Below are 72,089 nucleotides of genomic sequence, written 5' to 3' on the forward strand. Positions count from 1 at the left end.
TAATTTCGTGTACTTTGTGATCCCAGATTTTTATATTAATTTTATAGCTAGTCTCATTAATTTCGCCCTTCTTCGGTTTACTCTCAATCCTTATTCTGTACTCATTAGACTACTGCATTCAACAGTTCTGTAATTCTTTATCACTTTCACTGAGGATGGCAATGTCATAAGCGAATCTTACGATTGATATCCTTTCAGTTGAATTATACTCTCATCCTTGAAACATTCTTTATTTCCGAAATTGCACCTTCGATATCCAGATTGAACGATAGCGGAGAAAGACTCTACACCTGTCTTCCATTCATTTTAAGCGAGCACTGATGTGCTTGGTCTTCTTTTCTTATTACCCCCCCCCCCTTCGTTTTTGTACGGCTTTCCCTACAGCTTACACCTATTTTTCTGTGAGTTTAGAACATCATGCACCATTTTGCACTGTCCAGGGCATTTTCTAGGACTATAAAACCCGCGAAGGTGTCTTGATTTTTCTTTAGTCTTGCTTCCGTTATCAAGTACAATGTCAGAACTGCATCATTGGCGCCTTTATCTGATCATCATCTGACTCAATTTACTTTTCCATCCTTCCTTATATTATTCTCGTTAGCAACTAGTATGTATGACACGTTAAACTGATTGTGCAATAGTTCTCGCACTTTTCAGCCCTTGCTACCTTCAGGATTGGGTGATGCTATGTCCCCAGATGTAATGGTTCTACAAACAAAATTCAAAAGTCATTTGTTTGCCATTTCCTCCAAGGATGATAGAAATTTCAAAGTATCATTGTTTATGCATTCCACCTTATTTAGTCGCAAATCTTCTAGATCTTTGTTAAATTATCCTAATACTGGAATTCATCTGTCCCACTTCATCTTCTAACATGTCGTCAAACAATCCCCCAACCGGAGAGATCTTTATTTCACTCTTTCTACCAACTTGCTAGTAGTGGGACAACCTTTGTACGGCCCCACTCTGCAATGTTGCCTAATTTGTTCAAGATGGCGGATCGAAGATGGTGTCGATAGATGTGGCAATGTCACAATGACGTGGTGGCGGCAGTTCACATTTTGGCGGGAAAATAGGTCAATTGGTCTACCTCCACTAACCTAACCCCCTACACTCCCCTCCCCCACTCCCTGCCCTTCACTCACCCAGAAAAGGGTGGGAAGTTCAAATTTTGGTGGAAAATAGGTCACTTGGGCTACCTCCACCAACCTAAATCATCCGACTGCCACCTGTTCCATGCATTTGACACGGAAAAGACTCAGCCTGTGCTGAGCTGCTGGATAGGATGGACATACGTACTTTGCAGGCAGTCTTTAGATAAAGAATTTGAGTTGCCCTAGGCTTTAGCTCCACCCAGTGTGTTCACCATGAGGTCCAGAATCCAACTGACGTAGTACACAGTACTGCCACCAGAGGGCGCTGTTGTTCCATGGCGATTTGAGGAAAAACATCAGGAAAAGACTCAGCCTGTGTCCAGGTGCTGGAGAGACGAAGGAGTGTACTTTATTTATTTTGGAACAATTTATTTAGCGACGAACGACGGATTTCATGTAGTTTATTTATTAAAATAATACAAAACTATCACCCTGGTGTGCTTGGGGTCACACTGCATAGCCTACAGACCAGCAAACTACTAGTAAATCACCGAAATAATGCAATACACTGATGTGCAGGCACACAGACAACTCGTAAATTGTCAAAATAACACCTGTAGAAAACGCTATGCAAGCACACTCACTGTAGAAAAATGCATTGCCTAGCCTACAAACATGTTCACAAGATAATGCAAAAGACACGTTCACTATGCATAAAATTGGTCAAATTATGCTGTATAACATTCTACCAACTCGCTCACAATGCTTAAACAGCTGAAAATAATGCAGTGCACAAACACTCATTGCACGTAAAAACCCCTTTCTAACTATCGTTAAGAAATTCGACCATGACATATCAGAGGTTCAATGCGTGCACACGCTGACGCTGCTGACACATCACAAGCACTTTACAGGGCCAGCCTGATGTGAGCCACCACAGGAGAGATGAATGCTGGGGCACGAGCCACTGCTCTCATGCCGCCGCTGCCCTCAGCCCTCAGATGAAACTCCCACCTACTTTCAGGTATAGATTTAGAATTCTTCTAGTGTTATACAGATGCCTCATTTCTATGTAAATAACAGCCAAGTCTCCTCTGGATGCGATATAGAAATCTTTTGCAGTGCTTCCCAGAATAGCACAGGATGCATTGTTCCTAGTGATCTTAACAGGACATGAGAGATACTCTAGCTGTGCATGTGTCTACTGTGGCTAATGCATAACTTTTAGAGCTGTGGGTCCAGCACCAAGTGAGAGATGTTTGCATAGTGGCTCACCCATGGAGGCAAAGCTAAAATGCTATCAGTGCTATGCTGATGTCATATGTCTATGTAAATAAGAGCCAAGTCTACCTCTTGGAAATCGTAAAGTGTTGTGCAAATAGTGAACAGTCGCTTTTGCAGTTGTTATATGAGCTTTTGTGATGTCTCAGCCTGTCTGCATGGATATTCTCGGCCTACCAGGACCTGTTCACGAAAATATCTCAGAATAACACCGAACGCATTCTTCCTGATGGTGCTAACGAGGCACCCCATCCATCAGTGTTACCCTTCCTGGAAACCGTGAAGTCCTACTTTCAACATACGTCTCTCACCGCTGAAAGCTTTCATCATATATGTCTTGAGAAAACCCAGCATGATATTCTGGCAAACCACGTGAAAATACATTTGTTCTTGTAATCCCAGAGTCTGGAGTTGGGTGTAGAAAGCAAGCAAGCAAGCAGATAGGGGCCAGAAACAGTAATGCCTTTGTGTCGAGGGGAACCAACCCAACCTTTGTACACCAGTTCAGAGAGTCCAAGAAAGCTTCTGGTCTGGGACAATTTGGGTCATGGCTCCCTCTGGATGGGTGCATAGTAAACTAATACCCAGTTTGCACTGAGTCGCCTTCAGGACTTGGCTGTATACTCTGTAGGAATTTGAGAACATTCAACACGACGAGTGTTGTGCTGGGGGTATTGATAGTGTTTGAACTCCTACCTCTGAGGTCCTCCTGGGGTGGGAGGTCATCCACGGCTGGCTGGCCTCTCTCTGGCTGATGTGCACTTCTGCAGCTGGAGTCATGGGCGGCGTTTACAGTGGCAGATTCCAACTTTGGCACTAATTGTGGCACGGTGAGTACGTGGGATGTATTTGATGATCTGTAGACCACTTTTGCAGAGTTTAGCTGTTAGTGCAATATGGCGTGCTGGCCAAAATAGTTTTGCACTGAAAGTCTCCTCTGTAGAAAAAATGACAGAAGGTGCTCCCACATAGGCAGCAGCAGTAACTTGACAGGCTAATTCAGTAAGAGCCAATCAGGATGCTCCATTCATTCAGAAGACATCCTTTGTGCTGGGACATAGGAGCCTCTATGGACTGGTTCTAGCAAGATGTGGACGAGGTATCTGTGGTGGGATGCTGTCCCTCATGTGCCATTGTGGCATTGGGACACCTCCAACAGATGTATGACACCGAAAACTCCTTCCTTCTCCTCTCCTGCAGGACACTGCTTCGAATTCTGTTTGTATAATTGTTCTGATTTTCCTGTCTCTGCTTAGACAGTGCTCTCTTTCCAAACAACAAGAATGCTTTTACGATTAATGGTGTTTTACCAAGTGTCCACATACATGATGGAGGATTTTAGTGGTGAGAACATTTACCACTTCTGAGACATAAGTTGAAAGCAAGACTTCATGGTTTCCAGGAAGGGTAACACTGATGAACAGGATGCCTCGTTAGCACCATCAGGAAGAATGCATTCCATGTTATTCTGAGCTATTTTCCTGAATAAGTCCTGGTAGGGCGAGAATTTCCATGCAGACAAGCTGAGACATCACAAAAGCTCTTGCAACAACAACAAAAGCAACTGTTCACTATTTCTACAACACTTGACGATTTCCGAGAGGTAGACTTGGCTCTTATTTATATAGATATGTGACATCAGTATAACACTGACAACTGCGCCTATGTAGGTGCCGCTATGCAAACGTCTCTTGCTCGGCTCTGAAAGGTATGCATCAGCCACAGTAGACACGTGCACAGCTAGACACATCCCATTAGAATCACTAGGAACAATACATCCTGTGCAGTTCTGGGAAGCTCTGCAAAAGATTTCTATAGCGTCTCCAGAGGAGACTTGGCTGTATTTACATAGAAATGAGACGTCAGTATAACACTCGAAGAATTCTAACTGTATACCTGATAATAGACGCAGCTTTCACCTGGTGGCTGAGGGTGGTAGCGGCATGAGAGTGGTGTCTCTCTGCCAGTGGTCTGCTCCAGTTGACCCTGCAAAGCGCATGTGTGGGGTCAGTGGCGTCGGCGTGTGTGCACTGAACCTGTGATACATCACAGTCGAATTTCTTAACGATAGTTCTAAAGTGGTTTTTACATGCATTGAATGTTTGTGCACTACGTTATTTTCGGCTGTTTAAGCCTTGTGAGCGTGTTGGCAGACCGTTATACAGCATTATTTTGCCAATTTTACACCTAGTGAACGTGTCCGTTGCATTATTTTGTCAACACGTCTGTAGGCTGTGCAATGCATTATTTCGACAGTGAGCGTGTTTGGATAGCGTTTTTTACAAGCGTTATTTTGACAATTTACGAGTTGTTTGCGTGTCTGCACATCAGTGTGCTGCATTATTTGCTGCATTATTTCGGTGATTTACGAGTAGTTTTTAGGTCTGTATGCTATGTAGTGTGACCCCAAGCACACCAGGTCAAGTGTTTTGTATCAGTGTAATGAATAAATTACATTAAATCCGTCCCTAATGAAATGTTCCAAAATAAGTACAGTACACTCCTTCATCTCTCCAGCAGCTGGACGCAGAGTGAGTCCTTTTTCTTACATTTTTCCCCAGACCGCCATAGGAAGACAGTGCCCTCTGGTGGCAGTACTGTGCACTAGGTCAGTTGGACTCCTAACCTCATGGTGATCACGCTGGATGGGGCTATTGCATATGACAACTCTAATTGTTTGAATAAAGACTGCCTGCAAAATTAAGACTTATGTCCATACTATCCAGCAGCTCAGCACAGGCTGAGTCCTTTCCTCACCAGTTCCAAGGAAGAGGTGACAGTTGGATGACTTAGGTTAGTGGAAGTAGCACAAGTGACCCATTTGCCTACCATTTTCTTAGGTTAGTGCAGGTAGCTCTTGTGACCTTGTTTCCACCAAAATTTGAACTTCCCACCATTTTCTGGGGGGGGGGGGGGAGGTAGCCCCATTGTCCTATTTTCCCGCCAAAATTTGAACTTCTACCATCACATCATTGTGACGCTGCCATATCTATTGCTGCTATCTTGGATCAACCATCTTGCATAAATTTGGCAACAATGCAGAATGAGGCCATACAAAGGATGTCCCACTATGCCCACTCTCTTCTCTGAGTTTAATAGTGGAATTCCTTGTGCGCTCTTAATGTTATAACCGTTGCTTTTAATTTCGGCGATGGCTGTCAGTATTTCCTAATGTTCCTTTTACGATTCCTTCACTTTTCCGCTAGCGCCGTTTCACCTTAGATTCCCTGGCACTTTCTATTTACTTCACTCCTAAGTGAGTCAGACTGCTTAGTCTTGTTCTTTCCCGAACATTTTTGCACATCCTGCTTTCGTCAATCAATTAAAGAATTTATTCTGTTACCCAAAGTTTCTTTGCAGTTACTTTCCTTACATCTGTATTTGTCCATCCACCTTTTATGAGTACTCTTTTTAGATATGTCCATTCGTTTTCCAACTGACTGCCAGTTGTGGCATTCTCCGTCACCATATTTATAACCCTGCTGAATGTAAGCGCACCTCATTATTTCTCAATACTTCAGTGTCCACCATCTCTGTATATTGGTTCATTGAGAAGGGTATTTTAAACCTCAGCCTACCCTTCATCATTATTAAATTGTGATTTGAGTCCCTACATACTCCTGAGCTGGCCTTACAATCGAAAAGCTGATTCCCAAAACTAAAGCAGTCGTTATCACTGTGCATTTCTACCGTGTCAGTTTATTTCTTATATATGTATACACTGTAATGTCACAGTAAATTACTACTGTTCTTCTGGGTAGCATATTCACGATAATGTAACACATTATTGTACACGTTGCTCCTTTTGTATGGAAAAGATCCGTCTCCGGAATTTGTTACTGTTCAAATCTTTAGCTACACGGCGCTTCTGTAAAGAGGAACTTAGAAATACTCAGTAGAACGTAGACGGTTTCTGAACATTGTGCAGGCAGTAAAGTAAACTATGGAGATACCTGGGAAGGAAATCAATGTTTACATAGAAGAAAGGAAACATTCAGTTTTGCCGATGATATTATAATTCTGTCAGAGACGCCAAAGGGCTTCCAGACCAGCTGAACGCAACGTATAGTCTTGACCAGCAAAACAGCTACGAAGTCAGATTAAGGCAGATGATGCTGGGGAAAGTAGATCAAAAAATGGGATACTAAAATCTGTAGACAAGGGATTTGCAAAAGTAGTTCTTATATCGTGTTTCCCCACTGAAGGTGCTGTACTGAACTTCGGAAGGGGCCGTCTGTATGTTACCATTGCATTGACTGGGCTTTGGTTTCCGGCTCAAGGTAGCGAAGCCAAGTCTCTTCACCACTCATGAAGATCACGGCATACGTTATTACGGTGTTGTGTTTATGCTGCCTTAAAAGATGTTGGAATCAACCTGGCGGACACCTAACTCAAGCTTAAGGTGAGCAGAGTCATTGTGGCAAATGAAGTAGCCGCCTCTTCTCTTGAATGCAATTTCCCGCTCTCGAAATGTTGACTAGTGTTACCACAGTGGCTTTCCTTCTGCAACAGATTCCGTTCTCTGTTGACGTGCGGCCTCTTTTTCATCCACGCTCCCCGTTGTACACGGTTTTTCGTGACGGCGCACACTCTTCACACACTGACACGAATCGCCTGTGAATATCCGCGATGTTTGCACCCTTCCTCCACAGAAACCGCTTTGTCCAGTGCTGTCCTTTGTGGTCACACCACATGTTGTCCGCTAGCGTAGTAACAGCAGCTTTGAGAAGAGGTTGTACTGTGCAGGGATTCAGTGCTTGTCTTGCCTCCTTTAGATAGCCCAAAGCACTACATACTTGCAGTTGTACTGATGCGTCAAATGGCGCACCTTCCATTGTTGTTGTTGTTGTGGTCTTCAGTCCTGAGACTGGTTTGATACAGCTATCCATGCTACTCTATCCTGTGCAAGCTTCTTCATCTCCCAGTACCTACTGCAACCTACATCCTTCTGAATCTGCTTAGTGTATTCATCTCTTGGTCTTCCTCTACGATTTTTACCCTCCACGCTGCCCTCCAATGCTAAATTTGTGATCTCTTGATGCCTCAAAAAATGTCCTACCAACCGATCCCTTCTTCTAGTCAAGTTGTGCCACAAACTTCTCTTCTCCCCAATCCTATTCAATACCTCCTCATTAGTTACGTGATCTACCCACCTTATCTTCAGCATTCTTCTGTAGCACCACATTTCAAAAGCATCTATTCTCTTCTTGTCCAAACTGGTTATCGTCCATGTTTCACTTCCATACATAGCTACACTCCATACAAATACTTTCAGAAACGACTTCCTGACACTTAAATCTATACTCGATGTTAACAAATTTCTCTTCTTCAGAAACGATTTCCTTGCCATTGCCAGTCTACATTTTATATCCTCTCTACTTCGACCATCATCAGTTATTTTGCTCCCTAAATAGCAAAACTCCTTTACTACTTTAAGTGTCTCATTTCCTAATCTAATCCCCTCAGCATCACCCGATTTAATTTGACTACATTCCATTATCCTCGTTTTGCTTTTGTTGATGTTCATCTTATATCCTCCTTTCAAGACACTGTCCATTCCGTTCAACTGCTCTTCCAAGTCCTTTGCTGTCTCTGACAGAATTACAATGTCATCGGCGAACCTCAAAGTTTTTACTTTTTCTCCATGAATTTTAATACCTACTCCGAATTTTTCTTTTGTTTCCTTCCATGACGGCCATAAATAAAGTGTAAATCAATAATGAATACCCCTTACGACGGTAATGGGCACTACAAATTACAGTTTGAATAGTTTGGCTCGAGTCCCCACGTGTTACGGCACGAAAATATATATGTTACACTCAGCTTAATTGAGTAGCCCAGAGATGTGCCTGGTCTCAATGTTTGACTACGTTTTTTCGTCATAGGGTGCCAGCTCACACCTGTCGTAAACTCAATTTTTTAGGTGAAATAAAATACAAAAAACCAATGGAGGCAGGTATTACGGTGAAATTTAAAATATTGAGTCACTCACGTTGATTTATAATTTGAACAAGTAATTTATTTTTCTTCGATATATTCACTAAACACTTAAAATGAAGTCTGAGGGGCTCTTACATAAGGGTGGCCGTTAATAACTGATACTACAAGAGTTCACTATAAAATTCATATGTCGCGATAACGACACTCGACAATCTGTTCACAATTCACAAAATACACTCTTGTCTGCTGTCCTAAACCACTATATTGCGCTCCACTAGATCGCTTTCGAACGTCGTTGCATACATACTTGTACCCGAGCGTGGCTACTAACCCATTACTATCGCCAGCTTGGCGGCACGTCCGGCTCTCACCGTCGCTCAAACTCAATTCCCCTGTCATCAAAGATGGCCGCCCTATGCATCCTCGAAACGAGTGCCTAACTCAAAACAATGTTTGACAAAAATAATTACGAATATTCTAAAACTAAACGCAAAAACACATATGATACATTGAAAAATATGGAAATATCCCGGGCAATAACAATTTAAGGTCCGGTTTTTTTATATCTGCCATCGTTTTTTCACAGATAAAGCTCTTGTGGCGTGATATTGCTTTTCCTGGATTTTTGATACTAAATATAAGTAAACAAACAAAAATATATACTTAATTACTCATCTACCTTTTTAAAGTTTATAATGCTGGCGCTAGTTTCTTCTCTTTAAATTAGTTAACAAAAACACAGTTTCTCTCACTCGAATACCATATTCCGACGTGTCATTCAAAAATGGTACACACTATGCTAAATCGGCTGTGATTGCTCGATGCAGCTCTACTAGCCGCATCCGTAAAAACTTTGCTCATATTAATCGGCCAAAGAATTGCCTAGATATTAGCTTTTGAACTTCTATAAATTTACAATTTTTGAGACAACAATAACTTTTAAACTATTATATATTTTTATGGCGCGTCTACATAATTTAACTTTACACTTTCTGTCCATGTGAACTCGCACCTCCGTGTCACTCTTAGTTCTGTTTTCATCTATTTTTCTCTGGATTATAAATTTCTCCAAGCGCACAAACACGGCCATACGAACCCCTGCCAAGCGTCCACTGGGGTTTTTCTAAGGCCGCGTAAACGCTAGCCGCTCGCCACGGTCCCATAGCAACCGCCAGCCACGAGCTCTGTGGCGGGAAACTGCCGCCCCAATCTCCCACCACACCTTGTACGCTCACACCCTGGTAATTTTTTTAACATGCACAACAAACGGTACAGACAAGGAGGGAAGAGAAGCTTTCGAAATGTGATGCTACATAACAATGCTGATGATTAGATCCGCAGATCAAGTAACTGATGCAGAGTGTATGAGTCGAACTAGAAATGAATGCGCTTTAGCGCAATTTGAGTAAATGAAAGGATAGGTTGCTTGGGTACAACGTAAGGTATCAATGAATAATTAATTTGATAATGGAGGAAGATATAAGACATACTTTCATACTTTCGGAAAACTGTCATTCACACAATCTCGAAGATAGCAGGGGCAGACAAGTGTGAGAACTATCGTACAGTCATCTTAATAGCTCATATGTCCGAATTTCTGACTAGCATAGGGAAGGAAGGAATAGAAACTTGAAGACGTTAGATGACGATCAGCTTGGCTTTACGAAAGGTAAAACAATCACGTGTTTGATAATGGAACCAAAATGTAACAAAAATCAACGCACGTTCATATGATAGCGTTCCACAATGTACAATTTGTGCAAGAAGTTCCAGACTATCACGAAAACAGATGTAAGTTACAATAACCAAATGAGAATAATAATAATTGAAGACCAAGATGGAAATACTCTGATTAGAAAGGAATATTGTCTTTCGCCCTTAGAGTTCAACCATATATCTAAGAAGCAATTACGGAAATAAAAAAAAAGATTCAGAAATGATATAAAAATTCAGCGTGAAACGATATCAGGGTTCAGGAGTGACCAAAATAAAACCAGTTGGCTTTAATTTGAGGAAGAAATTTCTGAGAATGTATATTTGGAGCACAGCATTGTATGACAGTGAATTTCGGGCTCTATGAAAACTATGGTTCAAATGGCTCTGAGCAGTATGGGACTTAACTTCTGAAATCATCAGTTCCCTAGAACTTAGAACTACTTAAACCTAACTACTCTAAGGACATCACACACATCCACGCCCGAGGCAGGATTCGAACCTGCGAGCGTAGCGGTCGCGCGGTTCCAGACTGTAGCGACTAGAACCGCTCGGCCACTCCGGCCGGTAAAACTGCAAAAGAAGAGACGTATATTCGTATTTAACACAGACCTTAATTTGAGGAAGAAATTTCTGAGGATGTACGTTTCGAGCCAAACATCGTTGTCAATCATGGACAGTGGGAAAACCGGAACAGAAGACAATCGAAGCGATTGAGAAGAGGGGACAGGATACAGGACATCTATGAAGTCATCAGGTACTAGATGGAGCTGAAGACTGTAGAGGAAGACAAGACTGAAATACACCCAACAAATAATTGAGAACGTAGGATGCATGTACCACTTTAATATATACGGAGCCGTCGAGGTTAAAACGCATAGGTAAAGACAGAGACTGAAATGTACGCAACAAATAACTGAAGATGTTGTAAACATGTACTGCACTGACATGAAGATGCTATGATAAATCGATTTATTTTCGCAATCAGTTTCTCGACCAGGACGCATATCGGTAGATCTTCCCTCTGCACTCACAGATGTATTAGAGCTACTAGATAATCTATTTACCAGCTGCCTCAATGGAGAACTTTTAACATCAGTGTGGAAGTGTGAACAGTTTAAATACAATAAAAGATACGTAAAAGTATGGGGGGAAGTCTGAGAGTTAAAATTTGTAGAAGGTCGCTAAGGCTTAAATGTAGTAACCTTTTAAATGGATGTAGGCTGCAGGTATAAAAGACGTGTACAGGACTGAGTAGCCAGCTGCGCCAGTCCAGACTTACCCGTGGTAGCACTGCTGCAGTACCACTTGCCATGTTTGCCGACACTCCCGCCGTTGCTAAGTCACAGCAGACGGCCCACACCCCTACACGTCGCAGCCCTCGGAGGACAGTGCGCGGTCGCCCCCAAGCGGAGTCGGTGGCGCACCGGACGCCGGCGCCGGCGCCGGGCGTCGCGACGTCTGGGCGGTTGCCATGGCGACTGCTGCCTCCCTGCCGAGGGTACGGCGCCGAGAAATCCTGCGAGATATCAATAACAACAGTTCCCACCCCGTCTCTCCCTGCCCCTGCCGCCGCATCCAAGTGGAAATGGAGTGAACTGTCTGCCGCATAAATAGAAGTGATTTCGGCGAAAAAACCCGCCCTGTACAACAGTCCCACACCCAACCAAGTTCTGTGATAGCTGCATCTGTGAGTGCCTGCAAACCACTTTACTACTAAAACTATTAAATGGCTCACCAAACTGGAATCATTGTGCACTACAGAAACAGTTCGTTATAAAGAGGTTAACATTGACACCAAGTAGTTTTCTTTTGTTATGAAGAATAAATGCTATTATCTTGCTATTAAATTTTAAGAAATACAGCGACCAGGCACTTGGTTATGTATTTTTATTTCAACTGATACGCGTTTCGGTCTTTAACTCATCTTCCATTATACACACATTTGAGTCTCCAGTCAGTATACGGTTACAGCATTGACAGCAAATTGGTTACTGCAGCTGCCCTCTGCAGATTAATAATTTTATTTAGCTACTACAATTCACGAGTTGTATACTATAAAATAAGAAATAATATAGTACATTCTATACAGAAGAATTAAGGGGAGGTTTAATATCTTTTGGTTCAAAAAATCGAATTTTAACTGCATTTTTGGACCCATAAAAGTGTTTGGAATCCACCCCTGAAACGGTTTTTCCGAATACGGAAAAGACATGTTTGTTATTCGCGGTTGAACAAAAAAAAACATCTGCCTGAAATCGACCTTTTTCACGAACCAGTTTTTTCCTTTCGAAGGACGAGTTATTGTACCGATGCTTGGGAGGAAACATACAAAAATCAAATGACAGTTTGAACGCGTGTGTTTGGAAGTTAGCCCCCAAGCAATTGCATTCTGGTGCGAAGACTGTGGAGATTGCTACTTTACTGGCAGTGAGCAGCTTCAACAAAGGGTATTCAGCAATTCTGAAGACTATGACAACGATGGACGTCAGCCTGGGACTCTATTCGACGCATTTCGCCAAGAATTCGGACGACCACCGGATTCAAGCGGCGGAAAACCGCTTGTCACCTGCCGTACGAGCGGTTCTGGAGCAGCGCAGGATGGCCCAGATCGAGCAGAACGCCGTCTATGAGGAAGAGGAAGGACTAGTTTATGGACCTGGAATGGCAGATTGAACGTACGTTGCATAATAGTGCATTTATATGTAGTCAAAACTTCAAATGCGTTTTTCTCGAAGTGAGGTTTTTTTTATCGCGCGGTATGGTAACTTCAGATCTACTGAACCGATTGGCATGATTCTTTGTTTCCGACGAAGCTAACTAAATTGTCTGGGTGTTGTACCACTTTTATTCCGATCCATCAACTATAAATATTTTTACTTGGCCGACGAAATCGAATAATCAATGAAAAAACCCTATTTTTTTCAAATGGCCGCCATTTTGTTTCCTATGGTCCAAATAACTTAAGCGGGGTACAACTCCGACAGAACCTTATATACTTTGCTAACGTCAACTCAATTTTGATTTCAGGCGAACCGGCTGACCTGTGACATACCGCACGTGGAGGTCTACATCGAAATTTTGTTTCGTTCCGACGGCACTTCCGCCTTTGCTCTTCGACATTTCCGGTCGAAAAAATTCAAGTTTCTGGAGGAAATATCAATAAACATTTTGACGATATTTGACATTGATATCTGTAACACATCCAGAGAAAAAAATTCTCAGAGAACATGCTCTTTTCGGGCCAAAGATAGTAAACCTCCCCTTAATATTACAATTTCTTTCTCGCAGGTGGAATGACATACATAAACAAATAGCTTGGCTGGTCAATAAGCGTGCTATTTATAATAATGAATTTTTAGAAAAGCTTTGTTTGGTAACTCGGCTGGTCATTTAGCATGCTGTTAATTTGGTAACCCGGCTGGTCATTTAGGATTTCATTTGGGGTGCACCTGTGTGCAAATAAATGTCGATTTCTTCAAGTAAGTACACCCCCTTTCCCTATTTTCCACGGGGAAACTGCAGCATCCAGTCTGCTGTCAGTGGTGTAAATATATACTGATAGATTTAAATATGTATGGAGAAGAGAGTTTTTCTGGATGTCGAGGTATTTTATAATAGCTGCAAATTGTCGCTATCATTCTGTGGTGTAACCGCCAGACACCACACTTGCTAGGTGGTAGCCTTTAAATCGGCCGCGGTCCGGTAGTATACGTCGGACCCGCGTGTCGCCACTTTCAGTGATTGCAGACCGAACGCCGTCACACGGCAGGTCTAGTCTAGAGAGACTACCTAGCACTCGCCCCAGCTGTACAGCCGACTTTGCTAGCGATGGTTCACTGTCTACATACGTTCTCATTTGCAGAGACGACAGTTTAGCATAGCCTTCAGCTACGTCATTTGCTACGACCTAGCAAGGCGCCATATTCAGTTACTATGTCTTCTGAACAGATAATATTGTGACTCATGTACCGTCAAGAGCGACGTTCATCATTAATGGATTAAAGTTAAGTATCAAACTAATTACGTCCGCTTTCTGAATTCTAATTCCTTGTCATGTTCCAGTATAGTTCTTCCCTCCTCACGCCAGCCTGCGTGAGCTAAAACGCGTGCATTTCGGCCTCCTCTAGTAACACTGTGTTGGCTCTTCTGCCAACACAAAACATTCGGCAGATCGTTTTTGTATGTAGAGAACTAGAGCAGTCCTGGCACATTTCCCTGGGGAACTCACGTGTCTGTGATGTATGCTCGCCGTCCAGAACAACGTACTGGTTTCAGTTACTTAAAATGTCTTCGAGTCACTAACTGAAAACCTGTACCGCACGACGTAGACCTTCCGTAACGCTGCACTAGGGAACTATGACGAACGCTTCCCGAACATACAGAAATACGGAATCTGCCTGCAGCCATTTATCCTTGGTTTGAGAACATCGTGCAAGAAAAAGGCAGACTGTGTTTCGCCCGAGCGATGCTATCTAAATCCTTGTTTATTTCTGGACAGAAGCTTTTTTTCGCTCAAGCAAATATGTTACATTCGAACTTAGAATATGCTTAAGAATTCTGCAGAAAACCGACCTTAAGGATACTGGTCTGTAATTTTGCGGGTCCGTTCTTTTAAGGAACATGTGCTTTTTCCAGTCACTTGGGACTTCGTCCTGAACGACGGATTTGCAACAAATAAAAGCTAAAGGGGTAAATACGAAAAGATGAAGCTACTGTTTCCACGAAAGCGATAGCAAACAATGAAAAACAATAAACACAGCTGTGTGGAGAGAAAAGAGAATAGCCTATTATTTAATAGGACAGTCTGAATTTCCAACACTATGAAAGCAATAAGACGAAAGTGATAGTGTGTGCGATTTCATTTGACAGGGAAAGCTTGCAGTACTCTTGCAACAATCCGATTCCCCCCTCGTAGCAGAGGGCGTCACTGAAGCTCATCTATGCTGAGGCAATGCGCTGCAGGCCGACGCGAGCAAAGCGGACTCTTTGAACTTCTTTATTAGTGAAATCGTTCTAGGTGAAGGTCACCAGCTTTGAAGTGACCCACAAGACAATTTATTTTGGCTAATTACTTTGCTGTTATATTCTGACTAAAGGTCTAAAGCAAGTTTGCTGCCTGTCTCCTACACCATTTAAGATGTATGCGCAAATGTTACTGGATCGATGGCGTTGAAAGTGCATGGGCATGGGGTTTGATGTAGGGGACCAGTGTACGTATAAATTTTTCTATGCTGACGATCGGGTCGTTGCAGCAAATGATGAAAAAGATATATGTTGAAACTTCCTGGCAGATTAAAACTGTGTGCCCGACCGAGACTCGAACTCGGGACCTTTGCCTTTCGCGGGCAAGTGCTCTACCATCTGAGCTACCGAAGCACGACTCACGCCCGGTACTCACAGCTTTACTTCTGCCAGTACCTCGTCTCCTACCTTCCAAACTTTACAGAAGCTCTCCTGGTACTGGCAGAAGTAAAGCTGTGAGTAGCGGGCCTGAGTCGTGCTTCGGTAGCTCAGATGGTAGAGCACTTGCCCGCGAAAGGCAAAGGTCCCGAGTTCGAGTCTCGGTCCGGCACACAGTTTTAATCTGCCAGAAAGTTTCATATCAGCGCACACACCGCTGCAGAGTGAAAATCTCATTCAAGATATATGTTACTTGCTTCCGAAGTTGTTGGACGAGTATAAAAAGTGGAATGTGAAAATTTAATTTAAGAAGACGGAATATCTATGTTGCGGAGAAGAAAGAAGTACCTTGGACATCAGTGAACATCTTATTAAAGTATGTAAAAGGTTTAAGTACCTGAGTAGCATCATATCACTTGGTGAAGGATGTGACAGAGATATCCAACAACGGATCAGGCAGGGAAGAGCGCCTGTCCAAAAATTAAATCCTGTACTTTCGTCGTCAAAAATGAGTTTAAAGGTTAAAATGCATTTGTACAAATCCATCGTCGAAGCAATGACATGCTATGGTAGTGAATTCTAGGGAATCACAGTAAGAAATAAAAATAGACAGAGCGTTAGAAATGGTTCACTTGAGAGGAGCATGAAAAATTGCCTGTGTCGACCACACAAGAAATGAGGAATCTAATAAAAATTACGCAGACTCATTATGGTGTTACGGACATAACAGAAGAAACACAGAGTGGTTTAGCATGTCAAAGGACAGACGGCCCAAGAGAGTACTTCCATGGCAACGTCCCGGTAGGAGAAGAAGAGGAAGACCACGGAATGTGTAGCTAAGTGGCATCCAAAAAGTGATGGAGAGGAGAAGTGTAGAAGAGGATGATGAAGAATGGCGAGACCGAGGCGTTTGGTGACAGAGATGCGGCATGCGGCGACAGCTGACGGAACCCCGCAACAAGAAGAAGAATCAATTAAAATGATGTTTGCTTTTGTGCCACACGCATTTCGTTTTCTTTTATTTGCCTGTAACACATGTTTGTTATTTGAAAATAGTAAGTGTGTTCTATAATGTTTACAGATGTAGTACTATATTAGAGCTTTTTAGTTATTCTCGTGTTGTTAAGAAACAACGTTTTACAGTGCAGATTTCGTAAGGTTAAATTACTGGTTGGATTTATATACGATTTGTGAGGATCTTGTTATCACATATGTGTCGCCCTGGAATTGCACCTCGCTGTCCTGCGTACACCAGGAAGTCCAATTTTCACCTAACACTTCATTTTCACTGATTGTTTCGACGAAAACGTTTATTGGTTGTGTGTATTTACTATTTATAGTGTTGCCAACTGTCTGGTTCTTTGTATGTTGTTTGTAGCAGACAGCTATTGGATGATGCATTGTTTTTACAAAATCGCATTACTTTTCTGCTCTTTCCAGGTGAGTCTGCAATTAAATAAACTTCATACGACAACAAAGACCAATTCATCTGTTTCCTTGAAGGACGTGAATGGTAAGTCTATTCAAGAAATATTTCTGTGAAATACAGTGATGTTATAAGCCTCTGTGTGTGTGTGTGTGTGTGTGTGTGTGTGTGTGTGTGTGTGTGTGTGTGTGCGCGCGCGCGTGCTTGGTATATGGAAAAAAAATCACGTTTAGTTTTGGCCGCTGTCAGTGAAAATTCTACACACTTAACTATTTTACAGCTCGCTAAGGCTTTTCCCTTAAATGAAAGCAGTTACTATAGCGAAACCACAAGGTTATTGATTTTTTCCCCACCCTTGTGACTGGTTTGAAGCGACCCGCCTGTATGATTCACATCAGAGTAGTATTTACATCGAATTTTCTCATTTATTTGTTATATACAGGGAGCTTGTTTTAACTTCAGACAACGAAATATCTTGAAAACGACGCATGTTCATGGTGAAAAGTTACAACTAGAAAAGGGGATATCTGTCTGTGGTACAACTGGCCAACTCCTAACCACCCCATCTGCATGGACAGGGATCAACTTTGTTGGAAAATTGAAAATTTGTGGTAAGGTCTTATGGGACCAAACTGCTGAGGTTATCGGTCCCTAAGCTTACACACTACTTAATCTAACTTAAACTAACTTATGCTAAGGACGACACACACACCCATGCCCGAGGGTGGACTCAAACTTCCGACGGGGGAAGCCTCGCGGTTAGACGGCCTACCCCTTGCGGCGATCAGCTTTGTATTTTCAAATGGAAATCCCCCGCTTTTATTGCGTATTCGGATTCTACGCCAGAAAATATTCTACGCCACAACATTGTTTTCCATTCGTGGTAGATTACGTTGTAGGCAACAAATATCAAGTGCTCCTGGTTTTGCAATTAATAACTAACGCGATTGAGTCTACATTTCATGTAAACATTTGTGTCCTAACGTTTGATAGTGATGTTCACACGTTACTTGAGAGTTGCTAATGTGATTGTACAATATAAATGATATGGCTAGACAGTGATACTTCTCGCACATTAGCTACTTTTATAGTGATGTAGTTTCCTGTTCCCTACAGCGTTGATTGTGCTGAGTTTCCAAACCATCTGAATGCTTGATATTGGTGGCCGCCCCTGAGCTCCGCCATCAGAATCACTGATTTCGGTGGATGTTTCCACCCAACCGCCGCAACTCTCACACTGGCCGCTACGCAGCTACCGACTGAATAAATAAACTATAACCACTTGTAACGCCGGAAATGCATATCCTCCTATTTCCATCTATTGCACTGTAAGTTTTTTTCCTTATTTTGTTACCTGAATATATGACATTTCTGTGCCTTTATATATTGTAATTGTTTTACTATTTGTATATATATATATATATATATATATATATATATATATATATATATATATATATGCATTTATGTCGATGTATAATTGGTTTGTTTCGTAAATATTATTTGTATTTTTACGCTGGGTCTTGCCTAGGGAAAACTGCTATCGAACGATTACATCGATAGGTCGTGTGAAGAATCAAAGTGTGTAGGATCTTTGGTAGTGTTAACTCTGCCGCGTGGAGCGCAGGCAGGGCAGTTGGAGTCTGGCTGGGGTAGCGAGTGGAGCAGGTGTGTGGTGTGACGCTCCCGCGAGTTGCCGCGCTTTCGGGGTTTAGCAGCATGTAATTGCGCTCGACTTGCGATGATAGTTTCTGACATGGTGTCGCGGACGGGAAGCCTTAGCTGGCGCACATCAAGAGCCCGTTTCGTCTGGTGACCGTGTTGAGAAGAAGGCGCGCCAACATCCAGCTTCTGCAACAGCGACGGCCGACAATGAGTGACTGTCGCCACCTCCTCGATCGACGGCTTCAAACCTTCAATCAACTAACAAGGAAGACTAAAAGCACGTAAAGTTTCAGAACTGTATGGCAGACCTCAGCTTTTCAAATTGTTCCATTTGCCTCGCAAAATTACAGCAACTTAGCATGAACCTTTGTTGCTCATTGTCCCAATTGCATTACCAAGCAGGGTCCCTTCCTTTTCCGAAATGAACCCGAGTGTCGTTGAAATTCAGACGCCAGCATTAAAGTACTATCATCGCATTTCATTACTTTAGTTTCAAAGTGCAGTTAAAGCATTCATAGCTGGCTACAATAGTTAGATTATACAAGCACAAATTAAGAGTGCGAGTTTTGTTAGCATATTTTAGCTTACCTGTGACAGCAGCTCAGCTTGGTACGTACTAAATTTCACTATTGTTAATTATTCAGAATCATTTAATTCAAGTTCAAAGTTAAATCTCTTGTTTCTAAATTGCGTAGAGTCAAGTTGCTTTAGAAATGATTGTTGAGGTAGTCCAAAACTAACCGTATTTTACTGGATTTCGATGTGCTTCAGAAAGAAAGCTCACTATTAACTTCAGTCACTAAATTAACTTTCGATTTTCCGGTTTTATTAATTCTTTTGCTAAATTAAGTCAGAGTGTAGCGAAATTTATTACTTCTGACAAACTTTCAGTTTTCACACTACACGTGTCAACCTTCAGTTGCCACGCTTCTAGTGCTAATTATATGTTTAATAACCTTTCTTTTTCAGTTACTATAGTGATTGTCCTTAGGACTGGCGACCGTGATTTCCCCCAAATCTCAAATATCTAATTACCGCTAGTTAATTGTTGACGTAACGGCCGCACATTTACTTTCTTTATTAACTTTACCCCTTTTCAAAATTAATTTCCACCAGTTTCATTTGCATTTTTCCTTTCATTTAGATGTAACCCTTTCCTCCCTCTTTACCGACAGGTTAACTTCGGTGACGATTGCTTTTCCAAAATTCCCATTAGGTGCACGCGGTTTCATTTTTCACTGTCATTAAGGTCGATAAGTGAGGGGGAGGTTACACACTGTAATAAGGTAAAATGTCCACGAAGTGACAGCGAGGGACGCACCTGCCAGGGATACTGACTGAAGTCAAACACCCCACCCTATAGTGAGAGGCAAGGAGTCTCATCGGAATCAAGCACCCCAATGGTGAGAGGCAAGAGGACTCATCGATATCAAGAATCCCGATTGGAACAGAACTTTAGTATATCCAAGATTTCCTAGATCACGCTAAGCATAGTTTCTAACCACACATTGAAACGATGTCGCGTTCGCTGTGTTATTCAGTGGTTTGGTATTTAACTAATTTGTAAATGAATATGATAATGTTATTTCATTACAGTTAGTAATTACAAAATAACTTTTTCTCCCGGCTAAAGATTTGGTCAAGTTGCTAAAGAAATCCAAGTTAACGTTGTGTGAAAGTGTTGTCTGTAAGTTGTGTAAGTGTCACTAAACCCCAGTTCATACGACAGATTCTATACAACTACTGATTATGATGGAAACAGTTATCTTCACCAAAATGATCATTAAAACCACCAAATATCAGCCGCGCACAACACTGACGTATGTTACCTGAAACAATATTCTTCGCAACTCGTGCGTAATTAATTTCGGCTCCACACATCAGCAAGAAAAAGTTTGTTATATGGATCGTGCTATGAGCACTGGTTTTAAAGAACCAATCTGATTCGAATTATTTTCGTTAAAATGAGTTCGGGACCACCGGTGCACATTAATTTTTACACATTTTTATTACCTTCAGCATTTATGTATGCAGAGTTGCGTAATTTGAATTTGCCGCTGAGATAATTGTTAAGATGGCGGCAGACAATTGACAGAGACTTTCTATTGTTAGAGCAAATTTCCTTTTAACAGGATAAGTATTTGAATTAATGCCTATTAAAATTTACTTTTATATTGTGCACTATTTAGACTAATTTTCATCAAGCAAACCTTTGATACTTTCGTAAGAAAAATGCGATACAAATCTCTATTATCAATGGCTGCCTCCTTGCAGCGGAAAGAAATATTTAACACAGATAATGCTTATTCAGAGAGGAATTAAAGTTAGAAATAATTATTCACTCATATTAATAATAATAATGAACTCTAATCTCAAGTAATAATTAACAAATAATTACAATTTCTTAACAGACCTCAGTTTGATATGCGTCTTGCGTCCGCATCCTACAAAAGCCAACCAAAAAAAGGTAAAAACAAAGGAAGACAAACGCAGATCATAAAAGGAATTTACAGTTATCATTGTCTTTGTATGATACACATCGATATGTCCAATTACATCATAAAATATTATATAAATAATTAATATTTATCATCGTTTTGTTTTATTTCACTGTTTTTCTATATGTCGAATAGACAATGTTTATAGCTTTAGAGGCATAATTTCCTCTCGTTGCACCTTAGCAAAAATTTATCTCGTGGATGTTACAACGACTAACCATATTGTACTGTACAACCAAATTTACAACAAATAAGTAAATTTCGAACATAAACATCGTAAGTTAGAGTAAAAAGATTTATATTTACATGGTAAATGAAATGCAGAGTCAAATGAGTCAGTTCTTTATTGCGAAAACATGCACGCTTCATACTTGTCGATTACAGAGCCATCTACCACGAATGAAAACAATCGTTTGAGTAAATTGTACGTATTTTTTGGTCTAGAATCAGAACAATAAAAATGGGAGGTTGTCAGTCCACATTCCATGCTCAAAAGACTCTTCATTCTGATCGACAGGTGCTGTAATACTCGCTCTGTTTCACGCAGGGAAGCTTTGTCATCAGCTCATATTATCGTTGCTATCATTTCGCCTTCAATCTTAAGTCCACTTCTGAACTTTTCTTCCTTCCATTAGTAAACTAAGAATCCACTTCATTTACCTTGAAAATATTTATTAACTGCACGATCGGTTTCAGACAATTACACTTCCTAAGGTGCTAACAAGTGTAGAGACAAGAGGGAAAAACAACTAGGAATTACCGAAAAATGAGAAAACTACAGAAGGCCATCTTCCTCACTTATAAACAATAATATAAGAGTGGCGTTTGGGACTGTTAGTATGGAAAGCCAAGTATGTTACACAGTTGCGGATGCCCACCACATCAAATCCTTTCCTACGTTGCTTCTTTTGGATGAGCAGATGAAAAATGTGCCCCCTTCGAAAACACTGAAACTCCAAAATCCGATGACTGGACGGGAAACATACAATGCTAGCGCCATCCATTTTCACTTTCATTAGACTCTTATCACCCTCGGCATGTTCGACAGAAAAAAACCTCGGTATAAACAATTAAAATATATTAAGAATTTAGGTAACCGATGTCCTCCCCAACCGTATATATCCCAGGATCGTAATGATGATAAGGGTAGGATAAATACAGGAGTATACAAGCAGCTAGTTTTTCCTTGACGAATTCCGCGGATGGAAACAGAATACTTTCTAATACTGTACGTAATACCCTCCACCTCCAGAAGCAAAATAATACGATTGTATTTCTTGAAACTTTGTTGGTTTCGAAGATGTGTACAGCAGTAGTCTTTCGTATCACCCGATAGTTTTTATTCTGTTGTCCACTCCCTCTCCTGCATACCTGTTCAAAAACGTAGCACATATACACGTAAACACAACATTCAACTTAATAAGAAATAGAAACTGGGATCTTTAACGCCATTTTGTAACACTGCGATCCATTCTGTGTACAAAAAGAGGTAGAACATTAAAAGGTGCTCATACTGGTGATACACGCGTTGAATGAAAGAATTTGTCACTACTTACGATGTTGTCTACTGAATTACAAGCAGACGCTCTGTGACGCTACAGCCGGCCGCTGGTGGCCGAGCGGTTCTGGCGCTACAGTCTGGAACCGCGCGACCGCTACGGTCGCAGGTTCGAATCCTGCCTCGGGCATGGATGTGTGTGTTGTCCTTAGGTTAGTTAGGTTTAAGTAGTTCTAAGTTCTAGGGGACTTATGACCTCAGCAGTTGAGTCCCATAGTGCTCAGAGCCATTTTTTTTGTGACGCTACATGTTCTGTGGCACTGTTAAATTTGGCGATAGACCTCTCTTATGCTTTCGCAGAGAAACAAATCCAGTCAGGATAGCGAGCTGGCTAATCTATTGGTCCTCCACGACCAATCCAACTGGCAGGATACCTTCGGTCAGGGCACAACGTGCAATCCATCCTGCTGATATCACATAAGTATTCTTGTTCTTAGCGGCACTGCATCCAGAAGGCGCAGATGAATTCGAGTCAGAAAATTGGCAGATGCCCTGCCGCTGACGAAATAAGGGCCAATATAATTGTTGCACCAAGCACTCCACATCAAACATTAATTCTCTACTGATGCTGTGTGTTCCACCTGTCTAAGCCACCGTAGGTTTTCGCTGGACCAACAGCGCATGTTCTTCGTCTTAACCTGTCCTTTGCTTGAGAAGAAAAAAGAAATAGGAGCAGAAGTTCTAGATGGCGAGGATTTGCTGATGTACCCGCTGACAGAACTGTACGTGATTCTAGAAATCATTTCCACGCAATTCTTGTTTAATATACATGACAAGAATAGAACTGGTGGCGTGTTACAATTCTGCGTACACTGGTTTTAGGAATTCCAGTGTCCTTTTCAACCTGTCGTGTGCTCAAATGTTGATTCATTGCAACAGACGCGAGAACAGTAACTTCGCTGTCGAAAAGGTGAGGCCTTGTCCGGATTAACTCTACGCAGAATTCTTCAACTAAAGATTTACTTGTGCTTCCATTTATTTATTATCAGCTCCAGCAAGTGAATAAGTTACGTTTACCCCTGGTGCCTACGCTGAGTGAAGTACAGGAGACTCAAAGTCAATTTTGTGTTCCTGAACGAGATTTTCACTCTGCAGCGGAGTGTGCGCTGATATGAAAATTCCTGGCAGGTTAAAACTGTGTCCTGGACCGAGACTCGAACTCAGGACCCGAGTTCGAATCTCAGTCTGGCACAAAGTTTTAATCTTCCAGGAAGTTTCAGTTCTGTGTTACGTTTTTAATTACGTCATGTGTATGTGAATGTTATACTGTCATACGTTTTTGAACTGATCTGGATTACAGAATGAAAAATATAAGAGTTCCATTCAAGAAAGACCGACTGCTGTCCATATCTAGGTAACGAACAAAGTTACAAAAAAGGCAAACGTGTTAGTTAATGCCCTAGTAGATAAACAACATTTGCTTGATATATTTTTACTTTACTTCTGGAGAAAAACCTGTTTGGCGTGCTCAAGATAAATGGGATTAAGATGCTGCTGAAGAATGGAGAGCAGGACACATCTCACTTTGAAAAGAACTTGGTAAAAAAACTGGCACTGGAATTATTGAAGTGAACAACGGAAATCAGAAATGATGGTGGGTGGGGACTGGAATTCGAATCCCGCTCCTTCACAATACGATATCAGGGAATCATTTCGCCTTTCGTACAGTAACTGTTCCGAGGAATCTGGTGTGATCTGAATCGGGTCTGATTCACGATTCAGTAGACACGCAATATGACATTCCAGCATTGGTTTTTGGGACGTTTCCCACACTCAATGAGGTAAATAATAAAAGGTAGCGATGTTCGCATCGTTTGGCCTAGTTACAGACGTACATTGAACGCGACAGGTATTTCAACGCAGCTTTCTCGCTTCACTGACCAGATGATGCCAGACGAAAGAAAATAAGGAACATATGAGGTTGAATGGCACATAAATTTATTTCTATCGAAATCAAATAGCATACTGCGGTTCATTGTCAGAACACTTCATTGTGCCACTAGCGAGTGTCTGAAAGGCTTTTATGGTCGCGAGCATTGTCCAGACGTATGAGAGATCCCTAACAGGCCTGCTGAATGGGTGAAGTCGAGCGCGCTTACTTGGCGGAGTGGGGGCGGGATTAGCGAATCGTGACCAGTCCGTACGTCATAGGAATGTTGACATCTGCCGAACAACAGGATCCGGCACGGAGGAGTTGCTGACCTCCGGAAGGATTCCCAAAGCCAGTCGGCCACGAGGTTTCCTGGACAATGCGAGTGCGCGCTCGAATGGACTGCTTTCTACAGCAGTGATCTAAACACGGGTTTCTCCAATTTGTAATCCGACTAAGTCTGTATCCTAGCCAGGTTTTTAATAAACTTTGGCTAACATAAATTTAATTATGTACCATTTGGGTAAAGTGGTTCTGCTATCGGTACTGTTCATTTGGAAAGCTGTAATTGGGAATTACAATGAAGCGCCAAAGAAACTCGTATAGGCATGCGTATTCAAATACAGAGATATGTAAACCGGCAGAATACGGTGCTGCGACCGGCAACGCCTATATAACACAAGTGTCTGGCGCAGTTGTTAGATCAAATGGTTCAAATGGCTCTGAGCACTATGGGACTTAACATCTATGGTCATCAGTCCCCTAGAACTTAGAACTACGTAAACCTAACTAACCTAAGGACATCACACAACACCCAGTCATCACGAGGCAGAGAAAATCCCTGACCCCGCCGGGAATCGAACCCGGGAACCCGGACGTGGGAAGCGAGAACGCTACCGCACGACCACGAGTTGCGGACAGTTGTTAGATCGGTTACTGCTGCTGCAATGGTAGGATACCAAGATTTATCTGAGTCTGAACGTGGTGTTATAGTCGGCACACGAGCGGTGGGACATAGCATCTCCGAGGTAGCGATGAAGTGGGGATTTTCCTGTACGACCATTTCACGAGTGTACCGAGAATATCAGGAATCCGGTAAAATAAATCTGCGGCCGGAAAAAGATGCTGCAAGAACGGGACCAACGACGACTGAAGAGAATCGTTCAACGTGACAGAAGTGCAACCCTTCTGCAAATTGCTGCATATTTCAATAGTGGACCATTAACAAGTGTCAGTGTCAGAAACATTCAACGAAACATCATCGATATGGGCTTTCGGAGCCGAAGGTCCACTCGTGTACCATTGATTACCGCACGACACAAAGCTTTACGGCTCACCTGGGCCCGTCATCACCGACATTGAACTGTTGATGACTGGAAACGTGTTGCCCGGTCGGACGAGTCTCGTTTCAAATTGTATCGAACGGATGGATGTGTACGCGCATGGAATCCGTGGACCCTCCATGTCAGCAGGGTACTGTTCGAGCTGGTGGAGGCACTGTAATGGTGTGGGCCTTGTGCAGTTGGAGTGATATCGGACACCTGATACGTCTAGATACGACACTGACAGATGACAGATACGTAAGCATCCTGTCTGATCACCTGCATCCATTCATGTCCATTGCGCATTCCGACAGACTTAAGCAATTCCAGCAGGACAATGCGACACCCCAGACGTTCAGAACTGCTACAGGTGGTTCCAGTAACACTCTTCTGAGTTTAAACATTTTCGCTGGCCACCAAACTCCCCAGACATAACCATTATTGAGCATATCTGGGATGCGCTACAACGTGCTGTTCAGAAGAGACCTCCACCCCCTTGTACTCTTACGGATTCACGGACATCGCTGCAGGATTTATGGTGTCAGTTCCCGCCAGCACTACTTGAGACATTAGTCGAGTCCATGCCAGGTCGTGTTGCGGCACTTCTGCTTGCTCACAGGAGCCCTACACGGTATTAGGCAGATGCACCAGTTTCTTTGGCTCTTCAGTGTAGTAATATAAATCCGATAGCGAAGAACTTTAACACTCACATCGTGTAAGTATTTACGGGGAATATTTAAATGATATGAAATGGGACTACCACTTAAAGATTAGTATTAAGGAAGGCTAATGGAACATTTGTCGGAAGGCTTCTGAGAAACTGCAGTGCAACTGTAAAGGACACTAGTCCGACCAGGTATGTCAACATTAACTGAATTCTCCGTCGGTGCTTGGCAGAGCATGATAATAGCATTGAAGCTTTCGTTTTAAATGGCAATTCTACTGGTCTATGGTGTCCTTATCAAGAAGCATGACAATAAACGTCGAATTCAAACATACGCTGCTAGGATCGTATTAGATCGGTATATGGAATACGAAATTGAAACAGGAATGCTCGGGGAACATACCGGAAATAGCTGGAAGAAATCCTCTGTAATTCTCGCGAAATTCGATTGCGTAAATATAGAGAACATGTATTTGAAGAAAACATCGCGACTGTGATTCTGCCACCGTCGTATACGTCGCGCGGGGGTTAGGAGTTAGAAGATAAGAGATACTAGTCTGCATACAGAAGAATATAGACAGCCAGTTTCCTCCCTTTCAATAAGCGAATGGAAGAAAGCAGTACACTGGTAATGTAGATGGGAAGTACCCTCCGCCACTAACGGTCTAGTGGACTGCGCAGTATACACTATACGATCAAAAGTATCCGGACACCTGGTTGAAAATGACTTACAAGTTCGTGGCGCACTCCGTCGGTAATGTTGCAATTCAATATGGTGTTGGTCCACCCTTAGACTTGATGACAGCTTCCACTCTCCTAGGCATACATTCAGTCAGGTGCTGGAAGGTTTCTTGGGTAATGGCAGCCCATTCTTCACGTACTGCTGCACTGAGGAGAGGTATCGATGCCGGTCGGTGAGACGTGGCACGAAGTCGGTGTTTCAAAAAAAAAAAAATGGTTCAAATGGCTCTAAGCACTATGGGACTTAAAATCTAAGGTCATCAGTCCCCTAGACTTAGAACTACTTAAACCTAACTAACCTAAGGACAACACACACATCCATGAACGAGGCAGGATTCGAACCTGAACCGTAGCAGCAGCGCGGTTCCGGACTGAAGCGCCTATAACCGCTCGTCCACATCGGCCGGCCTCGGTGTTTCAAGCCATCCCAAAGGTGTTCTATAGGATTCAGGACAGGACTCTGTGTAGGCCAGTCCATTACAGGGATGTTATTGTCGTGTAACCACTCCGCCACAGGCCGTGCATTAAGAACAGGTGCTCGATCGTGTTGAAAGATGCAATTCCCATCTCCGAATTGCTCTTCAACAGCGGGAAGCAAGAAGGTACTTAAAACATCAGCGTAGGTCTGTGCTGTGATAGTGTCACGCAAAACAACAAGGGGTGCAAGCCTCCTCCATGTAAAACACGACCAAACCATAACCTCCGAATTTTACTGTTGGCACTACACACGATGGCAGATGACGTTCACCGAGCATTCGCCATATCCACACCCTGCCTTCGGATAGCCACATTGTGTACCGTGAGTCATCACTCCACACAACGTTTTTCCACTGTTCAATCGTCAAATGTTAACGTTCCTTACACCAAGCGGGGCTTCGTTTGGCACTTACCGGCGTGGTGTGTGGCTAATGAGTAGCCTCTCGACCAACAAATCTAAGTTTTCTCTCCTCCCGCCTAACTGTTGCAGTACTTACAGTGGATCCTGATGCAGTTTAGAATTTCTTTGTGATAGTTTGGGTAGATGACTGCCTATTACACATTACGATCCTCCTCAACTGACGGCGGTCTCTGTCAGTCAACAGACGAGGTCGGCCTGTACGCTTTTGTGCTCTATGTGTCCCTTCACGTTTCCACTTCACTATGACATCGGAAACAGTGGACCTAGGGACCTAGGGTATTTAGGAGTGTGAAAATCTCGCGTACAGACGTATGACACAAGTGACACCCGATCACCTGACCACGTTCGAGGTCCGTGAGTTCCGCGAAGCGCCCGATTCTGCTCTCTCACGATCTCTAATGACAATTGAGGTCGCTGATATGGAGTAACTGTCAGTAGGTGGCAGCACAATGCACCTGTTATGAAATACGTATATTTTTGGAAGTGTCCGGTTACTTTTGATCACATAGTGTGGACTTCGTATTACCAAACGACGATATAATATTTATGCCTGACAATGCACCATGTCACCAGGTCACAGGTTCTCCATTGGTTTGAAGAACATTCTAGTGGATTCGAGCGAATCATTTGGGCCTCCAGATCGCCCGACTTCAATCCTGCCGAACATTTATGTGACATAATCGAGTGGTCAGTTCGTGCACAAAATCCTACATTGGCAACACTTTCGCAATTATGGAGGGCTATAGGGGCAGCCTGGCTCAATTTTTCTGCAGGGTTCTGCTAACTACTTGTTGAGGCCATGCCATGTTGTGTTGTTGCTCTACGCCGGGCAAAGGAAGGTCCGACGCAATATTAGGAGGTATCCATACATGAAGAAACCCTATCTAGACCCCAGTTTTTTTTGTAACGAGTACCGATAAAGATTATGTTCAAGTCTAGCATTGCAAGGTGGTATGAATGACCTAGTAAATTATCTCTTATGCCTGGTCTTTATCCCATATCTTCACGTAGTGCCGGGTTAATTATTGGGCTGGCAATATTAGTGGCAGAGAGTGACCTGATGCCTTTCCTCTTGCACCCCTACCCGTCTGGGAGCTAATTAGTTTACCGCATCTGTCTGCGTATAGTGTTATCCACGTTGAACTGAGATGAAGTGCTCGATATATTTGCGAATCGTGTTAATGAGCCGGGACGTGGGTACCAGCAGTGTATTCACTTCGTCAGACGTGGGGAACCGCCTGAAAACTACATCCAGGTTAGGCGGCACACAGGTACTTGTCGGTACTAATCCACCGGGAGGATTCGGTCCGCAGCCGAAGCGCCTCTGCGAATGCCAGAATCGGCGTGCTAAGGAGCGCGACTATACGGGCGGGTAAGAAAATTATATTTTATGTTGTTATTATCGTATTCTCTTATAGAAAGAATGATAATCATTAAACAAAATTATTACAGCACTGGTCAGACATAATCAATCTCTGTCACTAATCTACCATTCTCCTTCGTTATGTATTAATACAACCTATAATTGAATGTATATAAAAACAGAAATAAACAACTAATAGGATAATATTTCAGCAGAATCTGGGAACAAAAGTAATCTGGATGAAAAGAGTCCTCCAAATTACACTAAAATAAGTAAAAGTCTTCAGTTTCAGGAAGAGACACTTGACCACATTACCAGAGTGAAAAACCTTACGATGGTCAAAATAGATCTAAATCTTTCTCTCTGAGAGCAAAATTAAAAGTAACTGGCTCCTTGGAAACACTTTCAAAAAATAGAGATCAGGAAAACGTTGTAACTAAGACAAATAAATTTTATTTGAAAATCGTCGTAATAGGTGCTGAAGAATGAAGTATAGACTTCGGTGAGATAACGAAGAGTTTCTGGAAGAGGAGAAAAGGTGCCAAGAATAATAAACGGAAGTGGAACAAAAATTATGCTTTAAAGCTGCGTCGATGCAAGTGCGTCATTCTAGTTCGTAGATAAAACGATTTTGTCTCTCTCCCTATCACCACACCTTAGATTGAAACTGCGATGTGCATGTTTGCATGGTTCCTGAAGATGAATGTGTTTGGCTCTGAAATTTGTAGCATATAAATCAAACGTTAATAAATACAGCTGAGTGAAAAAAATAGGAAAACAGGAGAAAAAAATATTTGTTCCCCCACACCTTCAAGTGTATTATAGTGCTACAAGAAGTACCATTTCCTACACAACTAGCGGTGGCTAGTGGGCTAATGGAGTATGAATAGACATGTACACTTTCCTATCTCAGCATCTTTAGTACAGCAATACATTGGCCACGTTGCATTTACGTTACTGTTACAGAGTTATCCTGCACAAATTTTTGCTGTGAGTATTGCAAACTTTACAGATCATGTCGTACCTCATTACGAAATTACATCTATAAAAGATAAATTTTTCATTATTTTGCTCATTTCCTTTAGTGCTTCGAGACACCGTAGTTCGGTTTGCGAAGAAAGACGAACTGTAGAGAATGAACCTCAGTAGTTGATGTACATTATTCTCTTGAGTGAATGCATTTGCTCGGAGATGAAAGGTGTTCCAGCCATGTTCGTCGTGCGAGGAAGTAGAAATGCTAAATGTACTCCGAGGCATCGTTCGTAAGCGTTTGGCCACTGCCAACCTGTTAAGACAGAAACGCTTGCCTGAATTGATTGTGCCAAGTTTGAGGGTTCCAGACGCCACAATTTATTTTGACAGAAATATTGCTTCCATTTATCAAGAAACCTTACTAACAACCGCTGTTTAAAGTTCCGTACTCCAGCGTTCCCAGTGCTTCAACACAGAGTACATCTCAATATACTGTCTCTTCTGCGGTATTTACCATCATTCTGTGCAAAGTAACTGGTGAAACAAGGTTGTAGTCTTAGTTAGATCCAGATTTATTTTAAATCGGCATGCTTTTAAAACATTCTAATAGATATGATTCAAGTGTACAGTCGTGACTAAACGGCTTCCGTGTCTTCCGACTTTAGACCGAATCACAGCCACAGTATTCCCTTACGCTAGAGGCAGTCTCGACTTTGAAGTAATCAATTCGAATCCTACAGGTGGGATTAATTTTCCCCTCCAGTATTTGGCCGTAAGGGAATAGGTCGTGCCGAACAGTTCCTGACAATCAGAAACCACGCCGAAGTCCTCAATTTAATGCCACACCTTTATGCAACAGGTTTTTTTATGTCCAACCTTGTGACCGACGGTCTGAGCGACTTCGGCCGTTCGCGTATTTAATTAAATGAAACGCCTGTAGCCGTCGTTTTGATGTTACTTTATTGTATTGCAACCAGTTTCGGTGACTCAATACACCTTTATGCAACTTTCCAAGGAGTGAAGGTAAGCAACACCGTTGATTCGTCCTTCGGAAGGCTAGCCGCGCGGAGTAGCTGTGCGGCCCAAGGCGCCTTGCCACGGTTCGCGCGGCTCCCCCCCTCCCCCCCCCCACCCTCACCCGGTGGAGGTTCGAGTGCTCCCTAGGGCATTAGTGTGTGTGTGGTGTCCTTAGTGTAAGTTAGTATAAGTTAGATTAAGTAGTGTGTAAGCCTAGGGACCGATGACCTCAGCAGTTTGGTCCCATAGTACTTACCACAAATTTCCAATTATGCTCAGCGGCCACCATGGTGCTGTTCCAGACAAGTAGGCTAGTTCGAGCTCAGGGTTTCACCCTCTCCTTATCCCCAACACCACTACGACACTATACACACCCATCACTTAAGATCGAACACTCACACTTGCGAATGAAAAGAGCTGTTGTGCGCTAAGAAACAGAACCTTTCCAGTCAGACAACTGAATCTACCTTTCATGGTCCCCCAGTCAACAAGGCCTTACCGCTCTTTCTTTCAGTGACGCCTGTGAATCAAACTTTGTGACGCCAAGTCCCTGGGCACACATTGACGTTTGTTCCAAAGACGTAAGATATGTAAATAATATGAGTTGTTCTTTGATGCCATATCGATTACCTAGGAGGAAGGATACAAAATAAGTGGAACTTGTTTGGATTCTTCCTGAAGTATAGTTAAAATTTGTTTTCAACTATTATTTACGAACTACCACATATGGTTCATGGCTGACAGCAAGTATTTCTTCTCAGTGCCATTTCATGGCGTTATTGGTTTTTAAAACAGATTCTCATTTGGCTTCAAAATGCTGAGCGAAAAATCGTCACAGCCTTTCCAGAGCCAGAGACCTGAGAGGCGAGTAATGTAAATTGGACACCACTTCGGTGGCCCAGACAATAACACTAATAACCAAACGGCACTGATCAATCAGGTCCTGTTTCTAAACAGGACACATCTACTCTGCTACTTAACAGAACCGCTCTCTTTGTAATTACTGCTTTCACTTGAGGGTAGTTGTTTCGTGATCTCCTAAATGGGTTGCCAGTTAATGTGGGAAATTTGGCACTCAAATGATAACACAAAGTGCACTTCAGCAACGAACGAAGACCTTATTGAAAAAAGCTCGAAAGTAACTCAGATAATCTGTTATAATGAGAATAAAATAATGCACAAACAACGTGTTGAAAAGGAAACTGTCAAATTAACTAGCTGACGAGTTTCTGCGTTTAGGGCAGTTGAAGCTGATGACTGGATGGATAGCTAAAGAAATGAAAACAAGATTGAAAATGGTGTGGAGTGCTGTTGGTGAACTAAACAGTGTTATCAAAACGGAATTTTATTGTGTCTAAAAAAGAAAGTTTACAGGTTGGATTTTCGGGTTTGACTTATGGCAGCGAAACATGAACTTTTGTGGGAAAACTAATCAAAAATTGATGGCTGCTCAACGTGCTTTAGAGAGACAGGGATCAGAACGGAGGCTATAGTGAAATTAAGTGGACATCGGTAAGAGTGATAATTAGAAGAATAGAAGATAAACGGAGTCTTACTGGTAGTCTTCCTTTCAGCGTATGACTTCTTATTTTGTTGTTGTGGTGGTAGTAGTGGTTCGATGTAATCTCCATCCTAGTGTATCCAGAGCAAACCTCTCCATATTTCAATAACAGCTGCAACCTACATCCATGTGAACTTTCCCACTGTATTCGTGCGGTTTTTTTTTATACACGCTGTCCGCTGTCGCATAAATTATATTTTATCCAATTCGTTCTAGTACCTGTTCATTGGTTTCTCACTCTAATCATCACGATTATTCTGTAACAACATATTTCAAAATTTCTTCCCTCTCTTGTCTGAGTTGCTCACCATATTTCAAAACTTCTTCCCTCTCTTGTCTGAGTTGCTCACCGTCCGCGCTTCGCTTCCGTAGGAGCATCCTCCGCCAGCTTTTCATTAATATTGGTAATATAACCTTTCCTTTGAGGATAATAAGAGAAAATGTTTTTCAACGCCTTATGCAAAACTTAATTACGTTTTCAATTCGATCCAAACTTATCCCATGTAACAACAGTCGTCTCGTACTATGTCCGGCACAGAAACAAAACGATTTAATTGTTTATTTTTAGCTATTAAAATTCACAAATGTCTATTTCACGATTTTTAAGTGCACGACTAAGCCGGTAGGTAAGAGGCCGAGAGGATATTAAAAATTTCACTGTAGATTAAGTAGTTTTTGTAGCAAATTTAAGGTTGTTTCCTGGCTTTGTCAGACCGTAAGTGCCTTATATCAAATTGTTCGTATCGACTTCCTCTACATTAGTGTAGAACGTTGTAAATGTTTATCGTTGAACCCTGTAGATCGGTGATAGCTTACAACCCCGCCTCACTCCATTCTCAACCACTGGTCCCTTTTCACGCCCTTCAACTGCTATAACTGCAGTCTGGTTTCTGTATAAGCTGTATATAACCTTTCACTCCTTGTATTTTACCCCTGCTACCTTCATTATGTCGAAGAATGTCTTCCAGAACACACTGCAAAAATCTTTCTTTTAATATGCAAATATTGTAAACCTAGGTTTTCCTTTAAGCATCTTCTAAGATAAGTTCTAAAGTCAATACTTCCTCCCGTGTTCCCATGTTTCTCCAGAACTCAGACTGAAATACCCCAAGATCGGGTTGTGCTGTCTTTTTCCTCTAAATTTTTTGGGTAAGTATTTTTTGTTTCAACCATCACTCCTTAGATTAATGATTCGGTTATGGCCAGAGGTTTTAGTACCTGCCTTCTATGGAAATGGGATTATTAAATTCTTCTTGAAATCTTAAAGCGAATAAAGATAGCGGCATCGATAGATGTTAGAGGGTGCTGTAGGCGGGAAAGTGCAGGGGAAAATAAGAGGCTGAAATAAACTGTATTAACAGTTGAGGATGATTGGCTCAAAAATGGTTCAAATGGCTCTGAGCACTATGGGACTCAACTGCTGAGGTCATTAGTCCCCTAGAACTTAGAACTAGTTAAACCTAACTAACCTAAGGACATCACAAACATCCATGCCCGAGGCAGGATTCGAACCTGCGACCGTAGCGGTCTTGCGGTTCCAGGCTGCAGCGCCTTTAACCGCACGGCCACTTCGGCCGAGTTGAGGATGATTGGTTTAAGTGCTATTCTGAGATGAAAAGGACGTCACAGATCTCATGCAAGTATGCACGCACGCACGCACACACACACACACACACACACACACACACACACACACATACACAGCCGCGCGGTCTAGGGCGAATTGTCACGGTCCGCGCGGCTCCCTCCGTTGGAGGTTCGATTCCTCCCTCGGGCGTGGGGGTGTGTGTTGTCCTTAGCGTTAGTTTAAGTTAGATTAAGTAGTGCGTAAGCATAGAGACAGATGACCTCAGCAGTTTGGTTCCATAAGACCTTACCACACACACACACAAACACTCTTTATTAGATCAAGCAGAGCGAATAACGAGAAGGGAGAGGGTAATGAATAAATGGTATTGAGGAGTAGGTACAAGATTTGAAATGAAAGGACTATGTAGTCACATGTACTAACGGAAGATAGTAATTTCTTTCCTGGGGTGCTTTACTTAGAAGCGATGTAGATGAACTAGTGAGGGTGTTTAGGCATCAGTGCACGGGTTGTAAGTATCACCGAGGAACGTGACACTGTTTATGGTGCAGTAGGCCCCCATTTGGGAGGACCGGACACTAAATTTTTTTCCAACCATCGAGCAATGGATGAAAATCTATGATGAATGAAGAACGCATCAAAGATTTCTTGCAACATTACTACAATCGACAGCCTGAGCAGGGACACCACGATATGCAGGATCCCAAAAATCAGAGCACACAGTTAGAAAAACGGCTAACATTGTCCAGTGGAGGTGCCATTTATTTCGCGCAAATCCTTTTTTACGTGGCAGTCGCGAAACTGCAATGTATTTCGCGTTAAACCAGGGTGTTTTATTAGCAAGAGAAAACTCTGCATCTAGTGACGGCTGTCAGTGCTCTGCCGTACACACAGAGCACTTCGAAGATTAATCCATTTTCCTCAGGTAATAAATATCACTTAACCCACGCCGGCCGAAGTGGCCGTGCGGTTAAAGGCGCTGCAGTCTGGAACCGCAAGACCGCTACGGTCACAGGTTCGAATCCTGCCTCGGGCATGGATGTTTGTGATGTCCTTAGGTTAGTTAGGTTTAACTAGTTCTAAGTTCTAGGGGACTAATGACCTCAGCAGTTGAGTCCCATAGTGCTCAGAGCCACTTAACCCACGTGCAGGTCTTTCTACCATATCCATCTGGAACATATTTTAAAGAACAATCGTATTTCATGATGATCACGACAAAATTAGGACTGTGGCGACACTTTTACGCTCTGTGAAAAGATGGTAATTTATTAACACCAGTGTGCTTGAGATTAAAAGATAAACAATAATTTGTATGCAATCGGAAATTCCTAGTTGTACATCACAACATGCTTAGAGATGTTACTGCCTACTTTGTCGCAGATACATCGTTGTGATAAATTCTGACGGAGCTCGTATTGATCTCGTTCCATTTTCCGATCTACATGGAACACCGGTAGTTGGTATTCATTTGAGACGTATCTTGGTTTAGCCACTTGAAAGTTTCACAATCTTTTCCGTCGCTGGATCTGAGCATAATTTTGCAGGACAATGCTCAAGCACGTACAGTGCAAGCTGTTACTGATTTGTTTGACTGACAGGACTGCTAAGTGCTATACCACCTACTACACTCCCCTGACTTAAGCCATCGTGAGTTCAGCTCGATTTCTAAACTGAAGGAAACACTTCACGGCATTCGCTTCGGAAAATGGTTCAAATGGCTCTGAGCACTATGGGACTCAACTGCTGAGGTCATTAGTCCCCTAGAACTTAGAACTAGTTAAACCTAACTAACCTAAGGACATCACAAACATCCATGCCCGAGGCAGGATTCGAACCTGTGACCGTAGCAGTCGCACGGTTCCGGACTGCGCGCCTAGAACCGCGAGACCACCGCGGCCGGCCATTCGCTTCGGAACTGCTACAAATTCGTCGGGCAATAGACCGCGCCGCTCGAACTGTCAACACAAATGGCACTGCTAAGAGTATCGTACGACTTCCGCATCGTTGGCAAAGGGTTATACACAATGCTGGTGACTATTTTGAAGGTCAGTAAAACTTTGAAACACGTATCTATTTTGTACGAGCTGTAAATAAATAGTTGCCACTATCAAAGTTCGAACCCTCGTAGTTTAATACACTCCTGGAAATTGAAATAAGAACACCGTGAATTCATTGTCCCAGGAAGGGGAAACTTTAGTGACACATTCCTGGGGTCAGATACATCACATGATCACACTGACAGAACCACAGGCACATAGACACAGGCAACAGAGCATGCACAATGTCGGCACTAGTACAGTGTATATCCACCTTTCGCAGCAATGCAGGCTGCTATTCTCCCATGGAGAAGATCGTAGAGATGCTGGATGTAGTCCTGTGGAACGGCTTGCCATGCCATTTCCACCTGGCGCCTCAGTTGGACCAGCGTTCGTGCTGGACGTGCAGACCGCGTAAGACGACGCTTCATCCAGTCCCAAACATGCTCAATGGGGGACAGATCCGGAGATCTTGCTGGCCAGGGTAGTTGACTTACACCTTCTAGAGCACGTTGGGTGGCACGGGATACATGCGGACGTGCATTGTCCTGTTGGAACAGCAAGTTCCCTTGCCGGTCTAGGAATGGTAGAACGATGGGTTCGATGACGGTTTGGATGTACCGTGCACTATTCAGTGTCCCCTCGACGATCACCAGTGGTGTACGGCCAGTGTAGGAGATCGCTCCCCACACCATGATGCCGGGTGTTGGCCGTGTGTGCCTCGGTCGTATGCAGTCCTGATTGTGGCGCTCACCTGCACGGCGCCAAACACGCATACGACCATCATTGGCACCAAGGCAGAAGCGACTCTCATCGCTGAAGACGACACGTCTCCATTCGTCCCTCCATTCACGCCTGTCGCGACACCACTGGAGGCGGGCTGCACGATGTTGGGGCGTGAGCGGAAGACGGCCTAACGGTGTGCGGGACCGTAGCCCAGCTTCATGGAGACGGTTGCGAATGGTCCTCGCCGATACCCCAGGAGCAACAGTGTCCCTAATTTGCTGGGAAGTGGCGGTGCGGTCCCCTACGGCACTGCGTAGGATCCTACGGTCTTGGCGTGCATCCGTGCGTCGCTGCGGTCCGGTCCCAGGTCGACGGGCACGTGCACCTTCCGCCGACCACTGGCGACAACATCGATGTACTGTGGAGACCTCACGCCCCACGTGTTGAGCAATTCGGCGGTACGTCCACCCGGCCTCCCGCATGCCCACTATACGCCCTCGCTCAAAGTCCGTCAACTGCACATACGGTTCACGTCCACGCTGTCGCGGCATGCTACCAGTGTTAAAGACTGCGATGGAGCTCCGTATGCCACGGCAAACTGGCTGACACTGACGGCGGCGGTGCACAAATGCTGCGCGGCTAGCGCCATTCGACGGCCAACACCGCGGTTCCTGGTGTGTCCGCTGTGCCGTGCGTGTGATCATTGCTTGTACAGCCCTCTCGCAGTGCCCGGAGCAAGTATGGTGGGTCTGACACACCGGTGTCAATGTGTTCTTTTTTCCATTTCCAGGAGTGTACATCCGCTCTCCTGTGGGAATGTCAGAGTAGCGAACATGGAGGGAATGGACAGGGGCTGCGGATAGCTGGCGCTCGATGGAAATGCTGATCGACCATGAAGCGTGCCGCGATAGTCCGCGCAGTTACGAAAACGCTGTGTCCCGGACGGCGCAGTGGTTGACGCAGCTGCATAGTAAGCAGGAGACCTCTAGTTCGAATCCCGGTCCGGTACACATTTTCACCCGTTGCCGCTGACAGCAGTCATCTCTTCACTTCCCTTTCCTTTCCCCCTCTCCGTCTTCCATATACAACTACTGATGTCAGTTGCATCGGGGCTTTACGCGGAATCAGCGGCGTCGAGTAAAAATGTGTGTCTTACCGGCGACTCGAACCCAGGACCTCCTGCTTACAAGGGAGTTGCGTTAACCACTGTGCCACCCGGACACAGTGTTTACTGCAAACGCGAGGAATATCTCGGCATGCTCCTCGGCCGATGCTATTATCACCCAGCGCCGACCTATCAGCAGTGCACGTCCATGAGCTTCATGCTCGCTAGTTTTAGTTTGCCGCCGGAGGATACACCTTTACGTTCGACCACTAGGGGGGATCGAAAATTAGCGAGCATGAACAAGGACTGTAGATAGGTCACACTAGATGGGAATGTGAGTCGCTATGGAGTGTGCCAACGCAGGTAATATCATTATCTCCTTCCCTTTCCTTTCCTTTCTCTCCCTTCCACTTTCAATTTACAGAATATAGCAGTGCATTGAAGTACTTGAAAACGTCTCTCATTTCACAGCTGTCGGTCCGATCGATTGCTTTAAACATGACTGTCGAGAAATAGCGACTTCAGACATTAACGTAATAAAACAAAATGGATGCACTTTGTAATGTAATAAAATAAAAATTGTTTGTGACTCTTCTTCTTTGCTATCAGTGTAGTGTAATAGAATGAATATGAACTGTGACATATATAAAAAAGAAACACAAGTTAATGCAATGGCTGAGCATAAAAGAGAAATAACTAATGTAGGAATATTATTAACAGTGTAATATGTTGTTTAATTTAGCCCGACGTGTATAAGCACTCAGTAAACTAGCTCAGTTCTCAGGGTAGATACGTAATCGTCGATAATTAACTGTTCTTTTCTTATTTCAAAAAATTTTTCAAATGGCTCTGAGCACTATGCGACTCAACTGCTGTGGTCATCAGTCCCCTAGAACTTAGAACTACTTAAACCTAACTAACCTAAGGACATCACACACATCCATGCCCGAGGCAGGATTCGAACCTGCGACCGTAGCAGTCGCACGGTTCCGGACTGCGCGCCTAGAACCGCGAGACCACCGCGGCCGGCTTTTCTTATTTACCCCACACTACAGATATTACTCCAGGCTCGTGAGAAGTCGTGTGCTTATTGCACTAGACAATATTTGCCAAGTCTGTTCGATGTAAACTACTGTAATACGTAACTTAACATCGTGGTCTCGATTCCCAAATATAAGTTCAAATGGCTCTGAGCACTATGGGACTCAACTGGTGAGGTCATTAGTCCCCTAGAACTTAGAACTAGTTAAACCTAACTAACCTAAGGACATCACAAACATCCATGCCCGAGACAGGATTCGAACCTGCGACCGTAGCGGTCTTGCGGTTCCAGACTGCAGCGCCTTTAACCGCACGGCCACTTCAGCCGGCCCAAATATAAGATTTCAAGAGTAGCATCTAGAAATGAAATCCTATAACGGAACTGGAGTCCTGTGACCAGACCTTTTCTGCTTGGGATGTTATTTCGTTATATAAAGAAAATCTTTAAGTAAAATTGTTAAATTATTAGTAGCTGCCTCTGGTCTCGTGGGATCTGAAATAAAGTTAATTGTCCTAACCGACGGCACGTCTCGTTGCTGAGCTAAAACAAAAATGTTAAAGATTTTTCTGAGATGCGCCTGACAATGAAAATTCTTTGTTAAGGCCCATATCTACTTAATACAATCCAGGTATCAGACTACCAATTGATTGACCACATACACAAATTCTTTTGGCAAAATAACCATTACATTTTTCGGGTTTGAGGTACAACATACATTATCACCTGGTACAGCAAGATGAGCTTCACACAAGAATGTCCTCTTAGGACCGAATCCAAGTAGATAAGATAAGTGAAAGACAAAGGAAAGATAGTTCATGCATATAAGCGCAAGAGTCCATGGAATAACATGTCCATTGTAGTTCTCACTCTTCTTCTTTGGCGTACTTGTCGATTATTTATAAAATTTATCGTAATATTTAGTTTACATTTTTTTAACTCAAGTCCACCCAGAAGAAACAGTACAACTTCTACACTAGTGGCCATTTCTCATACACAAACAGCAGTTGACCGGCGTTGCCTGGTGAATCGTTGTGATGCCTCGTGTAAGGAGGAGAAATGCGTACCATCACGTTTCCGATTTGATAAAGGTCGGATTGTAGCCTACCGCTATTGCGGTTTATCGTATCGCGACATTGCTGCTCGCGTTGGTCGAGATCCAATGACTGTTAGCAGAATATGGAATCGGTGGGCTCAGGAGGGTAATACGGAACCCCGTGCTGGATCCCAACGACCTCGTATGACTAGCAGTCGAGATGACAGGCATCTTATCCGCATGGCTGTAACAGATCGTGCAGCCACGTCTCGAACGCTGAGTCAACAGATGGGAACGTTTGCAAGACAACAACCATCTGCACGAACAGTTCGACGACATTTGCAGCAGCATGGACTATCAGCTCGGAGACCATGGCTGCGGTTACCCCTGACGCTGCATCACAGACAGGAGCGCCTGCGATGGTGTACTCAACGACGAACCTGGATGCACGAATGGCAAAACGTCGTTTTTTCGGATGAATCCAGGTTGTATTTACAGCATCGGGATGGTCGCATCCGTGTTTGCCGACATCGCGGTGAATGCACATTGGAAGCGTGTATTCGTCATCGCCATACTGGCGTATCACCCGGCGTGATGGTATGGGGTGCCATTGGTTACACGTCTCGGTCACCTCTTGTTCGTATTGACGGCACTTTGAACAGTGGACGTTACATTTCAGATGTGTTACAACCCGTGGCTCTACCCTTCATTCGATCCCTGCGAAACCCTACATTTAAGCAGGATAATGCACGGCGGCATGTTGCAGGTCCTGTACGGGCCTTTCTGGATACAGAAAATGTTCGACTGCTGCCCTGGCCAGCACATTCCCCAGATCTCTCACCAATTGAAAACGTCTGGTCAATGGTGGCCGAGGAACTGGCTCTTCACAACACGCCAGTCACTACTTGTGATGAGCTGTGGTATCGTGTTGAAGCTGCATGGGCAGCTGTACCTGGTCAATGGTGGCCGAGGAACTGGCTCTTAACAACACGCCAGTCACTGCTCGTGATGAGCTGTGGTATCGTGTTGAAGCTGCATGGGCAGCTGTACCTGTACACGCCATCCAAACTCTGTTTGATTCAATGCCCAGACGTATCAAGGTCGTTATTACGGCCAGAGATGGTTGTTCTGGGTACTGATTTCTCAGGATATATGCACCTAAATTGCGTGAAAATGTAATCACATGTCAGTTCTAATATAATATATTTGTCCAATGAATAGCCGTTTATCATCTGCATTTCTTCTTGGTCTAGCACTTTTAATGGCCAGTAGTGTATGTTCTAGAGCTGAAGGATGTAACTGCGCAATACGCTACCACCGTACACTCAGACTGCGCGAGAGACACACGCAAACAGTACTTGCTTTCTGCAACAGCTCTCTAGGTTTCGCAACCGCGGGCTGACAGCTCCGTCGGGTCTGTGCCTGCGCGCAACGCTCGAGCCCTGACGACGCTAGTGTTAATGCCGCGAATGCCTCGGGTTAAACCCTCTGCGGCTGTGACTGACGAGGTGTCTCGTGGTGGACAGAGCTGAAGGGGGCAGCCTACCGCAGAGGTGCCGGGTAGACGCCGCCCCCCCCCTCCACCCCCGGCAGATACAGGCGGTGTCGGCGCCCAGGACCCGGCGCCCGGGGCGATACTATCGGGCGGCGGCATTCGCGCGCTCTGACTCTGGCTGGCTCCTCTCGCCACGCCCGACACGCTCCCTAATTAATCGGGAGCAGAGAGAGAGAGGGGGGGGGGATGGAGAGAAGGGGAGGGGGGAGTCGTACTAGCGTCCCCGCGCTGGAATTCCAGCTGGAATGCCGTTCCGTGCCGGCGACACCTCCCCCCGCCTGGGCCGGGCTGCGACGCGACCGCTTTGTACGCGCCTCAGCCGGGCGGAATGTTAATGTCTGCCAAAGCCTCCCCTCGATACCATTACTGTACTAACGCGCTGGGCGCCAACAGCTATATACGAGCGGCGCTCTCACACCGCGACAAATACGAAACTATTCCGTGAAGTCTTGGGATTCCGGCCGGATAGTGATGACTTCTTGCCTCGATGTTTCGGCTTACATCCATCCAGCCATCGTGGGGTAGAAATTGCCAGTTCCTGTTGTTGTTGTTGTGGTCTTCAGTCCTGAGACTGGTTTGATGCAGCTCTCCATGCTACTCTATCCTGTGCAAGCTGCTTCATCTCCCAGTACTCACTGCAGCCTACATCCTTCTGAATCTGCTTAGTGTATTCGTCTCTTGGTCTCCCTCTACGATTTTTACCCTCCACGCTGCCCTCCAATACTAAATTGGTGATCCCTTGATGCCTCAGAACATGTCCTACCAACCGATCCCTTCTTCTAGTCAAGTTGTGCCACAAACTCCTCTCCAATTCTGTTCAGAACCCATCTAATCTTCAGCATTCTTCAGTAGCATCACATTTCGAAAGCTTCTATTCTCTTCTTCTCCAAACTGGTTATCGTCCATGTTTCACTTCCATACATGGCTACACTGCATACAAATACTTTCAGAAACGACTTCCTGACACTTAAATCTATACTCGGGCTTAACAAATTTCTCTTCTTCAGAAATGCTTTCCTTTCCATTGCCAGTCTACATTTTATACCCTCTCTACTTCGACCATCATCAGTTATTTTGCTCCCCAAATAGCAAAACTCCTTTACTACTTTAAGCGTCTCATTTCCTAATCTAATTCCCTCAGCATCACCCGACTTAACTCGACTGCATTCCATTATCCTCGTTTTGCTTTTGTTGATGTTCATCTTATATCCTTCTTTCAAGACACTGTCCATTCCGTTCAACTGCTCTTCCAAGTCCTTTGCTGTCTCTGACAGAATTACAATGTCATCGGCGAACCTCAAAGTTTTTCTTTCTTCTCCATGGATTTTAATACCTACTCCGAAATTTTCTTTTGTTTCCTTTACTGCTTGCTCAATATACAGATTGAATAACATCGGGGAGAGGCTACAAACCTGTCTCACTCCTTTCCCAACCACTGCTTCCCTTTCATGTCACTCGACTCTTACAACTGCCATCTGGTTTCTGTACAAATTGTAAATAGCCTTTCGCTCCCTGTATTTTACCCCTGCCACCTTCAGAATTTGAAAGAGAGTATCACAGTCAACATTGTCAAAAGCTTTCTCTAAGTCTACAAATGCTAGAAACGTAGTTTTGCCTTTCCTTAATCTAGCTTCTAACATAAGTCGTGGGGTCAGTATTGCCTCACGTGTTCCAACATTTCTACGGAATCCAAACTGATCTTCCCTGAGGTCGGCTTCTACCAGCTTTTCCATTCGTCTGTAAAGAATTCGCGTTAGTATTTTGCAGCCGTGACTTATTAAACTGATAGTTCGGTAATTTTCACACCTGTCAACCCCCGCTTTCTTTGGGATTGGAATTATTATATTCTTCTTGAAGTCTGAGAGTATATCGCCTGTCTCATACATCTTGCTCACCAGATGGTGGAGTTTTGTCAGGACTGGCTCTCCCAAGGCTATCAGTAGTTCTAATGGAATGCTGTCTACTACTCCCGGGACCTTGTTTCGACTTAGCTCCAGATAAGCGACCTGGCAGAGTTTCGCGCCCTCCTCGAATATTGCTCATTGATGGCGCGCAGTCGCATGCATAATGGTGATAGTACACACGAGCTCACTTTCGGCGGGCTCACGAAGTTAAAATTCAGATGTCAGTTTAATAAAATTCACTGTAGTTAGAAGAATTACAGATATACTCAATGAAATGAACAATCTAAGGACTTCGGAATATGGATAGAGAGTAACTCGAAGAAGGCGAAAGTAATGAGATGTAGCAGAAATGTGAAGAGCGAGAAAGTTAACATCAGAATTGGTGATCCCGAAGCGGACTATGGAATTCTTCTACCTAGTCAGCAAAATAACCCATGACGAACGGAGGAAGAACATAAAAACTGTGGGGTCTTGTCCACTCGTCTCTTATTGGGTGCATAAAGGATGCTGTGTTCTCGAAATGCTATACAACAATTCAGCACAATCATATTAATATCTTTTTTACAAATAAGAAGATTGACAATATTTAAGGCGCACTGGTGAGGTGGACCGGTTCTAGGCGCTTCAGTCTGGAACCGCGCGAATGCTACGGTCGCAGGTTCGAATCCTGCCTCGGGCATGGATGTCTGTGATGTCCTTAGGTTAGTTAGGTTTAAGTAGTTCTAAGTTCTAGGGGACTGATGACCACAGATGTTAAGTCCCATAGTGCTCAGAGCCATATGAACCGTTTGACAATTCTTAACTTTAAGTTTGCAACGGGGTAGGAAGCGATGGGCGATATGCAAACAATCTAAGTCATTTGCTGTATACAAGGTCCATGTACGAACTGATATGGATCACATGTCACTGCTATCGTAGTACTCTCGTAGTACTGAGCGAATACTGTCCCAATACTGTCCGGCCGAGGCTGGCAGGAGCGGCGCTTATATTCTCTTCGGCTAGAGGGCGCTCCTGTCGTGGTGAGGTCCTTGTCAGCGGGCTTTTGGCTGACGTCGTCTCACCGCCTTCTTTGCTCTTGCGATCTTCGTCTTCGTGCCCGCGCTTGTCGATACGCCGGAACAAAAACGAGGCTAGCACTGGCGAAAAGGGCATGTCTCGCCAAGACACGTCTACTAGCTTCAAACATAGGTCTTAATTTGAGGAAGAAATTTCTGAGAATTTAAATTTGGAGCACAGCATTGTTTGGTAGTGAGACAAGGATTGTGCGAAAACTGGAACAGAAGAGAATCTAAACCTTCGAGACGCGGTGCTACAGAAGAATGTTGAAAATTACTGCGACTGATAAGATAAAGTATGACGGGGTTCCCCGCACAATCGCGGAGGAAAGGAACATATGGAAAACACTGACAAGAAGAATGGACGACATGATAGGACATCGGTCAAACATCAGGGAATAACTTGGTACTAGAGGAAACTGTAGAGGGAAAAAAGTGTAGAGAAAGACAGAGAGCGGAATACATCCAGCTGATAACTGATGACGTAAGTTGTAACTGATGCTCTGATATGAGAAGGTTGGCACGGGAGAGGAATTCGTGGTGGGCTGCATCCAGTCAGAAGAGTGATGATTAAAAGAAACTGTTATAACAAAAGTTTGCGTTCTTCCCACGCCTTATTCAGATGAAACCCGCTAACGCGATCAGTACGCTCTTTCGCCAAACGTATTTCCACCGACTCCTTAATAACTGATTCCCACAAATATCTCGTCGAGGCCAAGATTTTCGTGCAGCGTAATTCTTAGAATGCCATGTGGAGATACGATGCTCGGCTATGGCCGACTTACTGGGTTGCGAAAGGAGAGTGTGGCGACCACGTTCAACGCACCTTTCACGCACTGTGTGCGTTGTCTCACCGATGTAGGCTTTGACACACCGGCAGGGCATTCTGTAGAATCCAGCCCTCCGCAATCCCGGATCGTCCTTTGCCGAACCGAGAAGAGCACAAGTCTTTGTAGGTGACCTGATGTTTCCTTGAGATTGTGTGTAACTTCGACGAAATATTGCCGCCATATGGGAGGAACGCTATGGGTCTGAACTGCTTCTTCTCTTCTTGCTTTTGTGAGTGGTCACGTTTCTTCGTCCTCAACGCTGTGCTAATGAGTTATGGAGAAGTGCATTATTTTTGAACACGGATTGTTGGTATTCCACCTCCTTCGCAAAGCTGTCTCCATCATGTGCCTGGTGCATAAAATTTCGAAGGTCTCCCATAGTTTGTGGTGGGTAGTGGCAGCTAGAGGCCTGTAAATACAGGTCTGCATGTGTTTATTTGACATCTGAATTTTAATTCTGCGAGCCCGCATTCCAACTGAGAGCGTGCATGCAGTATCTCCATTACACATGCGCCTGCGAGCCATAGATGGAGCAATTTTCGAAGAGTGCGTGAAACTCGACAGAGGTTGCTCACGTAGTCGCATCCTTTCCGCATGCGTCTCCGCGCCAGTTTTTGGTATAAAGTTGTCTATGTGAACTAGCAATCTCCAGAGCTAAACATGCAACTCAAGGTGGCTGAATGGCTGCCAGCCGCAAACATCGTGGCAGGAATTCAACATTATCCGGCTGCAATCCCGAAACTTCATGGAATATTCTTTGTGCCGGAAAATTTTCAGAAACCTCAAATACTAAACTATTACCCAAAAACTATCGTAACTCGAGAACTACCAAATTTCAGAGTGTCCCGTGCAGGATCAACGTGTATTACACAAACAGCGATCTTGTTGAAATGGCGCGCTCGCTGTTCGTCCACGAGACCCAAAAGGTAGTAGATACCGGTGCCCAGGTTCATGCTGATTTCCTTGACTTCTTGAAGGCGTTCGATATTGTTTCGCACTGCCGCCTAGTATACATATACATCTATATAACACTACTGGCCATTAAAATTGCTACACCATGAAGATGACCTGCTACAGACGCGAAATTTAACCGACAGGAAGAAGATGCTGTGATATGCAAATCATTGGCTTTTCAGAGCATTCACAAAGGTTGGAGCCGGTGGCGACACCTACAACTTGCTGACATCAGGAAAGTTTCCAACCGATTTCTCATACACTAACAGCAGTTGACCAGCGTTGCCTAGCGAAACACTGTTGTGATGCCTCGTATAAGGAGGAGAAATGCGTACTATCACGTTTCGGACTTTGATAAAGGTCGGATTGTAGCCTATCGCAATTGCGGTTTATCGTATCGCGACATTGCTGCTCGCGTTGATCGACATCCAGTGACTGTCAAGAGAATATGGAATCGGTAGGTTCAGGAGGGTAATACGGAACGCCGTGCTGGATCCCAACGGCCTCGTACCACTAGCAGTCGAGATGACAGGCATGGCTGTAACGGATCCTGCAGCCACATCTAAATCCCTGAGTCAGCAGATGGGGACTTTTGAAAGACAACAACCATCTGCACGAACAGTTCGACGACGTTTCCAGCAGCATGGACTATCAGCTTGGAGACCATGGCTGCGGTTACCTTTGACGCTGCATCACAGACGGGAGCGCCTGCGATGGTGTACTCAACGACGAACCTGGGTGCACGAATGGCAAAACGTCATTTTTTCGGATGAATTCAGGTTCTGTTTACAGCATCATGATGGTCGCATCCGTGTTTGGCGACATCGCGGTGAACGCACATTGGAAGCGTGTATTCGTGTATCACCCTGCGTGATCGTATGGGGTGCCATTGGTTACACGTCTCGGTCACCTCTTGTTCGCATTGACGGCACTTTGAACAGTGGACGTTACATTTCAGATGTGTTACGACCCGTGGCTCTACCCTTCATTCGATCCCTGCGAAACCCTTCATTTCAGCAGGATAATGCACTACCGCATGTTGCAGGTCCTGTACGGGCCTTTCTGGACACAGAAAATGTTCGACTTCAGCCCTGGCCAGTATATTCTCCAGATCTCTCACCAACTGCAAACGTCTAGTCAATGGTGGCCGAGCAACTGGCTCTTCACAATACGCCAGTCACTACTCTTGATGAGCCGTGGTATCGTGTGGAACATGCATGGGCAGCTGTACCTGTACACGCCATCCAAGTTCTGTTTGACTCAATGCCCAGGCGTAACAAAGGCCGTTATTACGGCCAGAGGTGGTTGTTCTGGGTACTGATTTCTCAGGATCTATGCACCCAAATTGCGTGAAAATGTAAACACATGTCAGTTCTAGTATAATATATTTGTCCAATGAATACCTGTTTATCATCTGCATTTCTTCTTTGTGTAGCAATTTTAATGGCCAGTAGTGTTCATACTCCGCAAGCCACCACACAATGCATAGCGGAGGTGCATTCCATCATAATTAGTAAGTCCGCTTTCGGTTTCACTTGCAAATGGAACGATGCAAAAACAACTGCCTCTGTGCCTCCGTAAGACCCCTAATATCTCTTGTCGTCGTGGTTTTTATTCGAAACGTAGGAGATGCATCCAGAAAGCAACCTCTGATGACCGATAAAGAAAACATAAATATCACTAAGTAAGAAATATTTATTGGAATACTTACATAAAAACGCTGGCTGCTTCTCAACATAGTCAACACCAGTTCTGAGGTATTTATCGTAATGGTGCACCAGTAGTTGCTTGCTCATACACAGGGTGTTTCCGTAAGAGCGTGCAAAAATGTAACGAGACATAGAGAATGAACCACTGAAAAGTTTGAGGTGGGGAACCTGGGGTTGTAAAAGCCAGCTTAAGGAGATACGGAAGTAAACTTGTCTACCGCTTTGTCTAGCATTAATGTTTTCCAACTTATTTACATCGAAAATACGTACAAGTTTACACGTAACGTACTGCTTATTTACATATATATTCTACATTTCCTGCAAGGAACAAGGAGAACGAGCCGGATTACTAGGAAGCCATGACGCAGGTTTTGTTTATTTTACTTGTCCATAAGGTGGCTTTGTTGTATCGTATTTACATTGCCCCATGACAGAATGTGCTATGGATCGACGACAGACCCGTTCATTACTCCGTGCCATTCAGAGACGTGTAGTACGATACGATTGAGAAGTTCCACTACAGTTTCGCAGAAATCACTGAAGTGCACCTTGTGCATGGGGAATTACATTGCAATGCTCTCGATGCTGAAACGCTGTACAGGGAAAGATTTCCTAACAGTCATTATCCTTCACGACGAGTGTTTATTTCTCTCGATCGACGAATGCGGGAGATTGGTTCACTGGAAAGAAGAGACGAGGGACCAGGCAACATGTGGACCTTTCGTGCACCCGATTTTCAAGAGGAGACCTGCGACGTCACCTGACCTGAATCCCCTTGATTAAAGGCGCTGCAGTCTGGAATCGCAGGACCGCTACGGTCGCAGGTTCGAATCCTGCCTCGGGCATGGATGTGTGTGATGTCCTTAGGTTAGTTAGGTTTAACTAGTTCTAAGTTCTAGGGGACTAATGACCTCTGAAGTTGAGGCCCATAGTGCTCAGAGCCATTTGAACCATTTTTTTCCCCCCTTGATTATTTCCTACGGCGATATCTAAAGTCACTTGTGAGTGAGACCCCAGTGGATATGGAGTGGAATTAGTTGCCAGTTTTGTGATGTGATTCGAAACACACCAGGAATATTTGTCAGGATGCGTTAGAATCCTGTTCGCCGATGTCACGCTTGCATTAAGGGTGCTGGCCGTTAGTAAAAAACTACACAATAATGTGATTTTATTCCTATTATCTCCTTAATCAGGCGTCTCCGACTTCAGGTTCCCCACCTCTATGTCCTGTTAAATTTTAGCCCGCTCTTACGGAAAACACCGTATAGGAGTCAGCCGCCAACGTCCGGAGCCACGAAACACGAAATCGCTTCAGTCTGCACCTCACCCTCGTTGTGGAAACGGTTTCCCGCCAGAGAATGTTTCATGAGATGTGCTGGTAGGGTGGATGGTCAAAGATTCCCCATCCAAACTGATTCGACAAATTTCGTATGGCGATGGTCGTAAAACGTCCTGTATTGTCACGCACAAGCGTAATGCCTCTTCTCAACATTCCAAGTTTATAGTTCTGGTTCTCCCTCCTTATATTTTTCAATGTGTGACAAAACCGATCAGTATTTACGGTCCTCCCTCGTGGTAAACTCGCACAGGAGAACACCACGTCGATCGCAGAAGACAGACCATTTTCGCTTTTTTTTTTTTTTTCCAGAGACTGTCTGTCTGAATCTGATCTTCGGAGGTGAACCACTATGCCGCCAATGTGCAAATTGTTGATTTGTTTCTGTTATGGCATGTGACACCAATGTTTCATCACCAGTGACAATATGGCTGAAAGACTCATCACCATTCTGTCCGTGACGCTGTAGGAATATCGGTGCTGCGGCCAGACGTCTGATTTTGTGTTCATTTGCCTTGGCACGCATCTTGCACACACCTCATGAAAACCAAACCACTGAGCGACAATTTCGTGCAACGACGAGCGGGGCATCTGAAGGAATCGACGAGAGACGTCTGAAATTGTGAAGCACCACTTTTGCAAAACTGCTTGCCGCACACTTTCCATCAATTCTGGTGTCACCAGGGACGGTCGACCATCTTATATGTGAATACTGGTTCGTCCTTTATCGAATTTCCTGCACCATCGTCTGTGCTCAAATTACCGTATCCGTATACGTGGCACAATTCGTGATAGATTTTTGCTGGAGATTGCTTCTGAGCGTGCAATAATCGGACGACGCTCGACCCTCGCAGTTTGCGAGAGACAGTATCAACAGTATCAGCGCAGCCATTTTAACCTAGCACTATGCGGCAGTCATTGCCGTCACAAGAGTGAAACTGTACTGCATTATACCCACATAACTCCTCTCTAATCTGCGCATGCGCCTTCCTCTCCGACTACATGCCATCTCTGGACGCGACCTGTTCTGGATGCACCTCGTGCTTGGCGGCAGTAGAATCGTTCTGCAGCCTGCGATATGAATGCGTGGTGTGTGTTCTTTCGGAAATGCCTAAAAGAACAGACAGCACACATTCAAATCACAGATTCACGTCGATAGGCAATGAGTCCACAAGCTTCAATGTGGATGCATATTTCGTTCGATCTCTATCGGGGACGTAAAATTATCGAGCATGGGGAACATGGACGAGAACTGTGGATAGTGGTGCTAGGTAGGAATGTGGGTCGACCGGGGAACGTGTCGAGGTGGTCCACGAGTTTGAGATAAACGTTGGCGCAATGGTTACCGCAACTGTCAAGTAAGCAGAGGACACCGTGTTCGAGGCGCGGCCCGGCATACATTTTCACCGTCGCCGCTGATTCCGCACCAAGTCCCGATGCAGCTGATATCACCAGTTCATTCCCTTTCCTTTCCTTCCCCCTCCCCCTTCCATCTCGATTACGTAATAAGTTCTGCAGTCTACCGTAAATTCCGATTTTCTAAGCTTTTCGTACAGAGTCTCGCGAAAAGAACATCGTCTTTTTTTCCAGATGAATAAAATACACTGATGAGCCAAAAAATTATGACCACCTGCTTAATAGCTTGTCTGTCTGTCTTTGGAACGAAATAAATCGCTGATTCTACGTATTACGGATCCGACAGTTTGTTGGTAGGTTTGTGGAAGTATGTCGCATTAGATGTCTACGCATAGGTCATGTAATTCGTGTAAATAACAATAACGGTCCGCTGATCTGCGTACGAGGGGATGGTGTCCGTTAGAGACCCAGATTGCCCGCATCTCGTGGTCGTGCGGTAGCGTTCTCGCTTCCCACGCCCGGGTTCCCGGGTTCGATTCCCGGCGGGATCAGGGATTTTCTCTGCCTCGTGATGGCTGGGTGTTGTGTGCTGTCCTTAGGTTAGTTCGGTTTACGTAGTTCTAAGTTCTAGGGTACTGATGACCATAGATGTTAAGTCCCATAGTGCTCAGAGCCATGTGAACCATTTTTAGAGACCCAGATTGGTTCCATAGGATTTATATCAGGCGAATTTGGGCGCCGAGACATCAACGTGAGTTCATTATAATGCTCCTGAAACCACTGTGAGACCTGGTGGTCAAGGGAGGCAGGATTCGGTTACGATTGTGGACGGGGCCGTAATCAGTTACTATTGACTGGCTATTCTTTTAATCACACAGAATTTATTTAAAATCAACAACAAATTAAAATAATGGCAATCATTTAAGAATTGATTAAACTTGCTGCAACTTACAATTACAGTTAGTAAAATATAAAAGACAAGTGTCCAAGGTCTTAAAGCTCGCTGCAAAAATAGAATTACCAAATTAAAATGTAAAGACAAGTAACGACACTCATGGCTGAAGGATTTAATGGCAATAAACTAAGAATTGTTTCACGACTGAAGGCCTTAATGGCAATAAGTTAAGAATTGTTTAACTTGTTGCAACTTAGAAATAACAGTTATCAAAATATTGAAAACAAATCACCAAGGTCTTAAAGGTTAACTGCTAAAATACAATTGCCACATCAGAATTTTAAGACAAGTAGCGACAGTCACGGCTGAAGGCCTTTAACGCCAAGAATGGCAATTATTTAAAAAAATTTAACAAACATACTGTCGACAGCAAGGCAACAGCAAAAGTTAATTTAAAAGACAGGCAACTGATCACCAAACAGGTGAGACAAAATGATGGTAAACTTGGTAGCACAACCGTTTAAACTGCTGTAACGCCAAGAATGGCAATTATACTCAAAAAAAAAAAAATTAGAAACATACAGTAAAACAGCAAATATAATAACAAGGTTGATTCAAAAGGACAAGAAAATGATCACCACAGGTGACACAAATGATGGTAACTTGGTAATAAAATAATAAAACAATAATAAAGCACAAGAGCTAATCAACGACGATGCTCCAGGAATTGACATCTGAGTAGGTCAGGCCAAAAACACTTTCACGAGCAATGATAAAGGCAGCCAAGAGTTGCATTCACTTCACAAGAGCCGGCCAGAGTGGCCGAGCGGTTCTAGGCGCTACAGTCTGGATCTGCGCGACCGCTACAGTCGCAGGTTCGAATCCTGTCTCGGGGATGGGTGTGTGTGATGTACTTAGCTTAGTTAGGTTTAAGTAGTTCTAAGTGCTCAGATCCATTTGAACTACAGGATGGTAACTCAGACAAGTGGCAGTCTAACGAATGACTAATGATAATCTGCAGAAGCTACCTAACGTCCGATAACCAATGCAACGACGGAACACCACGCCAAAGCCGGAACCGGCGGACAGCACTACGTCCTCAGAACGCTGTGTTTAGAGCGTCAGAAAGGAGAAGGGAACCACTACTACCAGAGCAGAAGAAACACCAACCGACGTACAAATCAAGGAAATTGTCAAAACTACACGCCTTATCGGATAGCAGCGGCAAGGTGAGGAAACGTACACTGCCGTTACATACACTAACGCCCGGGGCAGGCAACTGGGGTGTTTGCGGCCACCAGGCATGAAAAATACCGCTGGTTGAACTTGACAAATAGTAACACATATAATGCAGCAATTAGTAACAAGAAGTCGAGGAACACAAATTAGATCCGCTTCCCCAAGCACTCAACTCGGTGATCTTCATCTCGACGACACTGCGAGCAGCAACACGAACCCAAGTCACTGGAGAATCGCGAGATCACACAATGGTGGAAGTTTCACTGCTAGGATTAAAATCCACTCAACTCAAAGCTTGTTGGATCCGTTTGGCGACTAGGTCGTGTACCCTCGCAACCACAGCCCTTCCATCTGGTAGTGCATGCGTGCCGCCAGCGGTCCCGACGTGTTCTATCAGTTCCCTCTTGGCACTTCCTCAGTCCCCAACCGAACTGCTCACTCACAAGACCCAGAAGAACAACGACGACCCCAAAGATAGGGCCACAGTTACTACATACCGATAACGCCGCTGCTGACACTAGCGGACAGGTAACGCTTGCGAAACCAAGTAGTGCCAGTCAACACAAGAAGAATACAAACAACCGCAACCATGTCAACTAAACGATACAGTCTGGCCTCCAACAGAGGACGCAAAAAGTTTAATAAACTCAAGAGGCAGACTCTGCAAGAGAGGCGCTCTGCATCGCGGTGTAGCTTGCTCGCCAGGTTTCGAGAGGGTGCGTTTCTGGATGAGGTATCGAATATATTGCTTCCCCCTACTTATACCTCCCGAGGAGATCACGAATGTAAAATTAGAGAGATTAGAGCGTGCACGGAGGCTTTCAGACAGTCGTTCATCCCGCGAACCATACGCGACTGGAACAGGAAAGGGAGGTAATGACAGTGGCACGTAAAGTGCCCTCCGCCACACACCGTTGGGTGGCTTGCGGAGTATAAATGTAGATGTAGATGTAGATGAAACCTACAACAGCACCAAGGCGAGCCGCAGCACGGCTGACACTGTAGCACGTTTTTTTGTCTCCGAGAGACGGGCAATTATACACTGATGAAAGATACTGCGCCGTGGTGTAAGACATCAAGCATGAAGGGATGCAAGGGTCGCAACTGTCAGCATGTTTTTGGTTACTACCACAGGTCCCATGCAAGCACAGGAAAATGTCTCCGGCCGGCCGGAGTGGCCGAGTGGTTCTAGGCGCTACAGTCTGGAACCGCGCGACCGCTACGGTCGCAGGTTCGAATCCTGCCTCGGGCATGGATGTTTGTGATGTCCTTAGTTTAGTTAGATTTAAGTAGTTCTAAGTTCTCGGGGACTGATGACCTCAGCAGTTAAGTCCCATAGTGCTCAGAGCCATTTTTTTTGAAAATGTCTCCCATACAATAATACTCTTCCCACTAGCCTGCGACCGTGTCGCGCTGCGTGTTTCGAGCCGCCGTTCACCACGAAGACGGCATTTGTGGAGACAATCATGGACTTAGTGTAGCAAAAACGTGATTCACCCGAAGAGCCGACACGTTTACACTGATCGACGTTCGAGTCCCGACGGTCTCGTGCCCAATGCAATCGTAATTGTTGATGTCGTTGGATCAACAAGTGAACACGTAGGCGTGGTCTGCTGCGGAGCTCCACGTTCAACGATGAACGGTGTGTTCCGAAACATTTGTGCGTTTACGAACATTGTGCTCTTTCGGCAGAGATGCCACAGATCACCGTCTATCCTATTTTACAGAGCAGACAAGCCTCTGAACCCCACGTTCTGTGAAGAGTCGTGGACGTCCAATCACTTAGTGCCGAGTGGCGATTTCACTGTCCTTCAACCGCTTTCCGTAGATGCTCATGACAGCACGTGAAAATTCTACTAGCCGCTTTGGAGATACTCGTTACAAGCTCTGCATAATAATAATCTGCCCTTTGTCAAAGTCGCTTATCTCAGGGGATTTCCCCATTTACAGCTCATATCTTCGCTAGGGGATATCCCGACCGTGTATGCACCGCTTACGTACTTTTTACCTCGTGACATGCCCGCCTGGTAGTATGCAGCGTCGCGGTGGGCAGTGGTCATAATTCTTTGGTTGATTAGTATAAGAGCGAATGGAATATCGGACACGATTTTGTGGATGGGCTGAAGAGTTCCTAGCAAACAGAAGGAAGCATTCCTAAAAGAGAGAAATTTTCAGATGAAAAATTAATTTCGGATGTACCGTAATAGAGTTCCATAGAATCATTACCTTTCATGACTTACAGCGTGGTTCACAAATTAGCAGGCAACTACGCTGTTATGCGGCTGCTCGTTTCGGCCCATTCAACATCTGTCCTTCAAGTGTAACGAGCGAGTAACGGAGTTTATATTTCATACCTGCCACAGCAAATTTGTGTTCGTGGGGTCTCTGTTCTAATTCGAACGTTTGACTTACGCTATACGTATTCGTTTCGGAATATCGTTTCCACGTCTTCCGTTAACTATACGTGGTTAACATTATGAAGACAATTAATAACATTTGTGAAATACAACTTTCTTTGCGGAAAACGTAATGATGTTCGAAGTCGCCAGTTTTTCCACGAGAAACGACTTTCAACAACTTATTATATGCATAATTGTTGCAACTGATTGCCGGGAATTATATATATATATATATATATATATATATATATATATATATATATATATATATATACTCCTGGAAATGGAAAAAAGAACACATTGACACCGGTGTGTCAGACCCACCATACTTGCTCCGGACACTGCGAGAGGGCTGTACAAGCAATGACCACACGCACGGCACAGCGGACACACCAGGAACCGCGGTGTTGGCCGTCGAATGGCGCTAGCTGCGCAGCATTTGTGCACCGCCGCCGTCAGTGTCAGCCAGTTTGCCGTGGCATACGGAGATCCATCGCAGTCTTTAACACTGGTAGCATGCCGCGACAGCGTGGACGTGAACCGTATGTGCAGTTGACGGACTTTGAGCGAGGGCGTATAGTGGGCATGCGGGAGGCCGGGTGGACGTACCGCCGAATTGCTCAACACGTGGGGCGTGAGGTCTCCACAGTACATCGATGTTGTCGCCAGTGGTCGGCGGAAGGTGCACGTGCCCGTCGACCTGGGACCGGACCGCAGCGACGCACGGATGCACGCCAAGACCGTAGGATCCTACGCAGTGCCGTAGGGCACCGCACCGCCACTTCCCAGCAAATTAGGGACACTGTTGCTCCTGGGGTATCGGCGAGGACCATTCGCAACCGTCTCCATGAAGCTGGGCTACGGTCCCGCACACCGTTAGGCCGTCTTCCGCTCACGCCCCAACATCGTGCAGCCCGCCTCCAGTGGTGTCGCGACAGGCGTGGATGGAGGGACGAATGGAGACGTGTCGTCTTCAGCGATGAGAGTCGCTTCTGCCTTGGCGCCAATGATGGTCGTATGCATGTTTGGCGCCGTGCAGGTGAGCGCCACAATCAGGACTGCATACGACCGAGGCACACAGGGCCAACACCCGGCATCATGGTGTGGGGAGCGATCTCCTACACTGGCCGTACACCACTGGTTATCGTCGAGGGGACACTGAATAGTGCACGGTACATCCAAACCGTCATCGAACCCATCGTTCTACCATTCCTAGACCGGCAAGGGAACTTGCTGTTCCAACAGGACAATGCACGTCCGCATGTATCCCGTGCCACCCAACGTGCTCTAGAAGGTGTAAGTCAACTACCCTGGCCAGCAAGATCTCCGGATCTGTCCCCCATTGAGCATGTTTGGGACTGGATGAAGCGTCGTCTCACGCGGTCTGCACGTCCAGCACGAACGCTGGTCCAACTGAGGCGCCAGGTGGAAATGGCATGGCAAGCCGTTCCACAGGACTACATCCAGCATCTCTACGATCGTCTCCATGGGAGAATAGCAGCCTGCATTGCTGCGAAAGGTGGATATACACTGTACTAGTGCCGACATTGTGCATGCTCTGTTGCCTGTGTCTATGTGCCTGTGGTTCTGTCAGTGTGATCATGTGATGTATCTGACCCCAGGAATGTGTCAATAAAGTTTCCCCTTCCTGGGACAATGAATTCACGGTGTTCTTATTTCAATTTCCAGGAGTGTAGTTTTAATATTTCCATTCTTTCACTTTTCAAGTTGCATCCATAGATTAATTGAAATTGCATAAACCGTCGTAAATAATAAGTAAAACATTTAAAAAATCCACTAAATTACAGGCCCACATCATTAACGTCGATATGCAGCAAAATTTTGGAACAGATGTTTAGTTCGAACTTTATGAATTACCTCGAAGAAAAGGGTCTATTGAAACACAGTCAACGCGGATTTAGAAAACATCGTTCTTTTGAAACACGAAGTGTTGAGTGCTACTGACAAGGGATAACAAATTGATTCCGTATCTCTAGCTTTCCAGAATGCTTTCGACACTGTATCACACAAGCGGCTTGTAGTGAAATGACTTGCTTATGGAATATTGTCTCACTTATGTGACGGGATTCGTGATTTCCTGTCAGAGAGATCACAGTTCGTAGTAATTGACGGAAAGTCATCGAGTAAAACGGAAGTGATTTCTGTCGTTCTCCAAGGTAGTGTTATAGACCTTTGGTGGCTCCCTATCTATATACTCGTATGTAAGACAGACGTCTTTGATTGTTTGGAGGAGATGCAGTGTTTATCGTCTAGTAAACTACCCAGAAGATCACAACAACTTGTAAAACGATTTAGAAAAGATATCTATATGGTGCGAAAATTGGCAGTTGTCCCTAAATAATGTGAGGACATCCCCATGAGTGCTAAAAGGAATCCGTTAAACTTCGGTTACACGATAAATCAGGCAAATATAAAGGCCGTAAATTTAACTAAATAACTACGAATTACATTTACAAACAACTCAAACTGGAAAGAACATATAGAAAATTTTGTGGGGAAGGCAAGCCGAAGACCGTTTTATTGGCAGGACACAGAAAATGTAACAGATCTACTAAGGAGACTGCCAACACACACTTATCCGTCCTCTTTTGGAGTCCTGCTGCGCGGTCAGGGATCCTTACCAGAGTTCATCGAGAAAGTTCAAAGGAGACATGCACGTTTTGTATTACTGCGAAATAGGGAAAGAGTTTCACTGACATAATACATGATTTGAGGTGGAGATCATTAAAAGAAAAACTTTTTCGTTGCTGCGGAATCTTCTCAAGAAATTTGAATCACCAACTTTCTCCTCCGAATGCGGAAATATTTGTTGACGCCGACCTGCATAGGGGGAAACGATCATCACAATAAAATAAGGGAAATCAGAGCATGCGCGGAAAGATATAGTTGCTCGCTTTCTCCACGCGCTGTTCTAAATTGGAATAATAGAGAATTGTTGTGAAGGTGGCCTCTGCCAAGCACTTAATTATGATTTGTAGAGTATCCATGTAGATGTAAACGTAGGTGTATATAAATATTACATCAAAGAGCATGGTTATAAAGAAGTCACATGAAGTAAAAGCAGACAAAGAAGTTTTAGGTAATATCGATAATAGAGTTACAAGCTATAGTGCACAATATGCACGAGAACCAAGAGGAAACGATTAGACTGGAAGACCAAGAACGAAGTGCTCGGATTAAAAACCGTGTAGTCTTTCGTTCCTACTGTTTCGCTCCAATCTACACATCGAAGAAGCAGTGATGGAAATAAAAGAAATGTTCAACAGTGGAATTCAAATTCAAGTTGAAAAGATGTCAATGATAGGATTCGGTGATGACACTGCTACCCTCAGTGAAAGTGTAGAAGAATTACAGAATGTGTGGAATGGAATGCACAATCTAATGAGTATATACAATGTATTGAGAGTAGTAAGTAATCAATGTATTTCTCAAAAACCCTAAGGGCCGGTTTCCGCGTACTTTAGACGTTGGTTTACATAAAACTTAAGACATTTCTTTAAGTATTAAGTGAAAAATTTAGGTTGTTTTACAAATATATTTAGTAGTGCAGTATCTATTGGGGGAATTAAAGGTTTTAAGTTCTATCTTTTGTTTCCTTTCAAAACGCGTAAAGTACGTATCGCGCATAAACGATCTTAGGCCTAATTTTTCGGGTATACAAGTTTTGACTTTTTATGTTAGTTTAACTGCATAGTTAATAGTATACATGTATATTAGTGTTCCACATAACTTTAGTAACTCTTATAATCTGTAGTTAATAGAATAGTACTGTCATTGCCTAGATAAATTTTCTAAAATTATTGTAAACAACCATGAGCGAGAAGTGTTTGAGCTGCCGTAGGAAAGTCAGTTCTGGGCTTCTGTGCAGCTGTTTTGGCAGATGGTTACATTGGCAAGGGAATCGGGGAAGTAAATGGGTCTCTTCCATGGTATTGCAGATTATGTTCAAGGGACAGGAAAATAGCGGAACATGAAGGGAAGATTAGAGCCGTTCAAGTTGAACTGGATAGTGCTAGGGAGGAACTGATGAGGTTAAGGGGGGAGGAGGGTGAAGACAGGTGGGAAGTGCTAGCAAGGAACAGGGGTCACAGGAAGAAAACAGTATCAGACAGTTTCATCATTGGCACAAACAATAGATTTTCCTTGCTACCTCAGTCAACGAAGGAAGAGGCTCAAGTAGATGTAAGTGTAGTCAGTAGTCAACAGACTTTCTCCAGGAAACCAACTGTTGCAAAAAGTAGAAAGTAAGAGAAAGTTCTGTTGTTAGGTAGTAGCCATGGAAAAGGTGTGGGCCATATCTTGCAGGAAAAATTAGTGACAGGTACCAGGTCCCAAGTATTTTCAAGCCCATTGCATGTCTGGAGGATGTAGGATCATTGTGCAAGGGTTTTACAAAGCAGGATCATGTTGTGGTAGTGGGTGGAGCGGGAAACAGTATTGTTAGGGATCAGGGCTACAATATTGAGTGTGACCTGGTAAAAATAGCATCTGCAATGAACCCTACAAATATTGGCTTGGTTTCTGCTTTCATGCAGTATGATCGGCCCCAATTGAACAGCTCTGTCAGGAGGGTCAATATGGAGCAAGATCAGCTGCTTCAGGTGTCTACTTTGTCAGGCATAGTCTGGTTCTTGTTGATGGTATTGGTAGGTGCGTCTTCACAAGACATGGCCCGCATCTCAATAGGAAAGGGAAGAGTAAAGCGGCTGGGAGGATAGCGAAATCTTTAAGGGGGAGACACTGAAACTCATGGGAGTAATTTTAGGTTAAGATCAGTGTCCAGTCATTCTAGATTGATTGAAATTAAGCTTAATGAGAAGCTCAGACAGGTAGGTACTAGAGATGTGAAAACATCACAAGATCCTCATAACAGTACAGTTAAAAATAATGTTGGTATGTCACAAGATTCACATAGTAGCACAGTGAAAAATAATGTTAATATATTGCATGAGAATATGAGGGGATTAAAAAACAAAGTAGATGATCTTCTTGTCGGTTTAGAAGATTTAGAAACTGAAGGTGGAATAGATGTACTATGCCTATCTGATCATCATGAAGTCACAGGTATCGAAATGTAGGTTGATAAAAGCTTTCAACACTTGTAAGTAGAGACACCATGGAGAGAGGAGAAGTTGCCATATATGTTAAAATCTGTCATAGTGTGTAAAATTTGGAAACTAAAAAGTTTTGTGTAGAGCAACATATAGAAGCATGTGTATGTGAGCTTAAACTAAATAATGGCACTTTTTTAATTGCAGCCATGTACAGGTCCCCATTGGGAAATTTTCAACTTCGATTATTTGTTGCGCTATCTGTCAGACAGAGGAAAGCAAATTATTGTTTGTAGGGATTTCAACACAGGTTCTCTAGAAGTCCCATTGAAAGCTTGATCTTGAAATATTACTTGTTTCTTTCAATTTGACATCAGTTATTGATCTTCCTACTCGGGTGGTACAGGAAAGCAGCACACTGATAGATAATGTTTTCACAGACCAAGATAAATTTTTGTGCTAAGAATGGTTTGTTAAGAATGGTATGTCTGATAATGCTACACAGCTAGTTACAGTATATGATATAACTCCATACAGTAATGCATAACAGTCCTCCAAAATAGTGTGTTCAATTAACAATTTAACAATTCAAAATTTTAGGGAAAGCTTGCAACAGACTGGGATCAGGTGTACAGGGAAAATGATACTAATTTAAAATTTAACCTATTTCATGATACCTTTGTGAGTATATTTGAAAACAGTTTCCCTAAGAAAACAGTGAAATAAAATTGTAAGAAACCATGTAAAAAGTCATGGCTTACTAAAGGGATAAAAAATCTTGTAAACAGGAAAGGGAAATGTATCTTATAGCTAGGAGAAGTAATGATCCTGAAACAGTGAAACATTATAAAAACTACAGCACTGCACTCAGAAACGTTATTAAAAAGCCCACAAGTATGTACATTATATCTGAGATTAGCACATCTGATAATAAAATTAAAACAGTTTGGAACATTGTGAAAAGGGAAACAGGGCATCTGAGGGGACAGGAAGACTCTATTTCTATCAAACACAATGAAAAGTTTGTTAACAAGCAGTCAGAAGTAGAAAGCAGTTTCAATAATAATTTTTAAGTGTTGTAGAGAAAATAGGATCCAGCTATTCATTAGAAAATGCAAGGCAGTATATGGAAGAGGCAGTACCTATGCAATTTGATAAAATTGAAATACAACCCACCTCTCCTACTGAAATTAGGAAAATAATAAAGTCACTCAAAAGTAAAGCTCACATAGAATTGATGGCATTTCCAACAGAGTAATAAAAGCTTATCCCCAACAAATAAGTAGGATTCTCAGCCACATATGTAGTAGCTCACTGAAACAGGGCATTTTTCCAGATAGGCTGAAATATATTATTGTTAAACCACTGCATAAAAAAGGGGATAGGTCTGATGCTAACAACTACCAACCAATCTTACTTCTGATAGCTTTATCCAAAATTCTTCAAAAAGTACTGTATTCAAGAGTAGCATCAAATTTTAGTAAAAATGAAGTATTAACAAAATGCCAGTTTGGTTTTCAGAATGGCTTTTCAACAGAAAAGGCTTTATATGCTTTCACTGGTCAAAGATTAAATGCATTGAATAACTGAACCTCACCTATTGGGATATTTTGTGATTTCTCGGAGGCTTTTGATTGTGTGAATCATGATCAGCTTAAGCATTGTGGTATGAGTGGGACTGTGCACAAATGTTTGATTCTTACTTAACTGGAAGAATGCAGAATGTTGAAATTAACAGTACAGATAGTCTGCAAAAACCAGCATATTCGTCTAACTGGGAGGTATTAAGAGTGGTGTCCCACAGGGTTCAGTCTTGGGTCCCTTATTGTTCTTAATATATATTGACGACTTGTCACTCTATATTCATGAAGTTTCAAGTATAGTAATCACACCCAACAAGCAAGAATGAGCTGGAGAAATTGTAAATAATGTCTTTCAGAAAATTATTAAGTGGTCCTCTGCAAATGGACTCTCACTAAATTTTGTAAAAAGCAGCTTATACAATTCTGTACACTAAATGGTATAACACCATTGATAAATATAGACTATGAACAGAAGTCTGTTGCTAAGGCTGAATACTCAAAATTTCTGGGTGTGTTCATTGATGAGAAATTGAATTGGAAGAAATACATTGATGGACTGCTGAAAGGGTTAGGTTCAGCTACTTATGCTATTAAGGTTATTGCAAATTTTGGTGATAAAAAAACATATCAGTAAATTAGCCTACTATACCTATTTTCATTCACTGCTTTCATGTGACATCCTATTTTGGGGCAGTTCGTCATTAAGAGAGAATGTATTCATTGCACAAAAGCGTGTAATCAGAATAATTGCTGGAGCTTACCTGAGATCACCTTGCAGACATTTATCGAGATATTCACAGTACCTTCACAATACATATATTCATGAAATTTGTCATTAATAACCCATCCCAATTCAAAAATAACAGTGAAGTGCATAGCTACAACTATAGGATAAAGGATGATGTTCACTACTCTGGATTAAATCTCACTTTGGAAGAGAAAGGGGTGTATTATGCTGCCACAAAAATCTTTGGTCATTTGCCAAATAGTATTAAAAGTCTGGCAGATAGCCAACCAACATTTAGAAGCAAATTAAAAGAATTTCTCAATGACAACTACTACTCATTACATAAATTCTTAGGTATGAAGTAGTGACTGTAAAAAAAATAATTAAAACACTATTTAGTGTAAAGAAACCTTATGTTAAAGTGGCGCTTCCCACATCATTACAAAATGTCGTATTCATGATCTATTGAACAAGGATTAATGTATTTATGTACGTATGTTGAAATTGCAGAAATGGGAACAGCGTGAAAGTTAAAACAGAATTGGGGATCACGAAGTAGACGAAATTAAGGAATTCTGCTACCTAGATGACAAAATAACCAATGATGGTCGGAGCAAAGATGACATAAAAAGCCAACTAGCACTGGCAAAAAGGGCATACCTGGCCAAGAGAAGTCTACTAATATCAAACATAGGTCTTAATTTAACGAAGAAATTTCTGAGAAAGTACGTTTGGAGCACACTATGGCATGGTAGCGAAACACGTGCGGTGGAAAGCCGGAACAGAAGAGAATCGAAGCGTTTGGAATGTGGTGCTACAGAAGAATGTTGAAAATAAGGTGAACTTGTAAGGAAAGCAATGAGGTGGTTCTCAAAACAATCGGCGAGGAAAGGAATGTTTGGGAAACACTGACAACAAGAAGGGAAAATACGATAGGCCATTTGTTAAGACATTGGAGAATAACTTCCACGTTAGTAGAGGGAGCTGTAGAGGGTGAAAAATGTGGAGGAACACAGAGATTGGCATACATCTAGCAAATAATCCAGGACGTAGGTTGCAAGTGCTACTCTGAGATGGAAAGGATAGCACGGGAGAGGACTTCACGGCAGGTCGCATCAAACCAGTCAGAAGCCTGAAAAAAAACGTGGTCTATTATAGGAGTCGGAGTCTGACAGAGCTTTGAATGACGATGAAGGGATAGGTAACATTCTTTCGAAATTTCTAAAATGATTAGAAGCAGTGGTAACCAAACGATTATTCAAGTTAGGGTGTAGCGCCTATGAGACCAGAGACAAAGGTTCGAATTTTCGGAAGAATATCATCCACGGGTAATATGGGCGGGTAAACACGAGAACTATCGCACTATCAACTTCAGATATTACGCAATCAAGTTGCTGATAAGAAGGATGGAAATGGAAATTGAAGATTTGTTAGTTGACGATCACCTTGGCTTTAGGAAAATTCAAGACACAAGCGGGGTAGTTCTGCGTTGTTCTTGATACCGGAGGGGAAAACTTAAGAAAAATCAGGGCACTTTCAGACGGTAAGTGGATCATCAAAAAGCTTTCGATAACGTAAAGCGATGCAAACTGTTTGACATTGTCAGAAGAGTAGGCATAAAATACAAGGAAACGCGGGCAATATAGAATACGTTCTAGGAGCAAGAAGGAAGAACAGGCATGGAAGATCTTGAGGCAAATGCTAGCATTAGAAGGATCTGAGGTCCCTATCCTAATCAGTAAATGTTGTAAATTGAGAGTGAACGAAAGAAAGAGAAAAGTAATGAAGTGTAGCAGAAATGACATTAGCGGTACGCCTTACATCAAAACTGGGGACCATGAACTAGGCGAAGTTAGGGAGTGATGCACATTGTGAACAAAGTACCACATCACTTACGAAGGAAGGGGGATACATGAAGGAATCGAGCACGGGCAAACAGAGCATTCCTCACCAAATTAACTCTGCTACTATCAAATATAGGCCTTAATTTGGTGAAACATAGGCATTAATTCAATGCTATGTGATCAAAAGTATCCGGACACCTGGCTGAAAATGACTTACAAATTCGTGGTGCCCTTCTCGGTGATGTGGAATTCAGTGTGGTGTTGGCCCACCCTGAGCCTAAAGGACAGCTTCCAGTCACGCAGGCATACGTTCAGTTAGGTGCTGGAAGGTTTCTTGGGGAATGGCCACCCATTCTTCACGGAGTGCTGCACTGAGGAGAGGTATTAATGTCGGTCGGTGAGACCTGACACGAAGTCGGCGTTCCAAAACACCCCGAAGGTGTTCTGTAGGATTCAGGTCAGGACTCTGCACAGGCCAGACCATTACAGCGATGTTATTGTCGTGTAACCACTCCGCCATAGGCCGTGCATTATGAACATGTGCTCGATCGTGTTGAAAGATGCAGTCGCATCCTCGAATTACTCTTCTACAGTGGGAAGCAAACATCAATGTAGGCCTGTGCTATGAGAGTGCCACGCAAAACAACAACGGATGCAAGTCCCCTCCATGAAAAACACGACCACACCATAACACCACCGCCTCCGAATTTTACTGTTGGAGCTACACAAGCTGGGAGATAATGTTCACCGTGCATTCACATACCCACACCCTGCCATCGGACTGCCACATTGCATACCGTGATTCGTCACTCCACACAACGTTTTTCCACTGATCAGTCGTCCAATGTGTACTCTCCTTTCACCAAGCGAGGCGTCGTTTGGCATTTACCGGTGTGGTGTGTGGCTTATGAGCAGCCGCTCGACCGTGAATTCCAAGTTTTCTCACCTCCCGCCTAACTATCATAGTACTTGCAGTGGATCCTGATGCAGTTTCTAATTCCTGTGCGATGGTCTGGGTATATGTCTGCCTATTACACATTACCACCCTCTTTAACTGTCGGCGCCGTCTGTCAGTCAACAGACGAGGTCGGCATGTACGCTTTTGTGCTGTACGTGTCCCTTCATGTTTCCACTTCACTATCGGGAACAGTAGACCTAGGGATGTTTAGGAATGTGGAAATCTCGCGTACGGACGTATGACACTAGTGAGACCCAATCGCCTGACCACGTTCGAAGTCCGTGAGTTCCGCGCAGTGCCTCATTCTGCTCTCTCACGATGTATAATGACTACTGAGGTCACTGATATGGAGTACCTGGCAGTAGGTGGCAGCACAATGCACCTAATATGATAAACGTATGTTTTGGGGGGTGTCCGGATACTTTTGATCACATAGTGTACATCTGAAAATGTACGAGTTGAGCACAACGTTGCCGGCCGCGGTGGTCTCGCGGTTCTAGGCGCTCAGTCCGGAACCACGCGACTGCTTCGGCCGCAGGTTCGAATCCTGCCTCGGGCATGGATGTGTGTGATGTCCTTAGGTTAGTTAGGTTTAAGTAGTTCTAAGTTCTAGGGGACTGATGACCACAGGTGTTAAGTCCCATAGTGCTCAGAGCCATTTTGAGCACAACGTTCCGTGGGAGTGAATCATAGACTGTACGGAAAGGAGAATCAAAGAGTCTGACATGCTGGAAATTCAGTTGATTCATAAGAAATGAGAAAATTCTCGACACAGTCGGCGAGGAAAGGAATGTATGCAAAGCGCAGACTAGAACGTCCAGAATGACAGAACGGAATAACGTCCATTGTACTAGAAAAGGCCATAGATGTCAAAAATTGCACTGACGGAGACTGGTAGATATAAAACAAATAATTGAATATGTTTGATCGATTTACTACTCTGAGATTAAGAGGAGAGAAATTCGCGGCGAGCCACAACAACCCAGTCGAAATACTGATGACTGTCTCTCTCCCTCCTCCCCTAAAACAAAACAAGAAGAAATAGGAAGTTCTAATTTTACTGGCTGTATTACCGAAACCTAATTTCTGTATTTAAACACCAAGTGCACGGCACTCATTTATCAGTGTGCTTATTTAATAATGAATAATGTGTCGTTCAAATATCATCGAAATTGACTCGCTGATCTCTATTAATTTCGTAATTTACCTTCCACAATGTCCAATGTTATTTACGGTAATGAGTTTCACAGTGAACAGGTCCGCTCTTGAGGAGAATAATGTAATCACAAAATTCATTTAACGTGTCAGCTTCTGTATACAGATACCAGCGTTCAGTTATGGAGTTGCAATTATAGTCTATTGTTTCAAGTTGACGGGATGGTAAAATTGAGTTTGTTGTCTAAATTTATTGACTTGAATTCCTGTTGGGTCTATATTTAATCGAAATGTTTCAGGTCTGTAGTGTGTAGAATTCAGTACTTCCGTGAGTCAATTATCACATCAATCAATTTCATGAAATTGTGTTTATTAGCATTTAATGTGACTTCCTATTTCCAGTTAAAGCACTTTGACAAATATCACACTCTAATATTAAGTTGTAAGTAGCCCGAAATACTTAAGTTAAATTAGAAGACTATTGTAAAAATTTGTTGTTCTTGTCTTCAATTTCACAGCTACTGCAGCATACATCCGTTTGAACTTTATTTACGCCGCTGCGGCCTCTCAGCAGTTTTTACTCTCCCCCATCCGCCAGTCCCCCTTCCCCACCACCTCACCATTAGCAAACGACGGACGATGCCTTGTTTCTATTTTCTTCTTCTCTGAAATGCATATCGTCTACGTTTCACTTCCATATAAGGCTAAGCTCCTGACCATTTCCCAAGACTTAGTAACACGTTTATGTTGGATGTTAACAAATTTCTTTTTTCAGAGTTGCTTTTCTTGCTGTTGCCAGTCTGTGTCTTACATCTGTTAGGTGAAACTGGTGTGGAAAGATTCAGGAGATGTCCCCAAATAAAAGGACTGGAGTCCCAAAATATCAAACAAATACTGTTTAAATAACTTTCTTTAAATAAGTGACCACTTAATGTGTAACTAACCTGTTTCTACGGGTTATTACGTTATTATTGGGAATGTAAATACTTATTGCTTGTGAAGTTAACGTGAGAAGATTAGGGTCGCCACCGACTCTAAACCATACAACTAATCGAAGGTTTGGTCGAGTCGGAAAATAAATTAATTTGATCACAGACCAAAAACTCACAAAAATGCATACGTTGTGATGTCGCTCATAGCGGATACGATGTAATTAATAGTATTGCCCGTGCACTGTTCACGACAATCAAACATTTAAAATAAAATAGAAAATGCATGAACGCTGTGCATAAGATCAGCTCCCAGCAACACACCTGAAAATAAGACTTAATCTAAAGCATTTGTTATAAAATACAAGGGGGGACTAATCACTGGACCTGTGCGTAAGGAAACGCGTTGGATGTGCTAACAGGAAAGCTTCGAGGTGAGTGGCTTAGGTGCAAAAGCGTAACCTCGGAATACAAGAAAAATTGTGGATAACATCATTTATTTGTAAGACATGGATGTGAGGCATGTACACAGTTCCTGATAACACTGAATAAAAGCGTCGATACGTTCACCGCTATAATCTACACCTAAAATCATTGATGTGAATCATTCATACAACTGCTGTTGCCTGATAACTGATCGCGATTACTCGTGAAACGGTACACGTTTCGCAATACACCCGCGTGCCCACGTGGGTTGTGGAGACACAATTTCTAGGTATAGTGCCCAAATTGCAACAATATCACATCACACAATCATGTTAACATTATCTAAAACAAACATGCGATCGGACAGTTAGTGATGCCGGTAGCCCAACAACTATAATGTTCTACCACATGGTTGGCTCCCCACGGACGAAAGACACATAAAGCAAGGAAAATTTACGAGAAGGCAAAGCTCTAAATATTTAGAAAAGTGAAAGCTTATGCAGGCACAGCTGAAGGTAAACAGACATTCATACAGAAGCGAGTTCTCACTTCTTATCGACACCTTTGTGTGGCGCTCTTCCGGCGGATCCAAGTCTGCTACAGAAATTTGCTAAAAGAAAAATCTGCCAAAGTTTTGCATTCCTTGCTGCGACAAGGCAAAGCAATCTTCCAGATTTGAAAAGCGAGACCAAAAGCTAACAGCTCTCCCCTCGCCAAGTAACAACGCGCCACGCGGTCAGTCTGACTCACCCTTCTTCGACTGGAGCACAGCTGTGGACGCTTCCCGTACCGGCGGCAGAGACTGCCTTCCCGCTTCTTCTCCAGCCGCGTGGACCGGAAAACCCAAAGATGCCATTTCCGCCACCAACCTAACGCAGGTGGATTTCTCACAAGTAGCGAAAACCTCTTTGCCTACTTGACCACTAGGGGAGTTGGCTATTTTGTACAACTGCTGCTGAATCTGTACGGCAATCGCAGACTTTCTGCAGCAGACCACGCCACCGTCTAGCAACGTGACACACAACCACATTCATTCAATCACGCCTCTATGAGAGTAAAGAGAAAAGAGAAACAAGGAAAAGAAAGAGAAATGGTAGTGAAAATGGGCTACCGGACTAATGAAAGGTGGCTACAGGACCCTTTCAAATGCACTGAACAAGCTTAGGGAAATTTCTCATTTACAGCTACCATTAATTATAAAACACCTGCCGTTATATTTAAATCAGAAGTACAGATTTCCAGAAGTAGCAGCACTGAGATCTAAAGGGAGACAGGCAAGCCAGCAGCTTTCAGTAAACAGCTACACCAAATAATCTTATTAAACAAACAGGTGCAGTTTTTGTTGGGGGGGGGGGGGGGGGGAGATCAGTAACCACTTAATGCGCTAAGCAAACTTAGCAATATTTCTCATGTACAGCTGTCATTAATCGTAAAACATCGTTTCATACGTTGAAACCAAGCACAGGTTTTCATAAGCAGCGTACAACTAGTTTTAAAATGGAGGGAGAGGCACGCAAGACAGCAGCCTTCAATGAACAGTTTTGACAAATAACCTTATTAGGTAGCAAGATGTAGGATTTCTCGACGAGATCAGTGGCCGCTAAATGGACAATAACAGACAGCTAACTTCACTAAACAATAGGATAATATCTCATACACAGCTGCTATAAATTACAAAACACATTTTATACGTTTAAAGTAAGTACAAGTTTTGCATAAGCAATAAACCGACTATTTTAAAAGGAGGGGGGGGGGGTCAGACAGTACAGTTGCCTTCAGTAAGCAGTTACAGGAAATGCCCTCATTGCAGTGGGATTGATAATGCGTGAAGGTAACGCAAAACCAACCAGTAGGTGAAAGTGGAGGAGGAAAGGCGAGAGGCAAAGGCAGTGGCAGTTCACTTAGCTTGGGCAGGACGGTGATGTTCTTCCGCTCTTTAAGACGCCAAGAGACCGCCGCCTCTGCTAGCGTCGAACCGGTCAAAAACAGCTCCAAGTACCCGTCGGCTCCAAACCACGCTAGGATGGTCTCTAATAGAACCTTCTAAGCTCGACAGACAGTGACCGCTTGTAAACCAGACCCTCCACCATCATCAGAGTTGACCGTTGGCCCCCGCACCATCAAAAGCCTCAAGCCGCTCACACTTGCAAAATAAAAATAAATAAATAAAAAAAACACCTCAGTGAACGCGAAGCCTTCCCACCATGCGCTTTTATCGCTACGATGGCGCCACTCGCAAGGTCCAAAGTTAAGAGGCAAATAAGATCCTAGAGGCAAATACGATCCTAGAGGGAGGAAATCGACTGAGTATCAAGCCTACACGGGTCATTGTCCTCTCCTCTTCGACCATTGTAAGTTACTTTGTTGCCCAAAAAGCAAAACTGCTTTCAGGGTCTCAGTTCCTAATCATGTTCCCTCAGCATCACCTGATTTAATTCGAATGCAACCGATAACCTTTGTTTTACTTTTGTTGGTGTTCGTCTTATAACTGGTTACCAGGGCTTTATCCATTCCGTTCAACGGCACTTCTGATTTCTTTGCTGTCATTGACAGAATTACAGTGTCATCATTTCATTTCTTCTCTGTGAACTTTAATTCCCTTTACAAATTTCTTTAGTTTCTTTTACTCCTTGCTCAGTGTTCGGATTGAATAATATCTGGGTTAAGCTACAAACGTCTCTCACTCCCTTCTCAACGACTGCTTCCATTTCGTGCTCCTCGACTATTACAACTGCAGTCTGGTGTCTATACAAGTTATAAGTAACATTTATCTCCCTATATTTTGTCCCTAGAACCTTCAGAGTTTAAAAGCGGGAATTCAGGTCAACATTACTAAAAGCTTTCCTTACGTATGCAAATGCTACTGGCGTAGGAACTTCCTGGCAGATCAAAACTGTGTGCCGGACCGAGACTCGAACTCGGGACCTTTGCCTTTCGCGGGCAAGCTGTGAGGACGGGGCGTGAGTCGTGCTTGGGTAGCTCAGTTGGTAGAGCACCTGCCCGCGAAAGGCAAAGGACCCGAGTTCGAGTCTCGGTCCGGCACACAGTTTTGATCTGCCAGGAAGTTTCATATCAGCGCACACTCCGCTGCAGAGTGAAAATCTCATTCTGCAAACTACTGGCGTAGGTCTTCCATTTTTTTGTCTCTTTTAAGGTACTTCCGGCAAATATTTCCTTATGTGTTCAACACTTCCCCGAAAACTACATTCATCCTTCCCAACGACGATTTCTACCAGGTTTTCATTTCTGCTGCTAAATTCTGTAGAAGAAAATATGCAGTGGTGGTTGAGTCAGTAATTTACAGTGTCTCAAGGAGATAATAACTTACACCTTCAAATATCTCTTGTCATTGATATACACCTTCCAAATACGGTAGTTTGCCTAAACTACCGTACAGCACTAAAAACAATACCTAAAAACGTCCTTCCACCAAGTCTTTGGTTGTACAGTGGTCGTTTCACAAGATGGTGACGGTCCCTTGCCATGTAGCAAATGGCAGCCATCTTTACTTTTGACACTAGCTCCCACTGTCAGTAGAATACACGGCAGGGATTTCGAGGGGTGTGTGCAGCAGGAAGTTCCGACGGTGACGTCACAGCCGACCCCGCCATCGCTCAGCACCCCGCCGCTGCCTTAGTCTATTGTGT

Source organism: Schistocerca nitens, chromosome 2 (assembly GCF_023898315.1).
Source record: "Schistocerca nitens isolate TAMUIC-IGC-003100 chromosome 2, iqSchNite1.1, whole genome shotgun sequence".
In the NCBI taxonomy this organism is placed as follows: Eukaryota; Metazoa; Arthropoda; class Insecta; order Orthoptera; family Acrididae; genus Schistocerca; species Schistocerca nitens.